The following is a 71279-nucleotide window of genomic DNA, read 5'->3' on the forward strand; positions in this document are numbered from 1 at the left end:
AAATGTATCTTCTGGATCACATCAAGGTCTCTTGACAGGAAACACCAGGTGATTCTACAATGCGTGTTTGTATCCTCTCTCCCTCTCTGAGCATCCAGTTTAAACCCCAGAGCAGTGGTGATGGAAGGTGGTAGAGGCCCCAGCCCCTACGACCCATCAGTCCTGTTTAGAGCTCCCCATATCCATGCAAAAGCCGGAAAACTGTGCTACTGTTGAGATGACAGAATTCTTCATACTCATCTCTTCCTTCTGGCACTATTACTAGAGGGCCAGCACAGACCTGAGACTGGAATGCTTTGCATCTGAATCCACTTTGCATAGCAGTCAGAGATCCCAGTGCCCACTGAAGACCTTTGTGTCTCAGTTTACCACCCATAACAACAGCACTGACCTTCCTGCAGAGATACTGCAAGGCTGAAGTCCTAACATTTGACAAGGGCTAGGAAATCAGGTCTAGTGTGTTAAAGAAATACATAGGATTTTTATAACTGGTCACATTCCATTCCCAGGGAGGTTGATAATAAATAATCTTTATAGAACATCCTCTATTGTGAATAGGCCAAGAAAAAAGTGACTCTGCAAACAGGGTTTTTGGGGCGAAATTCAGCTTAGCCCTTCTTTTTGAGAAGCTTTTTAGGCCTTGTGGAAGGAAGAATCTGGATTTTCAGGCTGACTATTTGAACATCAAGCCTTGTGCACCTGCAGGAGTTCTGCATCCATCACTGCAGACGGGCCATAAAGCCTCATCCTGGTGCTTTATAAATGGTGCCGCCTGCTCTCAAGTGCAAAGCCGGTGTGAGCTCTGTTTTCACAGTTCAGCTCACGGGAGGGGGGCGCAAGCTGAACAACAAATGTTTATAATTGCCCAGTCATTCTGCTTCAAGGGTCCGGAAGACTTAAATGTCATAGTATACAAATGGGAATTGTTGGGAGAAATAGAGCAAAGTGACTTCAAAGGCATCCGAGCCCAGTGCTTTCGCTAGTTCATAGCACAGGTTTGAGGCTGGAGCAGATTGCCTAAATTCCCTCAGAAAGAGGTAGCAAAGGGCTGGAGGATGAGGCAAAGGGTCCTGTGGTGAAAATATCTGGTTTATTAGACAGGTGGCAGGGCAGTTTGGTGGTTATGATCTTCCTGAAGGACATGTGCATTCAGATCCCTGCAGGCTGAAATGGGCCAAGCCCTCTGGTTTCACTGACCTTCCCTTAATCATGAGTTTATTCTGCTGGTGCAAAATCTGATTGCAAGCTCTGAATCCTTATATAGCTGAAGCATCTGACTTTTCCTTAAGAACTCATGTGAGGGGTATGTTCATACCTTCCCTGTGGGCTTTCTTAGGACCAGGGGCTGCCATGAGTCCCCAGCTTCAACTGTAGCCCTCTGCTATGGGGAATTCAAGGCAGAGCCAACCAAAGGCCCCTCAGAAGAGCTGATGGCACTGTGCATGTCCAGTCTGAGAAGAAGGGGCCAGGGCTGGGTTGCTCCTGCCGCAGAATAGGGGAAGGAAGAACAGCACTGCGACGGAAAACCAGGCTTGTTACTGCTGCCCCTACTGCAGAGATAGGAAGGGTGAAGACAGAAATGCTGTTGCAGGATGAGGCTCTCCCTTTACCCTCAACAGCAACTGCTGCCCTGGCTCTCTGCACTCCTCTGCCCCCCACTGCAACTGTGAGCCTGGTTTCCTGGGGCTGTGTCTTGTGTTGCTGTGACAGCCTGATATCCTGTGCCCATGCTGCCTGTGCCCAGCAGTCGCCCCGTGTGGGGTGTATGCAGCAGTGTACATTCCCCTGGGGAGCTGGGGGTCTGCACCTGCAGCATGTCTGTACTTGTTGGCAAAACACTGTCCAGCCCTGCAGAAGGCTTTGCTAATATCTAATATCTGATTGGACTAGATGATCACTGTAGGTCCCTTCCAACAGAACCATCCTATTCTATTCTATTTTAATTTCAGAGCCATCTTACTCTTCCCAGTGATGGGATCCCATACAGCAGGCATTTTGCAAGATGTCTGGAGTCAAGGCCTCTCTTCCAGAGACAAAAACCATCATGGGGTGGCTGGGGCTGGCAGCAAGCATGATGATGAACCATGTTCATCCCCAGAACAACAAAAACACCAGGAAAAGAAGAAAGGAAGAGAAGACAGTAGAGCTGGAATTTATTTACATGGGTTTCCAACGACTTTAGTTGGGGAATGGAACACAGCAGTGGTACCCTGGCTCACTTGTTATGCAAGGGGGATGTTGCTTGTGAATTAAATACGATGTGCTTCTGTTCTCAATTTTCTAGCTATTTTCCCCTGTATAAGGTGTTGATCTGAGTTTTTTTTCTTTTACCCTTTTTTTTTTCCTGAAGAGTAAAATAAAATAGAAATTAAGGATCCTAGACATCTCTGAAAGTTTAAGGAGCCCAAATTTTGGAAACTAGTTCTTTTTTCATTCAGATACTTTCTAATAAAAAGGTGGTTTGTAAGTGCTGATGATCTCTGATGATCTGTCACAGCTCTACCACAACCACTTTGGGAAGCAGTAGATGGGGAAATGGCTATTATAGAAAAGCCAGAGCTTGAAATAATTTTACCAACATTAGGCATCCTATTTTGGGAAGAAACTGAAGAGAGGACTTGCCAGAAAATACTGACATTTCCAAAAGCAAGATATTCATAGGTGATGAGCCTGATTTACAGCAATATGTGCACACAAACATTCACTAGCTCCTAGATTGTGAGCAGGAATGTCAGAGACTCATTTCTAAATTGAGCACTTGCACCTGCATGTGTAATATTCCAAACATAGTAGGTGCTTCTTACTGTTTCCCTACGTCTGATTTTGAAAAATCTGTTCCTTGCTAGAGTGAACTCATTACTTCCCAAATATCTTCTTAAATATGAGTTTGCATGTGACATTCATCCCGGAGTTCCCTGCAGGTTCAGTTCCAATGCTATATTTTCAGAGAGTTTTCATTCTTCCGTAATATTTTTCTGTCCTCCCTTTCATTTCTAGCATCCAGTAAATCTTTATAATTCTGATATGCTGTTTTCATAGTTTCTCCAATAATCTCTTTGAAGAGACTGGACAAGCAAGACCATCTCAAATGATACAAAGCATTTCCCTAATGTGGACATTATGTGTGCCAAGAAATTCCTGAATTAGTTTGAGCACTTTCACACTGCATTCCTGTATGCCAGCAGCAGTCACAGGAGCTGTCTGTCCTTGCTAGGGACTACTTATTTCCAGGGATGATACTTTGCACCTCTAGGTCACACAACTACCACTCCCAGTTCCAACAAAAGTTTTCCCATCGCTCACCAGGAAATATGCAATCACCTACCCAAACCCCATCAGGACAGATTCTATTCAGTATCTAAGAAACAATTCAGATAGCAAATGTTTGTTTGTTTTTGTGGCTAAATACTGTCCCAATGCATCTTTTTAAAGAATGACCTTTTTTTTCTTCTTGTCTAGACCAAGTTCTGATCACCTAGGAAAGGCCAAAGACAAGACACTTTAAGCAGAGAGACACAAACCCAGGATCCTCTTCCATGGTAATTTTGGATTTCCAGCAGAGCTGCTCTTCATCTGTTATAACAGCCTTTACACAATTGCTGCTCCTTTGCTCCTCCCATAAAGGAGATTTCAGCACCCTGCCTCCCTCAGCACCCAGGCTGTGCACAGCACAACTGGCTGGTGCCACATGCAGCCAAAGTGCCGAGGCATTCCCGAGGCTTTGGAGCTCAGCTGCTGCTGGCTGGGAGGTCAGGGCCTGCCAACTGCACCTCTTTGCAGTTCTGCTGGCCCCTGTGCAGAGGAACAGGGGTCCTGTTGTTCCTCACTGCTGCAGGCCTCCTAAAGGGAATGAGGGCTTGTTCTTCTATCTCTATTTGTGAGAACGTTCAAATACCAAAGTTAAATCCAGGCTTATCCTCTCTTTTCTTTACATAAAAGCTTCCACTCAAAGTAGATGTTCTCAAATCTATTATCCTCTATATTGTTCATAGTGGTTCTAATTTTTCTCACATTGCTCAAAGCTCTATTCTCAGGTGACTGTTCTCTGAGCTTTTCCAGCTCAGCTTTACCTTTCAATAAGATTTACCCATTAAAAAACAATTCTGCTGCTTTTTGCAGCTATCATTTTGTCACATATGGATTTATTCAATAAATGCTTTTAATAGTAACATTTCTAGGCTTTGTTTGTCAAGAGCTGCCAGGCTTTTACAAGCCAGGGTTGGCACAGACATTGAATTGCCTCTCTGTACCCAGGGGAGAGTTTCCTGCTGGTGATGACAGAGGTCCTGCATACACAATGTAAATGAAAGGAAATTAAAAATATGGGTAGATATATAATTCACAGCCAGTAAATGGTGAAGAATATCAGGCTTCCAGCAACTTCTGGACCTCAACAAAGCTTCTAATAAAAGCAGGGATGTGTGATTTTAATTTGCAGTTCCAAGATCTACTCAAAGACCTAAAAGCCCAGCTTCAACACAAGCACCAGGGCAGGGAACTATATAAAGGCCATGAGCAAGAGCAAATTCAGCCAGCCCAAGGGCACTAGGAAATAACAGCTGACAGGACAGAAGAGAGAGGTCAAGATAGGTATGCCAAAAATCTTTCATCCACAGGTCAGCCTGAAGTTAAGCAGCACTGCTGTTGCCTGCCTGCTGCCTGCTGTGGGGCAATGGGTATTAGTGTTTGTGTCTTGGTGTACGTGGCATCCACCCATGCAGGACTTCACAGGTGTTCCTGAAGAACTGTAGAAAATGGTGGTTGTGGAAAAAAAGAGGGAGTCTTTTCTTCTGTTCTGTTTCCCCAGTCCATTGCTTTTTCTGAGGTCTTCAGATGTCTATTGCTAAATCCTTAGCCCAAATTCTCCTCCTTCAAAGTGGCACAGTACTAAGTTTGCCTAAAGCAAAATTGACAGAGAAAAGAAAATACATTGCCTAATACTATTTTTTAGGTTTTTCAATAATTCTAAACTTGTTTTGGTGCCTCTTTTGCTTTCTTTCAATGAAATATTTAATACATTCTTACATTAATAGGATTTCTTTTGCTCACTTTCCTCCATTCTTTCCATAGTTACCCATCTAGTCCCACAAGGACTTATTAATTAAATTCTCTCAGTACAGAGTTATCTCTCTCTATCTCTATTTTCTGTACTGCAGCTTGTGTACATTGTCGAGAGGAATCAGAGAGAGCAAAGAACCAAATAAAAAGATCCCTCCAGGAATATAGCATTCGATTATACAAAGAAAACCAGCAGTTCCGATTGCTCATCCTTATTTCCCAGAGGAGGCCTCAAATGTCTTTGTTCTTTGGCTTTTTAGAAAGAATTTCCTTTTCTGGTAAAATCATTTTACCTGTGAACTGCAGGCCAGGCTTTTCGTCACATTTACCTGCTTTTCCATTATCAACTGCTACACATTTTTCTTCCCCATGTTCTGCCTCCAACAAACAGCTTTGGGGTGTTTTGCACCTCCTCATGGCTTTGCACCTGGGCTTTAGGACCTTCCACCAGCTCTGGGTTTCCTGTGGGGAACCTGGCTTCACGTGAACCACAGAGTGGGTTCTTCTCACAAATGACAGAGTGTCATAAATGCATTACTGCTGACTTCAGGGATGATGAGATCCCTGGAGAGGCCTGGAAAGGAATGAATATGGGGCCCCAAGCCCCCTCTCATCTCCTGAAGGGCTGTACCTGTTTTATGGACAATGAACAACTCCTGCTCCCAGAGCTGTCAGTCAAAGTCAGTTTCCTCAGTGCTGAAGTTACGATAATAACTGAATAACTCTCACAAACATAAATGGGAATTACAGTAGTATATATAATTAACTGAGAGTTTCAAGCTGTGAACTCCCTGCCTCCTTGAAGTCCACAAATTTGTATGACTCACAGCCATCACACCTATGCTATATGTGCACGCATATATATGTTTTGATATGTTCAGTATTTTGCTCTTGTCTAAAAATAAAGCTGCAAAATGAAAGGGGAATATCCATTTGCTCCCTTACACTTTATGCTGGGAAGCTGATATTACCTCCAGTTTGCCGTCTTCCCAGCTGGCTATATATTGTATCGTCTATGTTGGACCTCCTCCAACATTCATGGCATCATCTGTACAGTTTTAACAGTCTAATCTTGCTAAATCTCTTTGTTTTGCAATTTGATTGTGCCTGATCTTCATTACTTTAATTGTTTAATGTATTATAATTAATTAGATCTAACAGATTCCCATTCAGCTCAATATATTCACATCTGTCTGCGAACTATGGGAAGCACAAGACAGGCTGATTCCATGCTGATCTTTCAGTCCAGAGACCAGGTACTATTTTTGCCACTGACTTATGTTTGTCTGCAGACAAGTCATCTATCTTTCTGTTTCTCCAAGGGATTCCAGCTCACTGTGTTTATAGCCTAACTGGATCTCAGCACAAGTGTTACAGAAGTAACAAAAACGACCCACAGCCCATCCCATATGCAGCTGCCTCCTAACTGGGACTGACTCCTGTTTAAACTGAGCACAGGAATAAAGAACGTGAACATACAGGTTTGTGAATATGTATGTTGTTTCAGTGTAAAACATGGAAACTTCCCTTTCCTCCCCACCCACCTCATGTCAAGTGCTGGCAAGATTTTGGTGCTTCAAGAAGACAGACTCTCTGCCTACATGGAGTGATACCTTCTACTTGCTGTGCATGTCACAACCCCATCAGAGTCATGCCAGTTGTCTCCTGAAAATGCTGCTGCTGCTGCTGCATGCACAGGCCTGGCATCCAGATCCCCTGCACCATCTCTCCAATAACGCATCTTCATTCTGCCCACATCCAGGTTGCAGGGAAGAGTATCTTTTTGCCAGGGATTAAGAGCCAGTTGCTTCTTCTGAAGGTAGAGCTGGGAGAAGAGCAAGTTTTCCTTTCCAACGGTGAGTGAAGTTGCCTACCTTCTCTTCCCCATCACCTTAACACTGCACTTCAGTGGCAAGAGCACTTAGCCAGGACATGGGGGACCAAGTTCAATTCACTCCTCCAGCTGAAAGAAGACAAACTCATTTCTTTAGAGCACACTCTTGCTATCAGGCTCCACAAGGGGACCTTTAGCTCCTGCTAAAGGTTTATCATATTTCTTCAAAAATTAGTAACAGAACATTGATCCTGAGAACAATTGCAACCTGGTAGTCTACTCGCCAGAGCCCACAGATGAGGGTGAAGAGACCTGGTTCTGCTCCATGCCCTAAGGACTACTTTTGGATCTTACCTGATGATTATTACTTTGTAAAATAAACTCAGGATATCTTTCCGAAGAGTATCAGGGTTCCCTAGCACCCTCTTTGCATCAGTAAGCAGTATGGCAAAAGATCAAAACCAACCTATATATAACAAATCAGTCTTGACTGAATTCATCATAAAAAAGAAGATGGGAAGAAACAAACATATGCAGAAACTTGCCATTTTCATCTCAACAAGAAAACCATTTAATTCCCTCCAATTGATAAAAGACATTCCCTTCAGCGTTGCGGGCAGCCAACTGCATGGGGTTCCTCACTGGACAGTAAGGAACAGATGCTCCAAGGAAGACACAACAGGTGTGACATGAAAACAGCCAAGTGCACTTGGTCCAGCAAAGATCCACCCACGAGGTTACAGGACAAGCCCTCACTGGTACCGTGCCTCTCAGAAGCACTGCCTCTGCAGCATCTATGGTTTTGTGGGCTCAGCAGCCAGCCTTCTCTAAAAGCATTTGATTAAGATAAATAAGACCCTCCACAAAAAAAAATACAGGAAAAACATTATCTTATTTGGGAACCTTGGTACAAAAGAGCAGAGGAAAGGATCTCTAGCAAACATGGAGATAGAATTTAGATTTTAAAGCTCTAGAAGCAAAAAAAAATGTGCCTCCTTTTTTTTTAAATCCCCTTGGTCATTTTCAGATCTGTAAAAATATTCAGTTATAACAACTTTAATCAAATTAATATACTGTGTGGTTTTGTAATCTAATTTGGGGATTCTTTTCCACTCCCAAAAACATAGCACAGGCTTGGTTTTAGGTAGAGAAGTATTTTTATTTTTGCAATTTATTATTCCCTGGAAAAAATGCATTTTCAAATTATGTGCAGGATGGATTCATAAATTTGAAGCAGTTTGCAGGCTGTTAGAGGTGAAAAAGAGTTTGCAGTGTTTGGGCCAGGTATGCTCACATCCAGCCCTCTGCACGGAGCCAGCCGAGTGGTCGGCACAGCTCAGCTGGCTCTTCCTGACGCTGTCAGCGGAGCATTTCTGACTCAGGTAGGCAGAACACTTCACACCCCAGCAGCCATAACCACAGACTGGGAGGAACCCAGCAGGAGCTACTGTTGCCAAGGGAGAATTTGTCAGAGCAAGAAGCTTGCTGGAGAAGGAAGGAGCAGGCCAAAATCACCAGCAAGGCTGGTCTGTGGGAGGAAGATCATGGCAGGGGGGAGAGCAGGAATTTTTGGTTGGTGGCAAAGCACCAAGGCATAAGAAAAGAGCACTTTAGTGCTGCATATATCCAAATGAATGTATTGAAGAGTCCGCTGACCCTCTGACCACTCTTTGAGCTGCTACGCCATATTTACTTGGGGAGGTGATATGCTAGGGATATAAATTGTTCTGTGAATGTCAGAATTGTGCCAGGGACAGCATGAGCCAGGAGCAGGACATGCCAAGCAAAATCCCAAATCTTCCTAGGAGTGACAAACTGCAGGAGTGCCAGGAAAGGCTTCATTTACAGCTGAATTGCAGGTATGTCAGCCTAGACTGTTACCCAAGAACCTGCAGGAAAAATCTGCCCTGATTTTATGTCCAGATGCTGAGGGTTAGGTTTGGTATTGCAGATCAAGTGCCTGTGCACCAAGAGCTTAAAAGCTTCATCAGAAAGAACTCCTAACCGTGCTTGCCTCGTCACCAGCTATCAGTGGGAGATAGAGAAAACAAAAAAATTCAGACAGTTTCTTCATCAGGGCTGAGCAGCTGTAGAATACACTGCACTGATTGATGGACTTAAGCCTGGAGTTCACGATATTTCAAGAACTTCCTGCCTGAACATCAACCATAGCTCTAGCTGGACACTTTCAAATTACAAGACAATCTCCATTTTGTCTTATAAACTGCTTATTAAACACCCCCCACCCCATGTGCTTTCTGATAGTTGCAGGATGCAGTACAGATCTTTCCACGTCCTTTAAGACCATCTATGGATCTCATTTGTAGTAGGGATTTTTACTGCTTCTTTTTCTTCAGCCAAATTCTGAAACTAGAGAGGGTTCATTCTTCTTTTATTACCCTCCTTTCTTTTTGTTTTCACAATAGGTGGAACATTTTCTTCAGCAGGTTTTTTTCCCCCAAATCTTGTCCCTCCACCTATTCTCCTTAGAAGGGAACCCAATCTTTGCTTTTGAGTTCTGAGCTTTCCTTGTGCAAACCATCATCTCTGAAAATTGGCACTGGTACACATCTTAATCCATAGCTTAGCAAGTCTTCCTGTGCACTGTTGTCTCCATACAACTTCTTGCATTTGCAGGCATGAGCTGTAGCCAGCTCTGGTGACAGTTTTTCTCTAAAAGAAGAAGAAGAAAAATGACATTGTAAAATCTGGAGCTGATCAACAAATCTGTTGGTGAAGCTCAGAGCAACTCAGAGCATTCCAAAGTTAGTCTACTGCTATTATTGCTGCTCACATGCTGCTTATCGTATCATAGAGATCATCTGGTTACAGCCTAGTTGCACTCTTAATTAGCCCAGCCAGAAGCCTGCCAAGTTTGACCAAAAAAAAAAAAAGTAGTTAACTGAGAAGTGAGACATTAACTATTTGAGAGATAATATCACCTATAAACCTAGTAGTCTTTTTCAGCAGTTTAACCTTTTTCTCATTGAAACCTCATTTTCAAGTTAAATAATAATAAAAAAAAAATAATCCAAAAGTTGATGGGAGGAAAGTGTGCCTGCCCTGTGAGATCTTAGGCCTGGAGTTTGGGCTTCAAAAATCTTTCTTCGGGGCTTAGGTTTCAAAGTCTACCCTAGATAAATTACAAGAAATTGTAATGGCTTGGTAACTCTGGCTTGCAAGTGGGATCTCAGCCCCTTCTTCAGCCTCAGGTTTTTCCATATTGCTACAGGCAAATCATACGGACATTTGCCTGAGAGCTCTGTCCTACAGAGCCTTTTCCTGCAGGACTGGGTGTAGATGTCAATTTGCTGCTGACCTTTAAACGACTGTAAAACTGTAACTTGGCCATGCTGCAAGTACTCCCACTAATTTTATACTTCCTGGGGCTTATCTATTATGCAAAACTAGACAGGTTTCACAAGCTGGAAGTTGTGTAGAAGAGCAGCTTTTATCACAGTCCAGTACTATGCATGTGTGTAGTCTTTGTTTTGACATCATCTCAACTGTGTCCTGTTTAGATAAATGACCGGAGAAGAACTACAAAAATTTCCAGGCTAGATAAGGTATCCATCTTGAGAAAGATCCTGACAGAAAAGACAAAAAGGAGACAAGGTATTTTGCTTTGTTTCTCCAGCTAAGTTAATTTGTGAAATATACAACTCTCACATGGTTTTTAGAGTAATGCAGACCCTGTGGGACAGTTGTAAGACTCCATATGGGAATATTCTAAAAACACTGCAGTGTTGGGTTGGATGTGCTATTTGAAATGTGTGTATAGATTAAAAAAATAAAAATTTGCTTCACTCTAGTTAGCCTCTCTTAAACTAGATTCACTAGTTCCCACACACAACAGCTGTCTTTAAAATGTCAGGTAGCTGGCAGGGGGCACGATAAGAATCCACAAGTGTTTGATGAGTATAAATATCAAAGCAGGAGATTCTCCAGTCAGGATGGAAATGGGTAAGTACCAATTAGTTTTGTTACAGCTATCGACAGGAGCACATCCTAACAGCCTGGTTGAACTTCTTGGATGAAGAAACAGCCAGCCATTAACTGGCTCCCATCAGGGTATATCTGAGACCTCATTTCTAAATCAGACAGAATCCTTAGGCCGGTTAAGTTACAGGAATTGATGCTGAGCCAGGAGAGCAAAGGGAATACAAAGATAGTAACAGACTCCAGAGATCCTGGGAAGAAAAAAGGTGTTCAGGGCAGAAAGGAGGAAGAAGAGGCAGGGCAAGAGGATCAAGTTGCTGAGTTGCTCTGCAAAAACTAAAACAAATAAGGTGGAGTTTGACTGATTGTTTTCATAGACTTAGGCTCTTTGTCTCCTAAAATCTCTGCCACAACAACCTCAGGTTCTCTTCCGAAACCGCTCTCTATATAGGGCACATGCTATGCTCAATCGAAAATCTTTGAGCACACCCTGGCAGGCTGGCGGCTCTCAAGCACTATATAAGGGCTGGCTTCCACCTGCCTTTTCCTCAGCCCAGGCATTTCATTATGCACTTTGTCCTCTGTACAGCTGCAGTTTTCACAGACCTTATGTATCTTGAGATTTCAGCTCATCTTTCAAATTTGGTTGAAATTGGGTACCAAAGTTTTTAAGGGGAATTGCTGAATGTACAGAGAGATAAACAACACAGTCTCATAAACCTCATTTCAAAGGCAACCAGGCCAAAAATGCCAGTTTTTAGTTTCTGATCCTGTTCATGCCAAATGTTGTCTAACATTTCAGAAGCAAGCTGTGGCCCTAAGAGCTTCTTTCAATATCCTATCAAGAATATAAAATAAATTCTGATAAATGTAGTCAGTATAAAATAAAATTAGTTGAAATTGGTTGCTGGGATGCAAAACTGAAGCTGACAGGCAGTTGTGAGGAAACTTGCTTATTTTATGTATTTCTTTGGGGCTTAGCAGCCTAGAGCTGTCAAGATGGTTTTGCACATGCTCGGCAGCAAAAACAAGGGAAATTAGTGATTTTACCAGTAGAAAATGTAAGTTCCTACTGCATTAAGCAAACCTTCAAGATTAGAAATATTATTAATGCCTATAACTTGAATAAAGTTACTTTACTATGTATTTAGGGGCCTAAGTTTCCCTTGTAAAACTACATTTTGAATTTCTTTAGTAGTCTGTTGTGATAATTTTGCCAAGGGCTGGTGAAAATCTAAGTAAAATATATTAGTAAGTTCACTTTCATCCACAACTCTATTGAACCATTCAGACACCAGTAAGTGATTAATGAGATTTTTCTACTCTAGAAATTGTCGTTTGTAGGACCATCTCATAAAATGATCCTTGAGGTGCTGTATCATTTTATTTTTAATTTCAAGTGATCATCTCATAAACAATTCACTGTATTAATAATTCCTTGGATTACCCTACAGAAATACAGGTTCAATATGTTACCCATTGATTATCTTAATGGCAAATGTTTACAGTGAGAGCTTAGAAGTCAGCATGTATCCTATAGCAGCTGTTTCATTTCTGAAGTCCTGCAGAAATCCTCAGAACATACCCTATGAGACTGGTAACTTGCACCTTTGCATTTTTTTCTGATCCCTTCACTCTAACAACTATGGTCTATTTCTAAAGAATTTAAAGAAAATAAATAATTTATCTCTAAAAAATAAGAGACAAACTCAGAATAAACACATGCAAAACAAGAAGCTCTGAAATTAAATGGCAGAACTGACTTGAAACAAGACATTATGGAGCCTTTCTCCTGACAATCAACATTAAAATAACATTAATGAATAAGCGCAAATAAATAAAAAATAAGTCCAAAAATAAACCAAAGTAGGTATAATAGAATTATGTTAGTCTGAAGTTTGCTTCAAGACATCCTGTCACTTCTGGTAACACTTTTTTAAGAATTATCTTGCTCACTCGAGAGCAGTTACACATAACAGAAATGAATACAAGCTAAAAGAGTTCTGAGTTCCCAAGTCCCAATGGCTACTGTTTGCAAAGAGTAGACAATTGTATTAATCTATAAATGAACATAATTAATCTATAAATGAACAGTAATTTAGTCCTTTGTGAAGGATCGGGGTAAGACTGATGCACAGTTAACTTATTAACACTATGCTGAGTTCACTCGAACTCAGCCTGGAAGACTCATGTTTGGCCAATGCTCCCAGCGGAGCAGGTGCCCAGCCACTGTCACTCATTCCAGGGCAAAGCATGGCCATTTTGGCGCCATCCATCTTGCTTCCTGTAGGGTGAAAGGGTGAAGAAAATAGATGTGATTTGCTCTTTCAGTGCATCTTCAGAAGAAATGCAAATACCTCAGCACTGGGCAATCAGTTCGGAATGAAAATATAATAAAATCTTAATACATATATTCCACTTGCAGGCCTCTGTCTAGCCAAGCGTTTTCAAACACTCATGGTTAATCTCTTTTTTGTTTCTGATGTTAGGGATATTTCATTTGATTTCTTCAAAGTTCTGATGACTGCAGCAGTATCCCTAAAATGCTTGCTCCTTAGCTATCCTTCAAAACAGTCTGATTAATCAACCTTATTTGTGAGTGATGAACTTTGTTCCTCCATGCAGCTTTTGAGTCTGTATCTAATATTGTAAAACCAATGCAGGTGCAGAAACAAAACATGTTTTCCCTAGGAAAGCAGATACACCCAAAGCGATGGCAAGATGCCTTTTTTCGGAATGAGCTCTCAGCAATTAAAGAATTTGCACACTTTTATAATGCCACTAACATACTTAAACACTACAATGAAAGGAAACAAATGGGATTCAGGACCTATACATACATATGACAGACTCACCACTCAGACCTCTCAAACCCTCCTTCCAGCTAATGGGTTCTTGGAAGTTATTGCAGCCATTTGAGTGCGGCCAAATTCTGATGTTTTCCCCCATCTCACACCCTGAGGGTCAGAAATAAAGTTCTTTAAATTAAATTCAGTTCTTAGTGACCCCTGTGCAAATTTACAGTCTTTCATACCATTCAGGAGCTTTTTCTAAACAAGGAAGACCAGCATCTATCTTCCTTTCTCAAAAAGGTCAGTAGGAAACAAAGAGCAGTGCTGATTTATCTTCATCACTTGGTGACAAGTTCTGTAAAGGCAGTTGCCATTTTACATTACTTTTTTTCAGAATCAGGGAACGTAGTAACTTTCAATTCATCATTTCTATGCCATTTATTTGGTGGGTATCCTGACATCCTTCTTGGATACTTGTCACTTTGTTGACAAGATGTTCACAAACATTTCTTAATTATTTTGGTGAAAATGACCTTTGCATTGTAGTGACAGATGAATTGAGGAATCATCCCTGGGGACACTTCCGATCATGCACTAACTCTCTAATATATATATAGTTAAATCCATCCATATACAAAATCATTTGAGGATTTTAATCCAAGGTACAGGATTACTTATGCGAGACTCACTGGTACATTGATTCTTTGGCTAAATGTGTAATTTTCATAAAACTAGACTATGAACAGACAGGTGAGGAGGTTAGAGAAGGTTTGACGAGGCAGAGAAAAAGGCCATGTGAGATCCAGCAGCTCTAACTACTTTCCACTTTGTGATGGAAATTAGTAGCCTTGTCCACAATTTATGTTTTACCACTGGCACCAGACAGAGTCAGAATCTGACTCATTTTACACCACTGGGCGTGGGGGGAGGGAACAAAAAAGAAAAGAAAACTCTAAATGCATGCATCCTTCATTAAAGTCGTTCAGTTGGGTCAACCTACAAGAGTATCCTGATGACGAAGGGTGTCCGTTGATCCAAAAGCACAATCAGACAACAAAGGAGATGAATGAAAGGTCTCATTCCCATGTGCAAAGCTTGAAGTTTGGCTTGCAAATCACAGGCTGTGGCCAAGGAAAGAAACAAAGACAGCTAGGGTATATTCCTAAAAATGTTAATAAATGTTTTATTCCAGAAAGGTGGTAATACTCCAGAGATCTTGCTTTTACTAAGTGAGGGGACAGAAGCTCAAAGCCCTACAGAAGCACAGAAAGGCTGTATAAAATTACTCACATATACATATAATCATATAGCCTGAGAATCAGCCCAGGAAGGCATGTACCAAAGTCACAACAGTCAGGATTTTGAGCAAGCAGATTTTGGAAAAGTAGCTCTTAACAGTAGGAGAGCACACAACAGAGCTGCCAACTCTTCTTTTTTTCCCTCTGCAGGCCGTAAATTTGCAGAATCATCTCCTGGTCTCTGGAGAAATGCCCTTTGCTAGGCTGCCTTTCCTAATTTTCCTGTTCCCAGGAAAAAAACAAAAACCAACCAACAGTAACTCAGAACATCTCCATTTTCTAGCAACAGCCTGGTTAGCACCAAGAGTCACCATCACTGCACTTTACAGTCCTGACAGCATTTGCCAACTTCTAAGAGCTATTCCTATGGACTTCCTGGATTGTTGTTCCTGGTCTGTGTGAGGGTAACCCCCACAAAAATCCTACCATTCTCTTCTAGTAGGTAGGGATAACCCTACTTTGTAGTCATCCACTTTAATTAAATATGTTTAAACACATAAAAGAATAACTAAGCACTTGTGGGAGAAAGGATGGAAGAGAAGAACTAAAGGCTGTGTTGGAGGGAGAATAAAAGAGATCTGGGGTCATTTTCTCCCATCCCTTCATTTCTTCCTCTCATGTAAGAGAGTAAAGTAAGAATGATTGTAAATAAACATGCATATATGTACTTTCATATGCAAATGTTTCTAACTCTACAAATGAGTTTTTGCTGCTGGCTGCCGACTAGTATGCCTGACAGTCTGAGATAGTGAAAGTGCAAGTCATCGAACAAAAAGCTGTGTGGAGAGCAGCAGAGAAAATGCATCTGAAGAACAGGAAAGCTGCTTAAAGCCTAATTTTTTAAGAGACCAAGTTTCCTGGTCAAAACTGCAATAAGCAAGACAAAATAAAACATTCCACGCTGGGGGAAAAGTGCAGGAAAATACAAGAATAGAAGACAGCAGGAGAGTATCTGTTCAAGAGACAGCATATGCAAAGGTGAGTAATGTCTAATTCCTTGGATCTGTTTCAAATGGCAGCGTTCATGAAATCCAGAGGAGTGGAAATGGTGTTTGGCAAAAATAGCCCACTTAAAGGGGAAGGAGTGCAGCGTCTATTGGCACATGGAGCTGTTAGCAAACAAAAACTATGGTTAGTGGCAATTAGGGTTGTTGCAGGAGATGTTCCATTTGCTCCAAACCCAAAAATAATGGAAAGGACTGAGTGGAAAGGCTGATGTTTTTCTCCCACAAAACTATTAACACTGCCTACAGTATTGCAGCCTACTTCACAAGGGGTTCCCCTATATTTCCTGGATATATCAGAAAGCAATACACACTTCTGCTTCATCTAACACATGCTTCAGTCTGGGTTCTTATGCACTTTTAACGATTATAATTTTTCCTGTATCAGTTAATTTTTCATCATGTTACCACAAAATATTCAAGTACCTCTGAAGACGTATCGTCTATATTTGGGTGGCTGCCATTTCAATGAGACTTCTCTACAAAATAAAGGTTTAAAGCTTATGTTAAAAATGAACTCTGTAACATAACTTGAAACAAGTTGCAGCAAATGCTGTGCCATCATACCATCTGTGTTCAATTACAGCTCTAAAGCTCTACTCCTATTGCTTCCTAAAGTGGAAAATAATGATAAAAAATAAAAACAGATAAGATGAAGAAGCATTGTGTATTGGAATACATTATGAACCTGAGTCTTACGATGCTTGCTTCAAAAAATGAACTCATCTGTACCTGTAAACTGCAACAAAGCATCTTGGGGGAACCAAAGAGGAAGGTTATGTATTTCTTCACATTTAAATTAAGCAACGGTGATGTTCTCACCTGACACAGCTAGTAAATTTTTGTGAGCTTCACTCTACACAATATTGCCCATTTTGTTTTTTTTAGTTCTCTTCACAAGCTTTCCAACAATATTCTGTAAGAACGTGAATGAAATTCATTAAACCTTGGAGTTAATGGAAGGAACTAGAACTGATGAGAAATAATTTTAAAAATACCCCACTGTTAAATCAATGTCTAAGATAACAGAGGTTGATGGACAAAACTTACACGGAGAAAAGCGTACATTATGAGAAACCCCAACACACATCTTAAACCACAAGAAAAGGTAGTAAGAGATCCAAAACCAAACCCTGCAGGTAAAATGCCATCACAGAAGTACTAACTGCTCTTCATGTGATATAATTAAAAAAGCGCTGTTCTTAAAAATTCGACTTTGTCATGCAGAGCTTAAAATAGCACGTTCCTGATACTCTGTCAAACTGCAGGATCACTGTTTTGGAGATGTAGAAATATATACCCCCCTGCTCTTGTTATTTTATTGCACTCTCAGGTCTACAGTCACTTTGTCACTGCAGGGTGGAAGGAAGACGAGGAATATGCCGGGAAGCTGCCCCGGAACTGCCTGGAAAACACAGAGAGAGCAGAGAGGCAAGACCAGGAGCCATGAGGCAGAAGGCAGTGCATCTGCGGGAGAACCTGTTGATGCTGTTTTCTCTGGTACTGCACTAACCTGCTCCCGGCCAGTCACTTGTCTAGAACACAAATAACTTCCTCTTGCTTTCCCAGAAGCAAGCACCTCTCTCTTCCTGTGTTATTCCCACACGCTGCCCCATCAACAGATTTTGATGTCAACATCAATCCAGGCCCGTCCTGCGCTGGGGCTCTTCCTGCGTGAGTTGTTTCGGACAGTCAAGCAAATACTTGTGATCCGAGCAAGAGTCGCTCGGGAAGCTGCTGCCGCTTGATTTCCAGTGGCGGCTCCACAGCCGGGATACAGTAACCGGGCACGTGACTTTAGCCCGAGGTTTTATATGAGACCTTGCACCGAACAGGAACAGGGCGGAGAAACCACTGGGGTCTCCCGGAGCCACGACAGCCTGGAGCAAGCCCCCGGGAGGGAATCCCCCTCCCACTCTGGAGGTGCTCCTGTCCCATGGAACTACCTGATACACGAGTCTAGAAGGAAACCTTTAGCCTACCTGACCCTTTTCAAAAGCATGTCGAGGTGCTTTCTCCATCTTATTATTCTCCATTTTATTTCTAATCCCGTGAGACAGTGCTGATCCCAGAGCCCAGGAGAAAGCAGGAGAGGTCAGGACACTGCATACTTGAGACAGGGATTCAAGCTGGGGCATGCTGTTCAGACAGGGGACAAGCGAATGCCAGCTTCCAACACCTTTGGGGAACGCTCTTTTCTTTCACAAAGAGCATTTCCAACATCAGCAATGTTTATTAATACTCTTCCTACTCCTGTCAGCACATTCTCATCAACGTTTGCGTGGTGCTGTCCGAAATGCCCGTTGGCATTTCCAAGGGAGAAGCTTCCCAAAGGGACCGTCCCGCGGCTGCCAACCCGCCAGCCCCAAGAGGGTCTCCCATGGCCCCGCCGCCATGCCCGGGCGCCCATCCTCTTCTGGAGCTTTCCTTTCCAACCCATAGGGTAGGATGAGGCTCCCGGGGCGCGGTTCGATGCGGGGCCGTCCTGCGTGTGCCGGGACAGTCCCGCTCCTTGCGCACCCCGAGACTCACGCACCCACCCACCCACCCGCCCGCCCGCGAGGCTCGGCGGGGGTTACTGGAGACTCTGGGCGGCACAAAGCCGGGAGAGCCCGCCCGGGGCGACACCCGCGCGCACACCGCGGCCGCACGAGGCGGTGCTGCCGGATCCGCTCTGCGCCGCAGGCGCGGGCCCCGCGGGCCGGTGCTGAGGGGGGCGGGGGCGGGACACGGCCCCGGAGGGGCGGCAGCGCCGAGACCCCCCCGCGACCCCCGGCTCTGCTCGTGAGGGGAGCGGGCGGGGCCGCCGGTGGCTCTGGGCGTGTCCGCGCGGGGGGGGGGGGGGGGGGGGGGGGGGGGGCGGGGGGGGCGGCCCCGGGGGGGGGGGGGGGGGAGACGAGGAGGGGGGAGGTTCGCGCGCGCCCTCGCGCGCCGTTGCCATGGCGCCGCTTGACGTCACGGGCGGCGCGCGGCCCGCGCGGTGCGGCGCGGTGATTGGCGGAGACGCCCCGTGCGCGGCGCCGGCGGAGGGAGGGAGGGAGCGAGGCTGCAGCGCCGCGAGCGCCAGAGCCGCACAGTCCGCGCCGGCCGCCCGCCCGCTCCGACGCACCCGCGCCCGCCGCGCTCCCGCCCGCCCGCCCGCCGTGCACAGGTAACGGGGCCGCTGCCCGGGGACGGCCCCTCCCGCACATGGCGGGATGGGGGCGCCGAGCGGGGCGGCCGGCGGGCAGCGCCCAGCCCGCCCTGCTACTCCCCCCCCGGGGCGGCTTCGCGGGGAGGGAGCGGGGCGTGGGGGCCGCTGCGCGGGGCCTGTCCGCACCGGGGATGGGGGGGGAGGAAGAGGGAGGAAGAAAGGGCGGAGGGGGCGGCAGGTGAGGCCCCCGCTCGTGGCGGCCCCGCGGGGAGGGCAAGGGGGCGCCGCCCCCCCCGGGCGGGGGCCGGTGCGGGCGGCGGACGCTGCCGGGTGTGGTCTCCCGCCGGGAGCGCTGCCCGGGCGCGGAAGAACCGCAGCCGCGGCCGCCCCCCGGCAGCGCTCGCTTCCCTGCCTCCGCCCAGCCGCCCCCGCCCATCTTCCCCCACCCCAGCCGAGGGGTCCGGGCGGGAGCGGCGGCTCCCCCGGGACTGGAGGGGGCTCCTCCTCCCCCACCCCCCCTGAGTCCCCCGGGGCTGGACCCGTGGGCTTCCCTTCGCCCGGGGCGGGGACGCGGCATCCTCCCCCTGGGGGCGCGGGGCGGAGGGGAGCGGGATTGGGGCGGGCCGGGCTCCGGCGCCCACCCGCCGTGACAAAGGCGGCGGGCGCGGCGCGGGGAAGGAGGGAGGGAGGGAGGGAGGGGCGGCCGCAGCGCCCCAGGGCCGCCCGCCCGCCCCGCCCTCCGCTCCGCCCGCCCCCGGGCCGCTCCATTTTCTGCTGTCACTGCGCTCGCTGTGCCGGGGCCGCGGCAGCGCCCAGCCCGCGGGGGCGGCCCCGGACGCAGCCGCCCGGGGATGCTGCCCGGCAGCCCGCAGTGCCCCGGGGGCTGATAGCGGGGCCGGCATTCTGACCGCGCTCGCCCCGGTCACGCCGAGTGGTAAATAACTGTCGCCAAAACCCTGCTTTAAAATGGCTCCTTAACCCCGCCGTGCGCGGTGCCGGCAAGTTCTCGACGCGCGCTTGCAATCGAATCCCGAGTTTGTGCCCCCGTGTCGGGAGCAGGATCTACTAAAATTTGAAGTTACCTGGAATGCTAAACTGTGCTTCATTTATTCCAAAGGACGGATAGACCTGCTATTGTTTCTGGTAGCGTCACGTGAAATGGCAAAAATGTTAATGGTTAAAGATGAAGGTGCAGGGTTGGGGTGTGTGGAACATATAAGTTAAGCATTCGTGACCGAAATTGATTAATGTTTTAATAATCATGTCAAACTTTAAAGGATGTTGTATGCTAAAGCATATTGCCAGTTCCTCAAAATGATTTAAGTCAGGATACACAGAAGGATGGGGGGTGAGGGAGGAGTATATTTTTCTTGCTGCACCAAGAGAAATTTCCCAAGACCTCTGTTCAGCAGACTTTGATTTTTGGGTTTTTAAGTGGTGGTAAGATGCGGGTTATGAAGCATCTCAGCCAGGTCGTGCTGTCTGAAATACTGATGTTGAAGTAATATTTTTAAATAGTAAAATTCTTTTTGTTTTTAAAAGGTCAGTCTCTCAGTCAGAGCAGCAGTACCTGGCACAGAACATCCCATAATGGGGATTCCCATTTTGGGAAAGGGAGTTAACATCATGGAAGGGTGTACACCTTGAAATTTAGGTACTTGGTGCATTCTGACTTTTGAACATCCAGTGTGGGATTTGGTTTGCGGATGTTTGTACCACGTCTTTCTGCCTGTAACTCTATGAATCTGTTAAGGCTTAGAATGTTGCCTGGTACTGTTTATCCAGCCTTTATTTGGTGTTCTCCTGTGAAAAGCTTACTCTTGGATATTTTCTGCGTCAACTTTGTTTTATTGATAATTTAAAGCAGTTGATACTGCAGGTGGAATGTAGCCTTATAAGAGAGTGATATAATTAGGATTAGCAAATAATTAGGATTATTTTGTGTGCGTAAGATAGGAATGATTTGCTTTCAGATCACCTTTGGATGTTTTTGCTTGTGTTTATTAAAATAACATACTTTTAGAAGTTAATGGTTTTCAGGACAAAGCAGTGACTTTTAACTCTTCAATCCATATATTCACGTGTTTGAGCATTGAGTGCTGCTTGTATGCCTTGTGTTCTGGATTTCAGTTGTACCTCTTACAGTTCCAAACTACTCTGCATATGAAGTTAAAACACCTTTGTGCTTGATCAATGTCTGAATAATGCCTCACTATTTTTCCTCTTCAGAAATATCACCATGGATAAAAATGAGCTGGTGCAGAAAGCCAAACTGGCTGAGCAGGCTGAAAGATATGATGACATGGCAAGTTGCATGAAGTCTGTGACTGAGCAAGGAGCTGAGTTGTCCAACGAAGAGAGGAATCTTCTCTCTGTTGCCTATAAAAATGTTGTAGGAGCCCGTAGGTCATCTTGGAGAGTCGTCTCAAGTATTGAACAAAAGACGGAAGGCGCTGAGAAAAAACAGCAGATGGCTCGAGAATACAGAGAGAAAATTGAGACTGAGCTAAGAGACATCTGCAATGATGTGCTGGTGAGAAATAATGAAACTGTTGATCCATTTTTACTTACAGTTACAGAGTACATGGTGCTGGGCCCTCTGGGACTATTTCTGCTCTGTCAGTAAAGCTGTGGTCTCCTATGCTATTTCTGAAGGACAGGGTTTAAAAAAAGTCCGACTTGTCTTTCCCTCTAAATGTACTGATTATTTATATACAAATTATAGTTATGAATGCTAATGAATTTGGAGACATATTGAAACATTATTGTATGGAAAGTAATAGTTATGAAAAGTCAATATATTTCTCTGAGATTGAACTGGATATAGATTTATTTTGGGGCTTTCTCTTCCACCCTTCCCCCTCAATGCAGTATTTGTATCCTAGGTCACTTTGATTTCTGCTACTTTAATATGCTGCTCTACTTGTAAGAGGTAGTTTTTACTCTACGGAAATTGTGCCCCTCCCTGGGTAAGATGATGTAATGTTAGTTATGACTCAGCCATGCAGAAAATTGTCTGCAGGAAGAGGCAGTAGAAATGCTGTGATACCCTCTTAAACTTAATTTTTAGTAGCAAACTAAAAGGGTGTTCAGGTTAGACATTTTCTGTGGCTTGTAGTTATGTTAAAATGTGCATGTACCTAGAAACCAACCCTGTATTTTCATTGGGAGACTGGTTTATGAAATCCAAACCTCTTCCAAATGCTTATTCCAGATTGTCGAGTTTTTCCAACTGCATATGCCTGTGATGCTTCAGTGAGCACTCAGTGAGCAGATGTTCAGTCCTGCGACCACTCATGAGGTAGAGGTTACTGTCAGCAATAGAGTTGTCCACTGGACTGTGGACCCTGCTGGTGTGTCACCCCATATGTGACGAGGGATCATGTACCCGGAGGTGACAGAATGACATGTGATACGAGGGAAGTGTTTAATAGCCAAGTAGTGTGCTTGAAGATCTGATGTCAAATGAAAATTAAGATCAATGAGTAGCATAAATTTTGCTTGATGTGTGAGATAACTAAATGGCATGGGCAGCGATAGCTTCTAGGACATTGGTTCTCCCAGGGTGTGGAAGAATCAGCATGGATAACTCTTGAGGCTTGGCTTCCACTTTAGGCTGGTTGCTATGGTTATTGTAACACCCCGGATTTTGTATGTTTTGTTATCTTGTCTAAGGATAATTCTTAAACTTCCACTATGAAAATAGAAATGCCAAACTTACTCATGGGAAAGAACTGGTTTACTGGTTCTTGTGTTTAAAGTGGCAGCTCATCTGTTCAAGGCAAGGAAATAAGGATCCAAATTTGGCATTCTAATTGTTTGTTATTTCTTGAATTATTTTATTAATGGGAAAGTCCTGGGGGGTGGATGCTTTCAGTTCAGAGTTACCTGAAGTTCTTTTGTAAGCTACGTTTGGATTTGAGAAATCATTTTAATTAAGTCTGTGGTCTTAAAAAACTTTATAAGAACTTAGTGTTTACAATTAACTCTGTCTGATAATGGAAACCAGATTGAGGTGAAACTAGCTTTATTGTGCTTGCTTAATTCAAAAACTAAACCAAAAACCCAGCTTTTGAGTTTGCCACAGCAACTAGAGTGTCTGGGAGAAAAGGCATATGGGTGGGGAATCTTGTTAAATCTTCTGAATCTCAAAATGGACTTGAATTTCTCTTTCTGTTATTGAGAGATACATACATTATTCAAAGAAGTTATTGGTTTTGGACATGTTGCTATTTTTAGGAAGCTAATGACTGACTAATCTTTAATACTGCCAGTCTAATTTTTCTTAATAGGTTAAGAAAAAGTTACTGTCCAGAAGAAACAATGCCTTAGGCAGTGATTAGCAGTAATAAAACTACTTTTTTAGACTTAAGTTTAAAAAGAAAAAAATTAAAACTTATGTATTCAAAGGGGAGGATTTAAAAATGCTTTCAAATAGCATGTGCTACCTGTGATGTTGCCAACTACATAGAAAAATCAGGTTTATATTTAAAAACATGTTCTCATTTTCTTTCTTTTAGTATCTTGTTTACATACATTCTTACTCACCTAGAACCATGACTGACCATATTGCTTTATTTTACATCCACTTTACTTTAACAGAGAAAAAAGAACTCTGGTAACATTTCGTTGTTTATTATGAACACAATGCTACATGCGAATGTCCAACTAGGGTTTGGTTTTTGTTTTTTTTAATTTGTTTTAGAAGATTTCTGTAAGTCTTGTGCAGTGTAATCTAGTCTATAACTGTTTACAGAAGTGAAAAACAAGGCTTACCAAATCTTGATTGGTGTGAAGTATGCCATTAATTAATAAGACCTGAAGTGTTAAACTTTCAGAGCTTTTAGCCTTATCAATTAGAGTACAAAAGCATCTTGTCAACTTTTGTATCTTTTATTGAGGCTGTGAATCTGTTGGAGCTGTTGTTGTGTCTTCAGTTGTCTGCTAGGCTCTTAAGTAATATTTAACGCCCTGGGGTGTTACCTCATAGCTGAGTGTGACTTGAGTTCTAACTTCAGTGTTGAAGGGAGGAAACCAATTAAGAGAATGTGTTTGTGACTAGAAGAGTGTGGCCAAAGCTGTCTCCTCTGCAGCTTCTCATTCTTTTCCTTCTGTGATTTGTTGGAATCAAATCACTAGTGTTTTGGAAGAAATAGCTCCTCTAATCCCATAGATGCTGAGTAAACTCAGCTCTGCCTGGGTTCTGTTTCCAGCTCTTCTACTAATTTCCAGAGTGAATACGAGCAGTTAATGATGGACTTACTGTTCTTGCTTCATCACTATTGGGCCCAATGATAAAAGTTTTAGTGGTTATGAGGGTCAGGGCTTACCATTTATTTTCCTCCTTTACACTGACTTTGCAACAGGAAAAGCCAGCATCTGCAACCTTGCCACTTCCTAAATCTTCCATCTCTTGAACCTGCTGTGGAACACCTCTACAGCTCTACGAAGTGCTGAACTCGTCCTCTTGTTTGCTGCAGCCTCAGAGTGCTGCTGTACAAAGAAGAGACACCTAAAATCTCGTGTTCCAGTACCAATTCTGTCAGATATATGTAGAAGTATATTAAGATATAACAGCTCTAGTCTGGAGTTGGTCTGGTGGTGCTGGCAAACTGCAAATAATTGCGATGTTGTACATAATACAAGGTCCTTGCACTGTAGCAATAAAGACTGAATTTTCAAATTCTTCAAGAGTAATATAGTCTGTGTAAGGAACTACATTGCCATACTTGAGCATCTTAAAAGTACTTGAGTATTGTAAAAATTTTCCAGCCTCAGAAGTTTCGAATTGATAGAGGAAATAAAGCTTTTAGTTAAGTACTTTTTCTCATGTTAGCTAAGTGTGTGCTTTACATCCTGTTTTAGTTTCTATATTAGAAGGGAGGGTCTGTCTAAAGTACCAGTATAATACTCTATAATCATATTTTATTTGTCATTTCCGTAATAAAAATCATCATTAGTATAACAGGTGTGGATTTTCTTCAAAATGCTTTTTGCTGTTAGTAGAAAACTGAGCTGGAACTGAAGTGATTCAAATTAAATCTGTAGTAAGATGAATTTTTCAGCTAATGAGAGTTCTGAAATACAGAGAAGAATGTATGGAAAGGTCTTTGAATAGCTAACACCCGATACTGCTTGCATGTTAAAGTTCTCAGGAGGTCGAGTAGCATTCAGGTAGTCTCTGACATGAGTTAAACATAAACTAATAATGGAAAACATGAGTGGTTATCTTCACTTTAGTAGGAATGTAATTCTGCACAGTTGCACTCTCTTCCCTAGGCTGGCACATACCGCAGCAGTCCCTGCATGTCCAAGTGCATGGTATGTGGCAGTTCCCGTGTTCTTACCCCACGCCCAGTCTTTGGCTGAGGTCACTTCCTCCCCTAGGTTCCACCACAGTCTAACTCTGAGTAAATTTCTTCACCAGCAGTGCCCGAGCACTCTCTTTCACTGTTTCTTTACCTTTTTAGTTATTTAGGTTCCTGAAACCTTGGCTGCCCTTCAGTTATGGAGTTACTGTTGCATGTAGGTGCTACTCAGCACCTCTTCCCCACTCTCTCCCTGCCAGAAAAGCTGCAGATTACTGGTGTTGTTCAGGACCCTCCAATAAGATGAAATTATTACTTTCTTCACTGTGTTATTTCTTCTGAATTTCATGCTCAGAAGCATAAAATGGTATTCCTTGAGTGCTGATACTCTTGAGATTTCTTTGTGCTTGTTATGGATGCTTCACGTGTTAGAAGTGGTAATTGTAAGAAGTTGCAGTTATATCTAAGATTAGTGATTTGAGGTTTGCATTTCTTTCTTATGCCTGTTTTTGAGAGGGGGAGTAGTAGAAGGTTTAGTAACCTGCCGTGGGGCTGCAATTCACTGGGGGGAAGGGAGTGTAATTCCATTCAGAATGCATCTAAATGGCTTTTTAAAGAACATACCACAGAATTAATGCCTATTGCCATCATTCTCGAATTACTGTGGGACTACTTTCGAGTTGCTGCAAACACTTAATAGGTTACTATGTTAACATCTATAAAACCTGTCTAATAATTCTTAATGACAGGGTTAGAAAATCTAGTTTTCTCCTATAGGAAGTCATAAGCGTTTAGACATGCACATGTGTGAATTGTTTTTTAAGATTCTACCATTGTGCCCTCCTCATGGTTAAAGAGCTAACCTGTAGAATGGTGCTAATGGATAGGTGAATAGATTGTTTATGAGCTTGAGTGACTGACCATACCATACAACCTTCTTGCTATGACATTGTCTGATACTAACAGAAAATTCAGTGTTCTGACTGAAAATTGCTACCTTCAGTTCTGTGACTCCTTCAAGCTTGATTAATGTTTTATTTTTGACTGCACTTTGTTTCTCTCTTTGAGATCTGTGTCCTTTTTTCGGAAAAGAAGAGGAGGCATTTGTATAAATTTCTATTCGCAAAATGTCAATCACAGAAGGAGGGTGTTTTTTTTGCTGAAATCTAAGAGTTAGGTGCCCAAAATAATTTAGGTTGAAAGGGAGGTCATTAAGTTTGACTCTGCTCGGAACAGCTCCAGTTTGATCACTTTCCTCAAGGCCTTGTCAGTCAAATTTTTAATACCTTCAAGTATGGATATTCCACAGCCTCTCTGGGCAGCCTGTCATAATATTTGGTCATATTTATTGTTAAAAGAAAAAAATTAATCCTTGTGTGTGAATCAGAACTTCTTATGTTCCAGTTTGTCTGCTGCCTCTCATCATTCCACTGTAGAACTCAAGAGTCTGGCTCCATCTTCTCTAGGCAGCTGTACACGGCAGTAAGATCTACTGGTCTTCTCTGGGCTGAAGAAACCCCTCTCTCTCTCAGCCTTGCCTTGTACATCGGGTGCTCCAGCCCCATAATCATGCTGGTGGCCTCTACTGGACTCGCTTCAGTATATCTGTGTCTTTCTTGTGCTGTAGAGCTCAAAGCTGGACGTAGAACTCAAGATGTCTCTCAAGTTGGTAACATTTGCTTTAAAAGTTGGTAATTGGTAATGTATTAGTGGCACATGTGAAAATATGAGTGTACCTCTGGTTCACAAATGCTTCTCTGAATGAACTTCTATATACTGCAGAGCAAAACGTAGCCAGGGTTTGGTAACTTCCAAGGGTGGGTATAATTTAAGCTTTTGATTAACTCTCCCAAGTCTGGCTTTTTCAGTTAGGGTTTGGTTGGTATAATTGCTCACATATATTGAAGGTAGGAGGCTGAGGCAATTTGCATCAACCTCATGATTTCACTTTGTTAATCCTTTAATCACTTCCCTAGTTGTAGCTACACCCTTCAGGGGTTTTTTTTGACTGTTGGGTTTTTAGTTTGGTTTGGGTTGTTGGTTTTGGGTTTTTTTCTTTCCTGCAGTGAAAGCACTGCCTAAGCTAGAGCAATTTCCTTTACTTTTTTTAGGCAGTTAGACTGTTGAAAAACCGTTGAATCTTTGATAATTAAAATATCGTTCATGATCAGTTGAAATATGAGATGACTTGTATTGTTTTTTATTTAATCTTAGCAAGAAGGTCATCCATAGTGTTGCTTCCTGTGTTTACTGCACCTGTTTATCATAAAACCAGCTGAGGTGCTCTGCATAAATGCAGTTACCTCTGGTATGTACATTAGCTGGGCTCACACATGTGTATACGCATATATACATATATCTACATCCTCTTGCATTTATTGGAAATAGAAAAAAAATCTTTTATAACCACTAACCTGCTGTATTAATTTTATTTGGCATTAATGTTTAATAATTGGCTTTGATTTACAATAAAGAAATACATAGTGCTTATACTGTTCAAAAGCACTGAAGTGACAACTTGCTTTATTTGACAGCAGCCTTCATTGTTCAAGTACTTTATGTACCTACTGCTGATAGGCACTTCTAAACAGCAAAATAAAATCAGTTGTTTAGTTTAGTCACCGATGACAGATACTATTCTCCTTCTGTACTGTTGAAGGAAGAACTTCATTGTAATTTTGTGAACTGATAAGTGTATTTGTTTCACTGGTTGGTTAGACGGTTAAGAGCAGAAACACTGCATTGTTAAGATATCAGCTTCTACTGGTGCCTATGAAAGCCACGAGTGGTAGAAGTATAAAATTTAGGATATGAGCAGAGTTAGTGCATTATCTCTGTACATCTGCACAAACAGATGTACACTGTGCCGCACTATCTCTGGTTTTATCTGGAAACTTCTATCTTGTTACCAAGCACGTGACAGAAGTTCATGTTTCTGAAACAGGTTCTCAAACACTTTACTTGTTCTTTGCTGGGGGCAGACGCAGCCGCTCTTGGCTCTGAAGCTGGTTGTCCGTTTAGGGAGTAGTTGACTGCCATTTTGAAATAGTTTGAGAAAGCTTGTGCTATTAAAATTGATTGAAGAGAATTAAGATTGTGATTATTTCTTAAATTTGGGGTTGGTTTTTTTTTTTAATGAATGTCAGTTTTTATGTAGTTACTATTTTTTCTTGAAATCAGCCAGAAGATTGGCAATGCCTCTTCAAATGAGAAGTAATAATAAGTCATGTTGCTACTGAGATGAAGAGTAAATTCTCAAATTTTTTTGTCAGATATAGTAGGTTGGGCTCTATGGTTTGTAGGTTGGACTCGATGATCTCAGAGGTCTTTTCCAAGCTCATTGATTCTGTGATTCTGTAATGCAGCTCATGAGGTAGAGAACAGTTGCGGGTTGCTTTTTGTTGTGGTTGGGTTTTTTCCTGCATGTTACCCTTTGTGATTTATGCAGGTTACAAAAGATTTAACAAAAGTAATCTGATCTCTTATCTGGTTGGTTTCTCCTAGTGCAGAATAGGTTTACATTGCTAAAATGGCATTTTTCCTAATAAAATTAGGAAATAAATTTATTAACATTGTGTGCTATAGTGAATCCGTAACAGATACATGTTCTGCTTCAGGAGGTTTCAAATCTGCTCATAGAGCAAGGTGCTAAAGATAAATGGTTCCTACTTCTATTTCTTAGCAGAAATAAAAGTGTTACACCATATTTATGGATAATTTTATTAGTATTTCTTCAGAGACCGAAATTATAGAGTCTTCAGACAGCTAGAATGTGTTCTGGTTCAGAGTACAGCCACAGTAGCTGTTGCTACCTCCCAAGCAGAAATTCTCATCCAACTCATTTGGTTTCCATTTTGTATTATCTCAAGTTTCTCGGAGGATGTTCTGAAAAGAATAATGATCAATGCATCTGGCACCATTCTATTTTCTTGTAAGTCCACAGTATTCAAGAAACAGTTAAATGAGGTGATGGGAAAAAAAAAAGGCATAGGTAAAAATTGCATATTGACTTGGATCCTCAGCAGACATTGTTTATAGCAATGCCTCAACAAATTAAAGACTTTAATCCTAATATTTTTCTATTAAGTGTCCTTCTGGCTGCTGCCTTTCGTATGGGATTCCTCAGAGCTGATTACTAAACTGGAGAGGTATTTTTGCCTGTGCTTCAGAATTTGGTTCCTTCACTGTCATGTTTGTTAAGCATACTTCAGTAAAAACCTGTAATGATTGGTATGAAACACTTGAGAAGTCTTTTGAATAATCTCAAAGAGCATATCCTGATATTAAGCACATTTACCTCCCTTGCCATAAATACCAGTTGGAAAGCAAAGTGGTAGAAGGAACAAGCTAATAAAGGACATGGTAGTTGGGGAAGGCAGATCTGCAAGGAGTGCTATATGTATGGCTGTAAAAGTGTGAACTGAGATACTGCTCCTCATTGCCTCAATTGCTGTCCTCTACTTTTTTTGCACACCAGTGGTGTGTCCGTGCCATATCTTCCCTCCATTTGTCCTATAGGCATTTTTGTGCATACACTGACTTCTTACTGACTTATATCTATCCCCCAGCATATGTGTAAGCATGAAGATAGATTTTTCAGTGTGTCCTACTTCCATATGTTCTTCCACCTGCCCATATGTTACACTGCTTTTGTTCTCTTTTCTAAAGAAACACATTTAGATTGTTTTAGTGGTATTTTTATATATAAGCTAAAATTTCTTGGCATTCTTTCTGTTATGCAGGATTCCCTTTTGTCCATTAGTCCTTTTAGTCCTTTTTTCAGTTTTCCTCTTAGTAGTTAGACCTAATTTCCTCTATTTTTTTTCCTTTCTAGATCTTCACCAGATTGACTACAGAAAAGCTGCTAATCAAGTGTATCTCTTTTCTGCTCTTACCAATCCCATGTCCCCATGGATGTCACATCTCCCACTGTTGCAAAAATGCCACAGTCAAATTCCTCCCTGCCCCCTGAAGGTTCTTTGTCCCAAATTCTGAATGCCTCCCCTGCTGAGGCTCATCCTTCTTGCTTCATTTCTTCCAGCCAGCCTTGTCACCTTTCTCAAACTTCTGCTGCTGTTTCTGTGGGCAACTAATTCGTTTGGAAGAATGAACTGGTACTGAAAACAGGCAACAGCCTTGTTTCCTTCTTCAGCAGATGTTTTACCAAAGAGATCTCCACTGCCTCAGCAGCCACTAATATTGACAGATTTTCTTGTATTCCTGTTCTAGTAAGCAAATGATAGAGACTTCTGTAGCTAACTTCTAACAGGAGGCTTTGCGTTTGGCTTGAGTAGAAGGCTGACAACAGTCCTTTTGGTTTTCCCCCAAGGGGGTTGGAGGTCACCCACAAGGTAGCAGTTGCAGAGCCCTTATCCCAAGCTCTGAGTGGAACTATAATCAGAAGCAGCATAGTAAGTTTGTCTCAAAACAGGGTTTGGAAAGGATTGTCTAAAAATATTCCTCTTAAAAATACGAATTTTTGTCACTTCCCTCCAACAATTCAGATGGAGTGTGTAAATAAAATTACTGGCCACAAATGGTTTGGTTAAACCCTTAGTAGTGAGTGTGCCACTGTGCAGTGCAGCTAATTGCATGTGTTTTATAGCCTGAGTAACTTTCCTAACTGTTGTGCCAAGGCAGAAAACACATGCATGGAAAATCACTCACTAGCTTTTTATGGGAATAATAGGTGTCTTGAACTTGTCTGACACAGATGGCCTGCCTGAATAACTTTGTCATCAAAACAGAAGTCTATAAAAGTATAGCTTAATGAAGCGTGCTGCAGTTACTGTGCCGGTTGGTTCCTGGGTTCCATTGTAACCAGGTACATGTAGCTCTTCTCACAAAGTATGTACTTGAAAATACTGATCCAAGTCAGTAATTTGAATGTCTACCTCAGTACACCTGATACTTTATACCTGTAATTCTTTCAAATACACATGCACAGCTTCCCAGGTAGTCATAAAAAAGCAAGTCAACTTTGTAATGGTAGTCTGTTAGTTTTGTGTTTCATCTCAAAAAGGAAGAGTCATTGCCCTTACCCACAAGAGGAGGTGGGTACTCTGGGTTGCAGATGGTAAGTGTATCTTTATGCATCTGGAAAGCTAAATCTTAAGATTCAATAGAATGTAATTTTATTGCTTATTCTAACACAGTTCTTCAGCTCAATGTCCCTTTTCTTCGTGTCCATCACATCTTACTTATTTTTCTTTTCCTAATCCCCTGCTCACCTTCTTTCGTTGTAGAGAACAAAGTAAATAGCTACCTGGATACTGTGAAAGTGAAACAGAGGCTTTTGATTCCTGTTTGGAAATGGTACTGAAAGTCTTTAGATAATGTGAAGTTATCTGATAGTCTTCTAAAAGAAATGCAGACTTGAGTACCAGTGCTTTTATAAGCTAAACTTTTTTTTTTTTTAATGACGCTGAGAAGTAGATTTAAGGCAAAAGAAAGACTCTCGTGGCAGTTAGTCAGATATCTGCAGCTTCTTCTCCAGTGTATTTTGGGCATTAAGGTTATGTTGATGTAATGGGAGGTTGAACAATGTGTGGAATGTGGACAAGAAGGCTGTTAAAGGTTACTACATTCAGAGAAATCACATCTGGCTCAGGAAGTCCTGGGCATTAATTGAGGCCAAGGGAAGCATGATACTTTCTTGCTTTGTTAATGTATTTTTGTAGTGGCATCCTCTTTTGGACATGTTGCAGGTAGGTTAGCAGACAGAAGAATCCTCTCAGCCAGTATGATTCTTCTTGTGTTCTTAAAATATTTTGGAGAAAGATAGTGGCATGCTGCTCCCATCATGAAAATATTAGGCTGTTTTCATTAAGTGTGAAATTGATTTCAGAGTGAGCTTTAAAAAAAGATACACTGGTTTTTTGATGTCTTTCATGAATTTAAAAACCAAGAGTTCTTCCATGTCGTTTTCATCCCTATGTTGTATACCATGGATGGATGACAAGTAAGTTGAAGTGCAGCTAATACTCCTGTGTAATTTATTCTCAAAACTAGAAATAATGTCATTACTATGTCAGATGTCTTTCGATACTGCATGAAAACAAAAGGCCTGCCTTGTCATCTCTGAGAAATTCCTACTGTTTAAATTACCTAATGCTTATCAGTGTATTCTTTTGGATTTTTGCCATTCTGAAGCTTGGCTCTTTTGAGCAAGAGCAATATCTTTTTGTTTCTCCAATAGTTCAAGAGTTTTTACTCAATTAGGTATCTTAATAATTAATTTTTTTGTATTTAAAAACAAAGTTTCTTGTTCTCAGTACTTTAATTGTGTATTACCTGCTCATTTACTGCTACTTTTCCTAGAGTCTGGTGACTATTCTTTTGCTCATGTTTGTCAGAAGGGAAATATAGAAACTTGAGCTGTTGATGCAATCCTCAAGTGCATTAGTAATTAACTAAAGTTTCTAGTCAATAACACGTACTGAAACCAAACCTTTAATAAAGGGAAATAAGCACAGAACTAGAAGCAATAAGGCAAAACGGAGGCATTTATTTTAATGCTCTTATGATGAATTTGGGAATAGATTTCTGCCCCACACAAGTCATTTGCCAAACATGCAAATGCTTTTGAAAGAGGGTAGTTAAGGCTTCAGGTGTCAGGAAAGGACTGTTCAAGTCTTTGTGTTGGCTTTCTGTCTTCAGCTGAAGTCCTCACCAAAATTTGACAAGCTGAAGCATGTCCACTTGCGGTGAGAAGCAGACAGACTTCTAGGAGAGGGTTGGGTGTTGGGTATTTCTGTTACTACTTGATAGGCTTCCTTCACACTCCTAACTAAGTCTGATAACTCTTACCTTTCAGACTTTATCTTGCAAAACCATAGGTACAAGTACATAGAGACTTTCGTCAAAACAGGCTCAAAACGTGTTGTGCTTCACGTTGATTGTCCTATTCTGTCATAGAATGTGTGTAAGAATGAAGAAAGTGAATCTCCACTTCAGTGTTTAAAATAGCCAGGATTGAAGTTCTCCAGTAGAATAATACAAGTTGTGCGCAGGCAGCTTCTGTTGTGCCTTTGGAGACACAGACTTCTATCTAGTACATACTTGCTGGGGGTGAGGGAACATACCACGTGGGTGAGATTTCTTGTCAATGGTATGTGTGAGCATAGCTGACATCTCCTGGCTTCAGATGTGTTTGTTTGCCAGTCCAGAGTACCAGAAAGTTGTTAAATTAGTCCTGACCACAATTGCAGATGTGAAGTGTTGAAGCCTGATCTTTGAACAGCCAGAATATTTGTAAGGGTTGATATTCAGGTTTAGTACATCCTTTTTTTTTTTTTTAATTTTAAACAGAGTAGTAATTTTCCAGTAAGTCTTTCTGAAAAGACTTACAAGAGGTGCTAGAAGCGCTTGTACAAGCTGTTACAGATTTTGGCTGAAAAATGCACTAAGATGTTGCTGTATCTGCCTAGTTGACTACAATAGTATGGTTTGTTTCACAGCAGTTAGATTCTTGCTGTCAAATTTAAAGCTCTGACAACTGCTTTTGTGTAGCTGGGGGGGCTCAGGGGCTGGGAGTGGTGGTTTAGTTTTGTTTAAAAAACTGTTTCTACCAGATACTGATCAAGGCACTGTAACTAACTACCTGCGGAGTTGTACTTAGTGCATATTAGTATATATAAAAAGTTGGATGGGAGTTTTGCATGACAGCAAGAATGTCATGAATGAGCATTAGGGCTTAACTACATACCATGTAGCTATAACATACATGTGCTGCATGGACTGCAGTTGTCAGGGTGTTGCGTGCACTGCAGTGGTGGAGATCACCTTAGTAATTACAGATCATTTATTGGTCAGGTCTTGGACTAGATGTGTCCTGTGGACTTCAGTGTCCTGTGGGGTGATCACCCTGTACTGCTGAACACTATCATATCAATTGGTCAGGGAGGGAGAAGGAAGGTTTGGACAAACAGCCTATCAATAGAACTTGAATACCAAGATATTCCTCCTTGTGAAAACAATTGTATCCTCCAGAGAAGCTTTGCAGCTGAAGCTATGAAAACCCCACATGATAAACAGTATTGCCCATAAGCTGATGTGTTGGCAGATAAAAAAATGTTAGATTGGTTATGCCTTTGATTATGCTATCTTCTGTAATTGAACTCTAAAAGGTTAGTAGTTTCATTGGTCTTATCTGTCTGGTTTCTGTAGCCACACCACCTCCATGCAGATTGCACTTTCACAGCCACTCTAGGATAAATCACTGTACCCTGAATCTTCAGGCTAACTTTAAACAAGTGGTCTGTGTTTACTTATGCCAGTAAAAGAAAATATATCCTGAAATAAATGGACTAATTCAAATAGGAGAAACTGAATATATAATACTAAATAAATGATAGGTAGAGCTCTCATTGCAGTAGTTTCACGTGCTAGCTTTTAAATGTTCATCTGCTTTCAGGTTTTATTGTTGCTGTTTATGAAGTGTTTGGCATAAATAAAATTCTTCCAAAGATATGTGGCCTACCAATCCTACGTGTTGCTTGTATAGAATAGACTCTTTCATCCAGATATGAGCAAGCTACCAGCGCAGTTTGAGTTGGAGCTCAAATAGTCGGCTGTATTTGATGAATAGCTGTTCAAAGGGATTTTCTCGGTTCATCAGTCTTTGAAATTCAACATGGCTTTAGAACCTTTTTCAGTACAAGATTTACAGTGTTCAAGCTGCTGTTGCCCTGTTGGTATCTGTCTGATTAGGAAGACAATTTGGTCTTTCCTCTTCTCTGTCTACTGGTGCAACTTCACCTTATTTGTGACCTAAGTGAAATTTAAGTCTGGAATTTGGTTGCTGATGTGGGAGCGAGTAGAGCTGTACTTTTTAATCAAATGACCTTCTATACAGGTGATGATTAACTTCTGTTTCTAGAATCACTGAAAATATTTTGGTCTGACCAATTAATGGAGGGTACAAAAGGAGGGCAACTCCCTATGGTGCAAGAAGGGTAGGTACAGACTGACACACCTGGCTTAATTGCAGTCTTATAGAGAAAAACTAATAAGGAGCCTTCTTCTCAGTACCTGGTAACCTTCAGTTGTCACTGAAGTTGGAGTTCCTTGGCACTCATGAAAATATCATAGCTGCAAACCTTGAAGTTCTCTAATGGTGAGGACAGAGTGTGTAAGTAGTTTTGGAGAGCTGAGGCGCGTGACCCATATTCCTTCTGTCCTTCTGCTGTGTCCCAGCCTTGCGGGGGCAGAGGTGGCTCTGAACCCTTCTCCTGGCACAGTGGTACAACCTCCAGAAGGGTGCCTTTGGCATGAGGTAGCACGGCAACCCGTTTGAGTGGCTCCATAAAAATACTTCTGATGACTTGCTTGTGTTGTGCTCCTTCTGTTGCCAAAGGATTGTCTCTGCTGTCATTTGGGTGAGAAGCAAGGACATGCAGTATTTTTCAATGTCTCCCTGCACGGTTATAAAATGAAGTTATATACCAACACCCACAGTACTGCAAATGTCTAATATTAAAGATGATTGAATAAATCCACTATGTTGAAGCCAATAAAGAATGTGGACTTATAGGTTTTTATTTTATTGTAGCATTACTTATATAAATGAATTAGTGCTTTTATTGAGGAAAAAAAAGCAACAAAAGCAAAGACCAAACTTAATCTTCTTGCTTTTTCTGGGAGTTACAGTTTTCTGTAGCTTTCTGTAGCTTAATAGTTGGCCTGTTAAGCAGAGCAGGTACCACATGTGCCTGTGTCACAGTGGAATGGTGGTATCCTACCATATCCAGGGTGTGCCTATCCCAGGAGTATGTCCTGTAAGATGTTAATTTAACTTGCTGGGTGCTATTGAGAGGAAAGTGCTGTAAAGCAGCCATCATTCCAGTGGAAACTGAATTAGTTTGTTCCTTTTCAGTGGCATCATAGGAAATATGAGCTAAAAAAAGTGAAGCGACTGATGTTTCAATCAGTCATCTAATTTATAGGAAAAAGAAGATGCCTAAAAAGTCCTACTAAAACCTCTTTTAAAAAATTACTTTCTACATAGCCTTAGCAAAGTAAATGTGACAGCTTCTGATTTAATTCTGACTATTCAGGAGTGCTTCTGTATTTATTTTTGATTTTCAAATAATTACTTTTCTGTCTGACTTCAAGCACTCAATATCACAAAGTATGACCAGTTTGTATCTTAATTTGACTAAATGTGTTGGAGCTAGTGATATCCTTGCTTTTTTTTTTTCTTTTCATCATAATAGAACTCCTGCTAAATCACATGACTACCTCATCTAGGAACTTGCTGTGTTAATAAGCAGTTAGAATAATCTAGAAAAACCTGGTCTTAACTGTCAGCCCACAGGGAGGATTTGGTGGAGTGACTCCAGAGAGCTACCTTTGCTTTGGAAGATGAAGGAGATACCTGTTAGGACAGCACATAAAGTCAAGTAGAGGTGCTACAGAGCTGAATGTCAGATTGTCAGCTGTGTGGAAATTCAAGAATAACGGGTTCACCTTGCCGTTTTTTGCTGGTGATGCCGGTACAGCATTCCAGTTAATGGGAACTGGGCTGAGGAGGCTTATTTATTGTCTGTGTGTGTAAGATACTCAGGTCTCTGATTTGGCAGCTGATACTTCAGATCCTTGTATTGTCTTTTGTGGATGCAGACTTTCTTCCATGGTATGCTCTCTACCCAGAGTCTTTTGACTACCTTATTTTTGTCAGGGTTCTGTATAATGGCTTATAAAAACCCTTCCTTTGGTCATACAAGACTGCTCTGCTAAATTGACACAGCCGCCTTCTCCCCATCAAGTCACAGCCTGCAGCATTCATTTTTATATCTAGAATTGGGATCCAGAACACATTCTCTAGCTGAATATGTTATGTAGGGTGTGAAGAAAATAAGCAAAAAGTAAAGCTGTCTTGACTTCGAAATAGATTGTAATATAATTGAATTGTTTGTTCAGCATGCTGTAAAAGTATGTATGTTCAAAACACTGTGTTCTTTGTTTCTCTTTTAGTCTCTGTTGGAAAAGTTCTTGATCCCTAATGCTTCACAAGCAGAAAGTAAAGTTTTCTATTTGAAAATGAAAGGAGACTACTACCGTTACTTGGCTGAGGTTGCTGCTGGAGATGACAAGAAAGGTATTGTATGTTATCTTGTGGATAAATATTGTCTAATTAGATTGCATATGGCAGGGCAGTGACACATCTCTGAAATCAGAATAATTCTGATTTGGATGTAAATCTCTTTAGTAATAGGCTTCATGTTTTCTGAAGAAAAATCATAAGTTGCTAGCTTTCAAATGAAAGATTAAAAAGATTTTCATCTACCTGCTGTTCAAAGCAGGGAACAGGTGTTTAGTCACAAAATCTTGGAGTTGACTCCAACTTAACGCATGTGGGCATCTTCTTTGTCGCTAAAGTACAGGTTTATACTGCTTCTCTCTGGCTGAGTATTGTGGGTTTTTACCTCTTTGTAGTCTTGTAGCTTTTTGAAGACTTATCTGTGCCATTTCTCCAGCATTTCTACAGAATTAAAAGAGTCTGCATAGGTTCAGTGATCAAAGAGACTAGAAACAACCTGTAGGAGAAAATTATTAATAAAACTAATCTTACTGTTAGGAAAATTTCTTATGTAACCATGGTAGTTTGATATCCAAAAGTCTTCCATTTCCTCAAGTTTCTTGTATTTTCATGTAAGCAGCATGCCATAATGGCAGGTAAGTTGCCTTCACCTAAGTTTAGTTAGCAAAGTTAATATAAGGTACTTAACATTTTGGGTGGCTTAACTGCTGTAGTTGGAGACACCCTAACAGCATGCTGACTCCATGCAGTCACCTTCAGTTCAGAACAATACATAGATACAGCCTGCTGCCAACAGTGACAGGCTGTTTCCTGGAGCCAGTTTGGGACCGGTGGCAGTGTGCCCTGAAGAGCAGCACACTCCAGCACAGAGCCCAGCCTGGTATCTCACAGACTCTGTTGGGTCTGCCCTCAGTCTGCAGAAATCCAGGATGCTTGGGAGAGTGTGGACAGTCTGAATTTGCAGACTTGGGACCCTCAGGGTTTTTGGAGAGCCGTCGAGCTGTGCAGCTGTTGCTGTTCCATTCTGCCCGTGTGCCCGATCTGCTCAGCTCCTCGTGGAGCTGTTGGACATGTGGTGCCCCTGTGGCCTTGTGCTGCTCCCAAGCTCATAAACTCTCCCAGTATGACACAGAAAGATGTCTGCACAACTTCAGAGACTGGATTGAGCTGGGCGTGGAGGAGAAACAGACGTGGAATAATTTCAAGGGGATAGATGTGTGTGCTTTAGTGGCACATGTGTTATATCCGTATGTGAAGCCCAGTTTCCCCAGAATGCTGAATAATAGTGTTGCATAAAGATCCTGATACGTAGTATATAGGGTTCGATTTGACGACTTGTGCTACTGACCCAGTCCTGGTGACTACAGAATTTCATGCGTTACCACTACTTCAGATCTGCTACAGAGTTACTATGTTTTCCTTTTAGTAATTTCAGTGCACTCTATTCACATGCATAGCAGGTATAATTTTTTGAGTCCCAAAGTTTCTGTTTCTGTTGAAGATCAAGTTACAGGCTCTAAAATTAGGCTGTGAAAATCCTTGTTTAAAGTGGTTTTGAATTTTGTTTTTATTTAACCTAATCTCCTGGCTGAGCAGCTTTTAGTGGGTTTCCATTTTTTTTATTTATCCCTCTCAGCCTCAGTGTTCCATCTTACAGGCTTTTCCTGTATGCTGTCTGTGACCTTGAAGAAGAGCAGTTGATAAGTATTGTTTATGAAATAGTGGCTGTTGAATTGAACAGTATTCTTTCAGCTTTTGCAGTAAATACAGCAACAATATAAAGCTCCCAACTCTAGGTGTTGGAATTTTATCCTCATAAACCACATCATTTATTTTATCTACTGGGGTTTTCTTCTGGCAGTCTAGCAGATGGGGATGTCAAGCAGGTACCTCACTCTGTTTTAGCCTTGAACTTTGGAGCTGCACTTCCTAAAGAATTCAAGGTTAAAAACTTCTTTATACTGTGTGACTGATTTAAAAATGAACAGAATACATCAAATTTTGCACTAAGTTACCCGAATCATTGCTCAAAAGGTAGCTATTTTCTCAAATAAGGAGAAAAAATGCCCATTTTGTTTTGAAGATATGCCAAAAATTACTGAAAAATAAAACTCGGTTTCATTGCATGAAGTTACTTGTTTTTCATCCTACCTTGTTTACCTTTCTTAAACAGCACCATTTTCCAAGGCTTTACCCTTATGAGAAGAGTTAAACTTTTCTCACTGTTTATGAATTTAACTTGCAGTAGACCTGTTTGTTCTCAACTGTAACATACTAACTTCTGGTCACTTTCAAGGTACTACAGCAGCTGGTCTGCAGCACCACATTATTAGTGATGAGTGTAGAGAGGACAAAGTGTTGAGTAATTGTCCAGTGAGTGTCCTCACTCTTCATATGGAAGAGAACAGTATGATGCTGTAATTTTTGTGAATATGTAAAGGCGAACAAATAAAGATTGTGTAGACATCCTCATCCTGAGTATTGGTATTCAGTTGTTCTCAAGAGTTTGAGTACTGCTGACTTTAATACTGATGTATATTTGAGTCCTTAGCCTAAAGTTTGTTTATTTTTGCATACATGTGACTGGCACTCTTGCAGAGATCATGCTGGTTTGATCCAGAAATGTTAGGATTGGAGTCCTTTTGCATCTGAATTGAATGACTTCCTGCCCACCTTTTTCTCACATGCTGTTAACAATGGTGAGAGCACAGGAACAACTGTCCCTTTGTGCTCAGCATCCAGCCCTTCCCTTGCCCCTGCAGCTGTCAAGGGCACACTCCAGCTTGTGGGTTGTGTTGGGCCCCGATCTCTGACTTGTGCAGGCAGAGCTTGCTCCTAAGTTCAAATGCCTTCAGTGAGAATGGAAACTGTTGAGTTCTTCAATCTTGGGGTACACATTGTAGTTGCTGTTTTTTGCCAAGTGTTTATAACTTGTACAACTGAACCAATTAAGAGTAACAAAAGATTAAGCTCTAAAAAAAAGGGAGCCAAATTGTTAATTTTTCTCCCTTCAAAGTTCTATTCCTTTCAAAGTACTAGAACTTTTAAGTTAGGTGAAAATGCTTTCCGTATCTGCACTGGAAATAGAACTATGTTGGAAACTTTTAAAAATATATATTTAATTTGGGTTGATGTATGCTACACTATCTTTGCCAAACAGTTTGAATGGAATCTCATAGATGACTTACTGAAAGGGTTCAACATGATAAGCAAAGGTCACCAATGTTTCCCATGACTAAAATTTGGATCTAATGCATGGCAGTGTTTAAATACATTGAAATTGTAGTACTGTGTCAAACCTATGAGTAGTTAAAACTTTGGGTTTGTACATTTTCATGTAGGTGGTGGGTTTTATCTTGCTTAAGTGCTACAAAACTGCTGCAAACATTCATAAATATAAGTAGTCCCAGGGTGGCAGGGAGAGACTCAAACCTGTGAATTGGTCAATGACAACTTCCCTTTTTTTAATAATTTGAAAATGTAATTTAGTAGAATCTTCATAAAATAGCAACTTGTTAGGTAAAGTGCTCATTAACAGGCGTTCACTCTTAATACACTTTGTTCATGCAAGCATGAACACAGTCCTGATTGTATGTCTGGATACAGTATGTGAATTACTTACTTGTTGTGGTTTTTGTGTGTTTGTTTTTTTCCCAAAGGGATAGTGGAGCAATCACAACAGGCATATCAAGAAGCTTTTGAAATCAGTAAAAAGGAGATGCAACCAACACATCCTATCAGATTAGGTCTGGCTCTGAACTTCTCTGTGTTTTATTATGAGATTCTCAATTTCCCGGAGAAAGCCTGTTCCCTTGCAAAAACGGTAGGTCTAAGGGGGGGAAATTCCATATAAAGTATTTGCATAACCTTTTGTCGCATGGCTAATGGAGTTGTTTGTTTTTATAACACTAGGCTTTTGATGAAGCAATTGCTGAACTTGATACATTAAGTGAAGAGTCATACAAAGACAGCACGCTAATAATGCAGTTACTGAGAGACAACTTGACAGTGAGTATCATCAAAGTTTGCATATTGATGGCAGGATTGGTCTTAGTGGCACTCAGAGTTGTCCTTTTTGCTCGTGGCTCTGGAGCTGTGTCTTACCACACACAAATGAGTTTACAGTACATCATGATTCTGAGCTAAGTCTCTCTCCTGATTAGCTTTTTGGGATTTTTGGTCTACCTGCTAAAATGGTTTTCTGACAGATAGCAAATTGACTACATTTTTCAGGTTATTTTATTCAAGGAATCTAGCATGTTTAAGTGATGCAATCTGGACTGTGACTAGCAAGCCTACTACCTAATGTTAAACAGCATTTGAGAATACAGTTGCATTTGCCTCTTCAAAACTTATGTCAAATTTCATACAGCTTTTTCTATGTGATTGCATGTGCAAGGAGTAGATCCTACCTGAAAACTGCCAACAAAGCTAACAAGTTCATTTAAGAACCTGTTGTTTGAGCTTTTTTGTTTGGTTTTAATTTTGGTAAAGATGAAATGGAAAGTGATGCTAGCAGGCTTTTTCCATGGCAGTTGTAAAACAACTGTCTTAAGTCCTTTTTTCCCCTTGGACTCACAGCTGTCTGTAGTTGTCAGAGTAATCAAAATCTTCATCCTGTGTGCAGGATTTTTTAACCTACTTTGAACTTTAGGACTGGCAAAGATAAACATCTAAAGCAAATGAAACTAAGTGTAAGCAAACATGCAATCGTGAAATTATTGGCATTGTTCACTCCACAGTCTGTGGGGGGAAGAGCTGCAAGAAAGAAGTGAAAAAATAAGCACCTCTTGTGGCCACATGTAGCCCCTTGTTAACACTGTGCAGCTGATGTCAGAGATATCTTTACATCAGAGATAACTTTACAAAATAGTGACACTGCTTTTTAACATAACTAGAAATTGTACTGTTGCTTAAAATTGAAGTTGCCGTATTTTCTACTTTTGTGTCTAACATTTAATTTCCCTGTTTCTTGGATCCTTTTCCACTGGAGTGCCAACCTAACACTGCTGCAAAAACTACTTGTTATTGTTCCACTTGTTGCTTACAAAACAAATGAAAGTGATTTCTCAACCTCTATATTGGAGACAGATATAGGGTTGGCATCACTCTCAATGTCTATGTGTACTGTCCCCTTGAGTGGGATTGCTCAAGAGCTGTCCTCTGAATGAATAGTATTGAAACAGAGAATAGAGGCTGACTTTAATTGCTGGCTTCCCAGTAAAAATAATGTAAAGCTTGTCATAGCAGTTGGAAAGCAAATTGTTTCACACAAGAGCAAAAGTTGGACTGAGCTCCCATAGCATGTGAGTTACGGTAGTAGGTCTGATAGTTTATGTGAGCTTTCCATTATAAGGGAGAAAGCTGTAAAGAGATGCAAGATTCTATATTCTTGAATGAATAATGTGTCTTGCCTTAAATGCTTAGTGTGATCTGTATGAGTGTACTGGTTCCATGTGTTTCCACAACTTTTGAGGTAGAAAATAACTTTTGATTATGTGTGTGACTGACAAAGATTGCAGTGAATTTCATAAATGTAAAAAAGGTCTGTTTTTGTAGTTACACAAGTCTTGCAGTCTGTGAGGTAGGTGGGCTTTTGACAGTGATTCAGCATGTTGATCAGTTCAGTGCAGGAGCACTTTCTTCAATTGTTGATTCTGTTTTTCCTTGAGTCTTGTATGGCTGAAGAAGAGTCTGTGTTCATTCTCAGTGGGGACTGAAGGCAGAGAAGTGTTCAAAGGGCTGTTTAACGTATCATGTGAAAATCTGTTTTACTGGAATTACTAGATAATTTCTTTGCTCTGCTAGAAAATTGTTTGGGGCATTTTTTTAATTAAATAAAAGGTGTCTCTTCCTCCAAAGAGTTTTTTTTTTTCCCAGCAGATTTGTTAAACTCTGCCTTCAATTGGTAAAATTGGTAATCCCTCTTTCATAGCAGTCAGGCCCTTTTTTTTAATGAATAAAGGTATGTGTATGTTTAGATTGGACATGAGGAAAATTTTCTTCACCGAAAGGGGTGTCAGGCATTGGAACAGGCTGCTCAGGGCCATGGTGGCATTACCATCCCTGGAGGTATTTGAATGTCATGTAGATGTGGCACCTGAGGACGTGGTTTAATGGTGGACTTGGCAGTGTTAACGGTTGGACTCAATGATCTTGGAGGTCTTTTCCATCCTAAATGACTCTGTGATTCTGTTTTCTAGAGGTGAGGATTTAGGATAGAAGCCTCTGATAAAATGCTGATAAAACTGTTCTTACTAACTGTTCCTTACAAGAATAGCACTGAAATTGGGATGAATGTAGTGCAGGTCTAGAACCAGACTACTGGTGTGCTGTTGTCTCCAGTAGAAGAACTTGTTGCTTAAGGCTTCAGCAAGGAAGATTGAGTGCATGTTCAGAGCAAGAACAAGACTACTGATCTTCTGCGGGTTTCTCTATTGCCTTCTACTCCTGGAAAGGATAAAATGCTTCTTCTGATGGTGGATTTTTTTAAAAGAAAGCGTCTTGTGAGACCTTAGTGGCATAGCACTGTAGGTGGAGAGAGAATTAGTTGGTTTTATGTCTTACCATCTTATGCTGTAGAGCATGAATGATTCAGTTAATGATGCTATAACTCCATAAAGTGAGAGATTACAAATCATACTGGACTGGTAATAGTTTGGAAGCAGCCAGCATGGCTAGATACTTGCTTCACAAAATAATTTCTTTACCCTGGGTGTTGCTCTGGAACTGATGCTTGGTTTCCTTACTTGGTACTTAATCTTGATATATGGCTCCTTAATGTGATTTTATGGAGCTGAAAATAACATTTTTTGCATACTGCATGCTTAGCCTGATTTTTTTTTTTTTCCCTCCTTGCCCTGCCCACCAAGTTTGGAAGCTCAGTGTTCTGAAAGTTGCTAAAGGGGAGCACAACTAACTGAACAGAGCCAAGGGATAGAGATTTTGGTGAAGTGGTTTTTGTTTAAAAAGCATAAAAAACCTTCAGATGCCTGTTCTGAAGAAAAGGTAACAATCACTGTAGCACTGGGTGTGGAGAGACACCTTTACCAAAGCTCTTCCTTCAGAAAGATGTGTAAAACCAGTGGGGGGAAACCAGTTACATTAGTTCCAGATTCGCATTTATCTGTTCTGTAGGTCTGATTCTTGCCTGCTTGTAGTTGTATTTTAGTGAGCCTTACGGGTGTGAGACTTTGATTTTGACTGTTCATGAACTTGCTCATTAAGTGCAGCATAGGGTTGTGTCACCTAGGATTGGATTTCCATTTTGTAATTGCCAAGAAACACATTAATGTTACTGTGTGCTTTTTCTTTTTCCACAGTGCTTAATAGGACCTCTGAGAACTTATTTAAGACGTAGGCCTTCATTCTAACAATTCCTTATTAATTTTTAGTCATAAGTGTTAATATCTTACATATCTTACTCTGTTTTTTTCCCCCAAACAGTTGTGGACATCGGATACCCAAGGAGATGAAGCCGAAGCAGGAGAAGGAGGGGAGAATTAACCAGCCTTCCAACTTCCGTCTGCCTCATTCTGAAATTTAAACAGTAGACCATTTGTCATCCATGCTGTCCCACAAATAGTTTTTGTTTACGATTTGACAGGTTTATGTTACTTCTATTTGGATTTCTATATTTCCCATGTGGTTTTGTTTAATATTAGGGGAATAGAGCCAGTTAACATTTGGGGAATGTTTTCATCTGAGGTGGCCAATATAGGGTTGTGAAATTTTTATACAAGTTTTACATGTTTGGCATAGTACTTTTGGTACATTGTGGCTTCCCACAAGGCCAGTGTTAAAACAGCTTTCTATGTCAGGCAAAGATGACTGCTTGCATATTGGTCTGTCATGATGGAAAAAAGGGATAATCAATGTTGCAGCCACAGGTGTAGTTAGCATGAATATTCAAGCTGGAGCACACAATGGCTGTGAATAAACTGATGTCCCATAGATATTGCATGTTAAGTGAACATGTGACATCTGTGGAATATTCCAATCAAGTGTACATCTTTGATTGCAGCTGAAGTGTTCCTTAAGACAGTTTGATAACCCAGTCGGCTTTCTCTAGAGAAGGACAGAGAAACGGTTCACATTCCATTATTTGTAAAGTTACCTGCTGTTGCTTTCATTATTTTTGCTACACATTTTATTTGTATTTAAATGGTTTAAGCAACCTAAGAACAAATGTACAAGTAAAGATGCAGTAAAAATGAATTGCTTGATATTCATAATGACACTGTATATCGAGCACAGCAGTAAAAAACAAAAACCCATGTATTTAACTTTTTTAGGTTTTTTGCTTTTGTGATTTTTTTTTTGATACTTGCCTAACATGCATGTGCTGTAAAAATAGTTAACAGGGAAATAACTTGAGATGATGGCTAGCTTTGTTTAATGTCTTATAAAATTTTCATGAACAATCCAAGCATAACTGTTCAGAACATGTGTATTAAGTTGATGTAAGTGGAATAAAAGTTTTATGAATGGACTTTTCAACTACCTTTGGTGTAGATTTCATGTCATCTGTCTTCCCACACCGTTTAGAGTAATGGCAATATTAGACACAAATTCAATACGGAAATATTTTTACTATGGAAAATCTGAATACATATTTAGGCATTTAGTTAATTTCAGGGAAGTTGAGATTGAATGCTTCATACCTGATTTTAAGGTTACTCTAAGTAGTTTACAACTTTTAGATGCCTACGACCTTCTGACTGAACAGCTGAAACTCTGGAGCTACCTTAACAGACGTGGATGGTCCCCAGACTTACAGCAAAAGGCACACAAAGTTCTTTATGGGCTGACCTTTTGGAATAGGTCCATTTATACGGAAACCCATGTTGTGCTGCTGTTGGCTCTTTAAAGGAGAACTGAGCAGAAGCCTCTCTGTTGTCCAGAAGATTCAGACACTACAGTTTGTGGGAAGGCTCCCTAGAGTACTGAAATAACGATGCTTTTCCTTTCCTCATCCCCAGGGAGGTCTGCACTGATGGTATTCACAGAATAACTACAGCATTTGTAGATACTTGGTTTGAAAATGAAATAATTACAGAGAAATTTAGACTAATTTTCAAACAATGTCACATCTCTGTCAAGTAGTGAGTGTCTTAGAAAATAATTGAACTGTATTAAAATATTAATGTTATGTAGTCAACATGAGGGAAGGTTGAGTGGCCTTTTTCTTGATTGAGCTAGACCCGTAAACACAGTGTAAGTATCTTCTAGTTTTAGATAATGTTTATTTGGGTGAAAAGTTACCTTGGTGTTACTGGGTTAATCTGATACCTGGAAGAATAAGATGAACCAACTCACTGAATGTAAACTCCATGGCCTTACCCCTTTGCAAATGCAGTTGACTTAAGCAAGTTACAAGTCTTACTTTTTACAGGTTAAGTATAACCTTTTTGTTGTATTTAACAAAAAAGTTAAAATACATCATTGCTTTTGGATTGTGATGTTCCGTTTCAGAAGCATCTGAGCCCTTTTTCCTGGTATTTAAGCATCAAGATTGGTAGAAAAGGTGGTTAGTATAATCTTAAACCTTTAAAGCTAGTTAGGGACGCTAGTCGCCATTCCTAGAATTGAGAGTTTTACAATAGGTAATAAAAATTAGAATCTGATTAAGAACAGAAAGAAGGGAAGAGTATGGAGGGCAGAGGTTAACGAGGCTTTCTAAGGGCAATCTTGGTACATCCCTCAGTCACCACTGAAAAAAGTAATAGTGACTTCTTTTATGCATAAAAGCACTTGTCAAAAGCAAAAAGCAGTATTCAAATACATTTACAAAACAAAGGGCTGCATTCCAGTCTGGAAGAGAGGCAAGTTGGCAGACCGTGACTAAAAAAATTCCTTTGGGGATATTTGATCCACTTTTAGAAAAAGAAAGACCACAGCTCACTCTATAGCAAATGTTGAGTTCTGCCTCTTAGAGAGGCTTTAATGAAGACATTGCCTGCTTCCCTTACTGAAAGGGTTTGACTTTCAACTTGCATGGTAAACGTTTAAATTTTAGCTGTATGAAGCAATGTGACCTGAAAAATGCCTTTTTTTTTTTTTGTAACCTTTATCCAACTGTTCCAGAAAGTTTTGAGTAATCAGGTTTTGTGAAGTTATTCCATGTACCTGAAGAAATCAAGGTATTCCTGAAATATATAATCAAATGAGTGGAATGCAGCAGAAAAAAATATATTACCCTTGTGTCTTTAAACACAAATTCTGAAGGTATCTTTACATAGGAGGTCACTGGATGGTGTGGTGAGTTTTGTTTAAGAAAGCCTTCTCTGATCTCAAGAGCTAGGCTGATCTTTTAAATACCACAGAAGGTTCACCTGGAGTCTTCATTTCCCCCATTCTTCCACTTGAGTGCTCTACAGTATTTGATGATGGGAAAAGTGTTCTGTGTTGAGCAATCAGCCTGCTCTTATTACAAGCATATTTTCATGTATGTTGAGTCCTTGTTCTAAAGTGCAGTGGTGTTGCTCCGTGCACAGCACTTAGCCCAGCCTGCAGCGGAGCCTCCTGCTTTGCTGAGCAGAAAATGCTTTCAAGGGCCTCAAATGCTTTGAGCTTTGAGTGCAGAACTGGCACTGCACATGCTGCAGTGCAGAATGCCATTCCTACAGGATCTGCGTGGAGCTTCAAACGATGGATGGGCAGCACAGCTTGAACAAGGAGGGGTTGGGAGTGTTCTTCTCCCGCAGCTTCATGCCTCTACTGGAGGGGAAACCTTTCAGGATGACAGTGTGGCCATACAGAAGGTTAAAAGATGCAAGTTCAAGGTGCTGTGGAAGCAGCCTCTGACAGCCCGGGTGGCATCTGCTTTTTACTTTGCTTTGGAAGGGCAGGTAGCTCAGTTACCTTCTGCTGGTGAGGTGTCTGTGCAGTGGGCAGTGTGTAACAGGGTGTGCTTCCTCATTTCCAGCAACTTAGAGCTCAGCAAGACCCTGACAGGCTTTCCAGATTCTGGACAGAGGAGGGAAGGAAGGAAGGAAGGACAGCCCTGTGGATAAGAAAATGTGTTGGAAGTCAAGATGCAGCCTCTTTTTCCAATTCTCTTGGGATTTTGTTTTTATGGTAAGTAGCTCTATTTTCTTCCAAAGTGCAGTTGAAATTTGTTGGAAGATGGGAAACCCCAGCCTTTCTGAAAATGGTTACTCAAAGTACCCTTCCAAACAGGAGAAAGTGTTCGCTACTGGTGTGGTTTTAAGGTGCCTCAAAGCTCATGTGAGGAACCTGTTGAGGGAACTGTTCTAAACAATTGGTATCAGATTTGAGTTGTATTCAGAGACCTTACATTAATCTTGTGGATATAACTGAAAATAATTTTTTGCCTACCCCCCCCCCGTGGGAAAATTGACATTACCTGTAGTTGTGGGAGCTGCTAGTTGTGATAAGTAAGACCCTGGCATGCTTTTTGAGTACCTTAGGTTGCAAACTATACAGTAAAGGTTGCTTTATTCTTCTGTAACAAAACTATTTGCCCAAAGGTTTTTTTTTCTATCCTCTTGTAGCTGGGTCTGAAATAACAACAAAATTTCTAAAACCTACCAAGTGCTAATTGTCATAACAACTACTTGCTTTTTAAAAAAATCAGAAGTATTCATGATAAGAGATGACTTTAATATGAATCCAGATAATTAAGCTCAATTCAATGTTCTTTACATTGTGCCCTGCTGTCCCCAAGCTCTGCTTTTGACAGATGAGTGACAGAAAAGTGCTCTGAAGACTTTCTGTCCTGTGTTATTCAGTTTCCAGCTGAAAGCAGAAAAGCTGAGGCAGCTCTCCTGGTTTGGTCTCAGGGTTGATGTGATTTTGCTGGAGTCAGCACTTTGCATTATCACTCGTTCTTTGAGTGGAGGGTCAAATTATCTGCTCAGCAAGGCTGAATTGTAGCTTCAGTAGATGCAAAGCACATCCATCTTTAACTGGGTGTTTGAAACAGAATGAACTATTTTGGAGGTGTAGATTTGCTTTGCAGATGAGCAGGGACATGAGGGGCATTAGTCATCCTATTAGCACTGGCTGATGTGGGAGGACTCCTGGATCCTGGGGTGAGGCCATAACTAGGCATCCCTTATCTCCACTGTTCAGATGAGGGATGCACCTGCTGGTTTTCCAGTGGGCTAACAGTTATTAGCAGTGAAATACATACAGGGTAGAGCCAAGTCAATCATGCTACTTGCCAAATTGCTTTTTTAGAACTAGAGAGAAAACGACAACTTCAGATTATGTTCCCAGGCAAAATACAGCAACAATTATGGCTTGGAAGTAGGAGTTCCTAGGGGTTTTGGAGGTTCACTGTGCAAGCCATGCAGTTTTTCTTGGCCTCCCAGGAACATGTATTTTTGGAACATCCAAGGTTCCTGTAGTGAGCAGGGCAGTTTTAGATACATTTGGAGAACTTTCTGGTCGAGCTGTTCTGCAGAAAATTATTTTTTTACTTTCTAAAGCAGCTGCTCAGATGGTTGCTTTGCCCTCCTGGCAAAGCCTCCAGACATTACCAGACTGTAGTAGCTGAAACATATAGGGCCTCCTTAACTCAGCTACTTGATGGAAGATCTGGAATGCTGTAATTCATTGCAGACCCATTCCTTCTGACTGGGAGGAAGAAGGCAAAAAGAAAAGGTTTCAAAGACAGAACTTCAAATATGTCATGCCCTGGATTACATGTCTGGGGCTTGTATTTAAAAGGGATTTGAAGAAAATAAGCATTTTTAACCATAGACTACCTTCCCTTTGTTTTGTTCTTTCTTAGGGTGAGTGTGTTTTATAGTTTTTTTCTTACTGGAGATGTGCTTCTCTGAAGCAACTTAGCAATTTATTTTTGTTGACCAGACATTTCTTGCCTGACAAGAAACATTGGTTTGGGTGGGAGGGATTACTCCCTTACTGTTTGTTAGGTCTGTTCTTTCTTCTTGCTTTTAATCCTGATCCCTCGTATAAACTGTGCTGTAGTGCTTTAAAGCTGGAGCATTTCATCAGGAATCTACATTTCTGGTGAGTAAAGTGGTATCTGCATATTGGAAGCATTCATTAACAGTGCCATTTTTCTGTAGATTAGAGTGCCAGCTACATAAAATCTAAATATCATACACCTGAGCTGCTGTCCCAGCAGGATGACACACATGCGTGGACCCCAGGTGACGTGATGGGCAGACAACAGCTTCTCAACATATGTGAATTTGCAAAGCCAAGTCCCAAGCTGCTGAATTTTTTAGGTCCCTTAAAGAGGAAAGAGTTGTTTAAATATAAATCCTTATCGCAGTAAAATATCCTTATTCTTAGATTATTGTAAAATTTAATCCCATCAGATTATTTCTTTGCATCTAAATTTGATGGTTTTATTTCTTTTTCTTTCAAAAGTAATACTTGGAAATGGTTTCCTCTGGATTGACACTTTCTGCTGCTATATAGCCACACAGTGAGGAGAGGAAGACCAATCCCCCCAACCTTGTGCTGTGGAGCCTGGTGCTTGTTGCATTACACTGTTTTCTAAGAGGCTCATTGCAGTTTAACCTTCTGGGACGGGGTATTTAAGCTGTTCTGCTGTTAATGCTAAGCCATTTAGCATCAGCATGTCTAATTCCAACTCCTACTGCCAAAAGGAACTGGAGAACCCTTCTAGGTCAGTGAAGTTGTCTCTGGATTGCCATCAAGTGGCATTTCATGAGCGAGCATTTTTCTCAGTGGATGCACCGTTGCTTAATGTGTCCTGGGGTTACCAGAGGAGGCAGCAGGAAGCTTTGGAGAGAAAACACTGAACTTCAGCAAAACATCTGTGAGCGTGTTTTGAGACCTGGCAGCATTTCTGTACATGGCATCACAGTTCTATTCAAGGTAGAGGCAGGTTAGCTCCTCACTCTTGTAGCTGAGGTCTCACCCAAGTTAGATGATGTCAGGTGTTGCAGTGTGAATCCAGACCATTCACATCCACGTTCTCATCCTGCCATATGTCGACGAGCAGTGACCATGAAGGGGTGACAGGCTCTTACGCTAGAGCGAAAAAGTACTGAAGCAAAGTGCCTCCCCTGTCATAGCAGAAAACAGAAGTGTAGGTCTATTACCTAGAGCAGCAAACATCAGCAATTAGCAATTTCCTCCTCCAAGATGAAGCAGGTTGACAGTCATTCTGCAATTTTAGCGTAGCTTTATCTGCCATGGCATAAGGATGGGTTTTACTTCCTGCTGCCCATCAGTAGTATTAAAGAAGTCTAACTTTTGCATAGCAAATTTTGTGGACTGTCCATCTTTTCCTGGTCTGTTTTGTCAGGCTTGAAATTCATTGTGTGCTAAACCCCCAACAACACAGCAGGTTGCACAGCTGTGTTATAGAAACAGCTTATGTTTAAATGTTTGGGAAAATAAGTCTGTGGTGTTATGACTTTGGGAAGATAAATAGTTTTTTTACAAAGAATGCAAACAGACATTTTGGTGAGGTGAGCAGAGAAAATGCTGACAGCAAGACTTAAACAAAAGGAAGTAAGATGTGCTGAGAGAGATAGGGAAGTGAGGCAGCAAGAGTCCAACCTCAAAGCACGTAGATTACACCCAACTTCTGAGCTGGCCCTCTGAGCTGGGGTAGTTCAAGTAGCATGTGCTGTGGGACCCTGCCATGTTGTAGGACTGGGAGATGTTCCACGAACTGTTCACATGTGGACTTGACACATGAGAATTTTTAGATGGAACATGACCTAGAAAAATGCTTGGGACTTACTGCAAAATGGGATCAGTTCATTAAATGTGACCTTCAGAGAGAAGCAGAGTTAATTTGTATCTTTTTTTACTTTTTTCCCTGTCTTTGTCTAACTTGAGAATTTATATGTTAAATGTGTATCAGGCTTATGTTACTGACAAAACTGTGACGAGATGTTGATCAAAATCTGGTTTTTGTTGTACTGCTATCCCCAGTAGAAATTGAGGACATAATTAAGGTCCTAGGGGAGCCTGTAAAATGACGTCATCATCAGAATGAAGATACCAAATGCTGCGCAGATAAGAGTTTTAAAGGGAGTGCCTTCCTGATTTTGAGTTTTCTTTACTAAAAAAACCTGTCAGTGCCTGATGAGTGCTGGACATATCATCACAGACTCAACAGTCTTTCCTTTTCCATTACTGCAAGGGCTCAAAATTGTTATCCATGTTGGTCAGCAAAGGGAGTTTTTGCTTCAGTGACTGGTGCAGTGATATAATATCTACCAGAAATAATTATTCCATGCTCTGGAGAGGAAGGCCCAAGGTTTTGAATAGGCTTGCAAAATAAAATGAAAATCAGTCTTGAAATTCCCAATTGCAGCATGTACAAGCCAAGAACAATCTCCAGCCATCATGTGGGAGCTACCTGCCTGCTGCCCACCTGGCTGCATCCCAGCTGCTTTCCCTAGCTCCTGCTGTCAGGAGCAACTGCCACAATAGACAAACTGCCTAAGGAAGCCCTGGGGCTTCCCAGGAGTGTCAGCAGATTGGGAGAGAAGTGTGGAATTAGGAAAGCAGAAACTGATGGATTTTCAAGAAGGGGAAGGAAATACCTCTGGTGGTTGGGGTACAGTGGAGAGTTTTCCTATGGTGGGATAAGCTTAATAATAGTGAGGGAAAAATCTCCAAACAAGTCCCTGCTTAAATATTTTTGTAGTATCTCATGTTCCAAACCCATGGAAATGTAAAAGATGGATCCAAGATGCTTTCTAGTCAAACTGGTCTTAATTAGGGAAATCCCTGAAAGTCTGGTAAAAGGCTAAAATTGATGCCTAGATGGCCATTTGGTGGTGTCAGAAAATATATGTGTGGAAGGGGAGGGTGGCTTCTCATGATCACAGTGGTGAAGTTTTCAATGAGTTTGCAGCCTCCCCAGTGTGTGCCTCATACCTCTAAAGAGCCACAGTGATTCACGAGGCATCTTCTCCTTTATCCTACTAATACCTTGTGATTGATAACAATGGGAAGAGAAAAATAAGTTGCTATGCCGTGCTAAGAAGTTGTCTTAAGAAGAAACTTTACTCAGACTAAAAAAAATCTGGATTTTCTATCTCTGAGTTTCAATGTTTTTCTTCCCTTTCCTTTATCAAATCGATGAAACAAGGCAGCCAGTTACTGAATTGCCTGCTCACTTTCTTCTGGTAATACTGTATACATGGTATTTTGTTGCAAAACGATAAGGAATCTTCTTCCCTGGAGAATTTCAAGAGCTCATTCTCTTGGTTCTGTACCTGACCTAAGCTTTGCTGCTTTCCTGTCTTCATGAGCACCTCGACTGGCCATGGGCATGTTCAGCACCTGCTGCTGCCCACAGAAGTACTCCCAGGGCTCCATCCCTGTCTGTCACTCGCTTCTCTGAAACACAGAGCAAATTTCAGCAAAGCCATAAAGTTCCCCTCCCAGCAGGCTGGCACAGTGGAACACCCAGGTCATTTTTGCAGATTAGTCAGTTAAGGCATTATGGTCATTAAAGCTTTGGAACATGAACATCCCAGCTGATGATGTGAATGACAAAGCAACCAGGGAAATGGAGAGCCAGTTCTGAGCTGTCGGGAGAGTGTGTAAGTTTATGGCCATCATTGTCATTAGTGATGCAATATTCCAAAATGGTTCCCCAGGAATTCAGTTTGTTTGAACCTGGGATGATGATGTGACCAACCTCCTTCTCCTGCCTGTGAGCTTTTCCTCCACTTGGGAGGACATTGCGAGGGATAAACCTGCAAGGAGCTGAAGATTCCCTGCAGGTGTCCAGTGCAGACTGGTGATGGCACAGGTCACCCATTAAAGGCCAGCCAAGGGGCCCTCTCTCTCTCTGTGCTGCAGTCACACTGTCACTGGTGCTCTCCAGGTTTTGTGGGGTGATAGTAGGAAATTACATTTTCTTGGAAGGATAATAAAGAAGCCCAAACTTTCTCTGTCCCTGAAAGCTGTCCCTAAAGGTCATGCCTGAGACCTTTGACAGAGAAATTCAAGGTGGCTGACTGCCTTGCTCCTGCTCCTGTTCCCTGGCTAAAGAATGGAATTCAGTCTGCAGGGCCACCAGATTTGACTTAAATTCATATAAGAGATCTTTTAATTGAAATGTCTTATTAAAATACTTATTATTCAAACAAGAAACTTCAAGATGTGATTAAAACCTTAAACAAAATCATAGATATTTTGGAGGAAGGGTAAGCTGAATTTGGAGCAGACTTCATGCCACATACTGAGCAAAAGCTACATCACACTCCCTAACAAGGTTCCTGGAACAAATTAAAGAACCAGTTAAGTATCCTTCACAAGAACATGAGATGTCCAAGAGGGATGAGCCAGATGACCTTTTCTTGATTCAAGAAATGTCTGTTATGCTCTGATGATACATTTTTCTTTTACTTGCAAGCCCTACAGAATAGACTCTGATAGAATTTTTTGTGACAAGATCCTCTTTAATTACGTCTTTCCTAACATGTGGCATGTGCTAAGGTTTCCAGTTGTGTCACAGGCTGAAACTCCTTATGCTAAGACCATATGCATCTGATGATAAAACACAAAAAAAAACTAAACAGATCAAGAAGTTATCAGATACTCTAATGCAATTTCAGTGGTGTATTACAGCAAGGAGTAATATCTAGCTTTCAAAAAATGAAAATGTTGCTTATGTTGCTGGTGAAAACCTGAGTATTTTTGTAGTTACTTAAGAGCTACTGCTGAAAGTATCTGACACCCACCTTCAGCTGCATCTCTGCGGAGAGCCTGAGGATGCTGGGCAGAATTCTGACTGTTCTGTAGCTGCAGAAGGAGCACTGAGAGAAGGATGTGTTGCTTCTCAGAACTGCCAGAAGATGCAGAATTATCTGAGAGAAAAGGAGAAATCTCTCAGATGTTTGTGCTGTTGATAATGGCTGCAAATGCTGTGCTGGGCTCTATGTGGGGGCATAGCAAACACATGCCCTGGGGGTTTATGCTCTCAGCTGTTGTTCAGTGCATCTGTAGAATCTGTAGTAAATAATGAACTCCAGCTCTTTTAGAAGAGCAGCAACATGTTTTGTGTCCAGAATACCTGTTATCTTTGGTTTTGCTGTGCTTATTAGGACAGCATCATCATCTGTCTCACGACAGCAAGTGTCTGGTGTAGCAGGTCACATACTAGAAAGATGTCATGCTCCCCAATTTCAACATCATGTCCAGCCTAATGGAGCATTTTTGAGCCCAAAGACCCTTGGACAGTATCCTCAGTGTCAAAGCATAAAAGAGGCCCTGGTGACAAATTGTAAAGCATCTAACCTTTGGACTTGGTACTGTAGATGGAGAAAGCAGAGTGTCCTCTTCACCTGCCTCCAGGAGCAGGCTTTAATGTGCAGGGTGGTGAAAGTCCTTGTGGCCCCTTCTAAAGTCATCACAAAAGAATGGGATCCTTTACCTGGGTGACTAACCCTGTTTGGAACAGGCACAGGGATTTCCTGGAGATGCCCTTCTCTGCTTTGGTGGGCAAGTGAACCCATGTTTTTGATGAAGTCAGAGGAGCTGCCCCTCTGTGTCTTACACATGCCTGCTCTGTTTCCTGTGTGCAGCCTTGTTCACTGCCCTTTGTCCCCATGCCAATGCCAGGCTCCATGTGTTTAAAGGTCCCTGTCCCTGGGAGCAGGCAGCTCTGTCAGCACTCCCGAGCTGGTGTGCACTAGGAGCTCCCAGAAAGGGCACCCTCTGCATGGCTAGAAATGACAGTCTGAGGAGCAGGGAGATTCCTAACCCTGTTGATTTTATAACAAGTACTCTTGCTGCCAAGCAGCAGTGAAAGCAGCTCCTGCAAAACCCTCCAGTTTTCTCTCAGTTCTGTGCTTATGTGGCTGGGGTAGGAGGGCAGCAGAGCAGGGCAGCCCCTGTGCCTGCAGACACCCCAGGGCCTCAAAAAGCTGTTTCTCGCCAAAATCATTCTCTCTGAATAAACAGAGAAGCTGTGCAGATAATAAATCTTTGATATTTCAACCTGTCACACGTGCAAAGCCAAATGCTGCAGAGAGTAAGTATTCAAGCAGAAAAAGCATTTGGAAAATCTGCAAATGTGACCTGGGCTTGTTTTTCTTGTTAATTCAAAGCTGTCTGCAGCACGTTGATGCTACCTGCATGGAGTAGTGTGTATCAGGACAGTGACCTCCTCTCCTCTGTGAAGCCAAAGGAGCCGCAGTCCCCCTGTGCAGCTGCCCATCTGAGCAGGGATAGGCCAGGCACAGAGACTGGTCCTTGCTACTGTGATGTGCCCCATCCCCAGTGGGGAATTGGCTGTTTCTGAAATCAGTAGGGGCCTTGCTGGTGTCTTTCAGAGAAACTGGATTGGAAGCTTGACAAGGCAGAAAGCTCATGCAGCTGTACTTGGAGAGCAAAAGCATCGTGGCAAAAGTTGTAGTTTACACTGGAGAGAAAGATTTACAGTTCTGCTGTGTTTCCTTCCCAGGAGGACTGGGTTATCCTATGCACTTCTTTGTGTGGTTTCACAATCAGAAAGCTGATGCAGCTGAAAACCAAGCTGTATTTTCTGCTGGATGGAGCCCCGATCACCAACGCACAAAGACACCAGTGTTAGCACCAGGAGAGTGCGGGACCACCCTTTCTGATCACAGCCCATTAGGAAACCACAACCTTCATGCAGAGCTTGAGCCTGCAGACTTGCAACAGCCACATGCTTCTCCGTCGCGTGGAGCAAAGGTGTATTTTGTGTGAGTATTTATGACCTAAACTGGGCTGATTCATCCATGAGCCACTCCTGTGTGAAGCAGAGGTCATACCGTGCTGGATCCTGCACAGTCTCTACTCCTGTATAAGATATAAATAGTTATTAAGCCTAAAAATGTTTACAGTTTTTTCTATGCCTGAAAAGAAACTAGGTTAGGGAGTAAAAAAACACTTTTCCAAATCTAGCTTTCCCCTAAGGAGAGAGGAAGGTGAACTTTCTGTTCATAGACAATACATGTAAAGGGTTTTCATCAGTGAATATATCTCATCCTCGTTACTTGCATTGTTACTTGATGAAAACGATGTGCTGGTGAGATCTCTTAACGTTTGCCACAGGATTATGGTTTTAGGGGCATGCTGAGATAACTAGGATGAGCTGGAGACAGAAGCCTTGCAAGGTTTGCACAGAGGCAACCAATATGTTGTATCAGACCAAGTTTAGATTGCAAATGTTGTGCACAGCGTTTCTTGTTGCATTTTCACTTGAGAATCTTTCCACAGTACATGGCTAGGATCCAGGATGAATAAACTGAATTTTACAGTTTCTAGCATTTGCTGTCTCCTACCAGCTCAGTTGGAGGAGAGGGGATGGGAAAGGGAGAGTGGGGAATTAATTCAGTTTCTGTTGCCCTGTGATGTTTTTCTCTTAAAACACTTCACCCGCCACAACCCTACTGCAGTGCTCAGACTCCAGCACCTCTTCCAGAAACAACACAGGGCTGTTGCTGCTTGCCACAGTCGCTCCCCAAAACTGTGGCATTGCCAGCAGGTGCCTGCAAGTGGGGGTGTTGCTGCTTGTCAAGATGAACCATAGTAACCAGAGAGAAGAAAGTAGTCTCTGGGGGTTCTTAATATTCCTAAATTCCTGAAGTACATGTGCAGTAAGATAAAAAAAGCCTAAATCATTTTGCATTTTAATAAGTCCTTTGGTGAAGAACTATGATTTCCTGAATCAAGAAGACTGGCAACAGCTGCTGAACCAATGTCAGTATGGCAAAATTTAGTAGCACCCCTCACCTGAGATCAAAAGACAGTCTGCGAAATTGCCTTTGAAAACGCTTCTGGAAGGAAAAGTACAATCCAGACTTTGTTTTTCATTGTTTATAAACATGACCATACAGCAGCTTCAACAGCTGATGTTAGGATTGCAGCTGCTTGGCCTATGCCATGCTAAGCTGCTGTGACTTTGGGCAAGAGCCACTCTAAGTAGCACTGTCATGACTGGTACCTGCAGGAGGCACGAGGAAGGGCCACCTCTCCTGTCCAGCTGTTTCTCTGGCAGAGGTGAGTGTCCCAGCTCCCGCAGCCCCTCCTCTCCTTTCACCAGCTGTCGTCCACCAGACCCCCTCCAAGACACCAGTGGGGAGGATGCTCCTGTGCTGAGGCTGCGGCAGAGGCCAAGGGAAGCTGCCATAGGGTGCTCCTTCACTGGTGAGGGCAGTGGTTGTCTTCCCGCACCAAGGATTACTGAAATGGACGTGCTCATGGTGGAATTAAATTTGAGTATTAGCAAAAACTTACACTGCTGAAAAATGAGAACATCTGAAGTTGTCTTTTGTGCAAGCTTAAAACTGCACTGTCTGGGATGTGATGAATACTGCTCACAAAGACTCAGTGACCACCCAGGAGTTAATATGATTAAGATCATTTATTCCTTTTGTAATTCTAAGAAAGCTTTCAGGTTCATCAAGTGAGCAGCTTCTGTTCCTTTTATCCTGAGATAGGTACACCTACTAGAGCTCACTGCATGTCAGTTTGAAAAAACACATTTTCTGAGCCTTATTTACATGAAAAAAATCCAGATTGTTATAACCATTTCTATTCACATCAAAAGCATTTTTAATTTGCAAGCATTTCTTTGTTATTTCCTGCTTAGACTTCACTACTGAATCACAGCTGCTGAGAGGGATGCTGGCACATTGCTCAGCCTTCCCGCCCACCCCTGCTGAACCAATGGAGTTTCCATTCCTGCACAGGGATGTCAGGTCTGCCACCAGCAGTCCAGAGACACACACATGCTCAAAATAGCTCCTGGACCATCCAAGCTGAAAGCTTCAACCCCTGGAGAGTCAGGGAACACTGTGAGATCCGGTGTCCCACCATTGCTCTGCCAAGGTTTCCCCATACATGTGTGGGGTGACCATCCCTCCTGCCCCACCATGAGCACCAATGACTGGAGGTAAGAGACAGACACCAAAGTCTCAGCAGGGAGCCAGGAGGAGCAAGAGCTGACAGCACCCAGCTGCTGCTGAAATGCAGCTTGCCTGGCAGCACGCAGCCTCCTGCATCTGCTGGGCATCGATGCACCCGAGCAGAGGTGGCAGGAGAGGTGCTGCTGGCATGTGATGCCAGCCTGAACGGGCCCTGGGTGAGACAACTCGGTGCTGAGTGCTGAGCTGCTGGGATGGGGCCTGGCCTGAGACCTGTACAAACAGGGGACAAGAAGCACCTTTTCAAGGCAGGAACTTGCTCTGGCTGGCCCAGGGAAGGACACGGTAACATGGTTGCTGGGCCTCACCTGCAGAGCTGAGCTGCAGTGAAACAGGATGCAGCCACGGTGCACAGGTACAGGTGCCACTGCAAGACACTGGAGTGGCATCTGGCCTGGCAATGTCATTCCCACGGTTCACTGTGGGGGAGGTTCTGGGCCACTTTTTCTTACTCTGCCTGTAGCGTACTTGTTCGCAGTTGCATCTCTGTGAAGACCCTGCAGTCAGTCACACGAGATGTTACATAAATCAGTTACTAATTTCTTCAGTGACTGAAATACCAGCCAGCCCCCAGAATGGCTCAGCTAAAGAAGCAAACGTGGCGGGGGTGAGAGAAGGGGACAAGAAACCCCCACGCAAGCCCAGCGGAGCGTGGGGTGCAGGCAGCAGTGGAGGCTGAGCTGAGAACAGGGTTTCCACCTGCCATGGGCTTGTCAGCAGAAGGAAAAATTAACCCATTCAGCATGTTTTAAGCCCAGCTATGAGCCCGCAGGGCACCGGGCAGCCACTTGATGCCAAGCCACTCCCTGCACCAATGGACAGCTCTCCTCCCTCATGCCCAGTGAAGCCCCTCTGGCTCTCGCTGCAGTGACCACATAAACTTTTTGGTCCTTCAGATCCAAGCGAGGCAGGCAAGGCTGCAACCTGCCTGGGCAGAGGCGATGCCCTCTCCTGCCCCCGGGAAGGAACAACCCCAGGGACGAACACAGACTAGGGCCAGATGGCTGAGAAGCACAGGGCTGCTCACAGCAGCCTTCTGCACCCTTTCTTTCTTAAACAATTTGTTTTATAAACACATTAGTTTCTCGGCTGATGCCCTCAACCATTTGGATGTTGCTGTACACTGCAGTGCTCCGCAATGCCCTATGCCAGGAGGCTGCTCCCAGTGAGTGTGGGGTGTCAGCGTGGCTGGAGCTTGGAGCTGGCAGACCCAGCCTCTGCCTGCGCAGTGAAAGAAGCTGGATTCAGTGCACTGAGGATGCGGGATGATGAAGCTTCAGCAGCCCACAGAAGCTGAGCCAGAGTCTCTTGGATGGCTGTACCTCACTGCCAGAGGTCATCCACTTGTGCTTGGAGCCTCGTGCTGTCCTCATCCCTGCTTGGTCTGTGCCTGGCCTTAGCAGGAGGATGGGGAAATTTTGCCAAGGGTCCCGTCCAACCCACGTAGACCTGTGACAGCCTGCCAAGGGTTCTCCCAGGTGTCTGCAGCATCAGAGACTGGCTAATCACTGAGTAATCACACAGGCTAATTACAGGGTTACTTTTGCCCTCCACAATAAAGTGCTACCTCATAATTAAAAATAAAGAGAATGGCAATCCTAATGATCAAGCTTTCATTAGGCTGAGGCACACACAGCACTGCAAGGACTGTTCTTGTGACTAGTTCTCAGTCCTCACCCACTCCTGCCCATTACACTCCTGGGGAAGCCCAGGGCAATCTATCCCGCTGAAAACAGAGGGTGAGATGACCATCTCCACATAGACCTCACCAAATGCCATGCAGATCGAAGGATCAAGAGGAACCTGCCCTTGAGCATCCCTCAAACTTCAGTGCCTGCTGCAATCCAACCTGCAGGCTGCTGCTGACACTCAATCCTCAGCCACCTTAGCAGCTCATGCATTGCAGCGTTAACATAACCATAAATTACACTATGTTCCATGTGTTCACATCCACATGGAAGATAATCATAGCCTGGTATGTCTTTGTGCTTAAAATACAGCAGCAAATACACCGTGTTATTCTTCCCAGGTTTCCCGAGCAGTCTTAGCCCAGCACACTGGGGAAGGAAGGGCTGCACAGGGCTGTCTAGGGCTGCCTCTGCAGAGGTGCTGGGTATGGGCAACTTCTGCTGGAGGTAGGAGAGATTACAAGTGTCTCAGAGTTCACTGACAGCTGTAAGTTTTGCTCGCATTAATAATGACATGACAAAATATTGTGTTAAAATTAGTAAGCACTTCTGTGCTGTTTATAAGGCAGTGTAGAAGAGATACCAGGTTATTCCTTTCAGCAAATGCTGAACTCACCTTAAGATTCCCCCATTACAGGAAAGACACTTTCACTAGGTCTGTCTCTGCCATTCCCTTGCAAAATAAGACTTTAGCCAAGGACCTGAGGGCCACAGCTGCACTCAAGGCTCAGGGTGTGAAGGATAAAAATTTGGCTCTCAGAGGTGTCTCAGTCTGGGCAGGCAGTGGATTTGCCCATATTCCTTCATGAGTCTCCTCAGGAGTGCAGTCAGGTCCCATTCACCCACGCAGCCATCACCTTCCTCCAGCAATGCCATCAATTTCAACTGGACGAAACACAGCAGAGTTCCCTGCCGAAGAGAAGTGCATCCCAGCTGTTAGTCTACAAGGAAGCGGATCTGATACATCCCAACAAATGGGACCAGACCTGCAGAGGCAACTCGGATTTCTGGGAGCTGGGCTGAGGACCTGAGGTTGGAGGAGCCCCTGTGGTTTTGCACTGCAGACAGGCACCTCTGGGGTCTGTTTGCAATGCAGCATTGAAAACAACCAAGCAAACCTGGGGCTGCAGCACTGCCTTTGCCACTCTGCAGGTCAGAATGCTGAAAACCAGGAATCAAAATGATAAAGTATAAATGTCTGAGAACCCAGGAGAACTTAGGTATGTCCCAAAGGCAGCCCTGCAAGCTGCCTGCAAGCTGCAAGCCCATGGGGTGACTGTGCTTCACTGACCCTGGCCCTCTGCCCCTGCTCCCCATCCCTTCCTCCCCCAGGGCAACCCTGCCCAGCCCTGATGCTTTCATGCTTACTCTCTACTTAAAAGCAGCCAGGAACAGCTCACCCCATGTGTCTAAGGCTATCACTGAGAAGCACCCTGACCTGAACCACCCTCTGCTCTGCTACTCAGTTAATCAGTGCTAATTGATTAATTGGGGCTCACTCCCCTCCCCTTTGGAAGAAGAGAGGCAGCATCACTCTTGATGGAGCACATGTATTTGCTTTCAGAAAGCTGCCAGCATCCTTTGGATAACAGCCAGGTACATTCCCCAGCACAACAAGAAATCATCACGTGAGAGATGGGCAGCCATGTGCCTGCCCTTTACTCCAACACCTCTGCCTGGAGCGGGACCAACAGTGACGTGCCCAAGTGCTGCTCAGCTGTGATGACCATGTGCTGTCAAGGGCCTTGAAACCCTCCTCCCCAGCCTCGTGCCACAGGTGCACACAGGGACCTCTCAGTGTATTTAGCAGGTATTATCCAGGCCATGTTTTTCCATCCAGGTCCTTCACCTGGGGGTGCAAGGGATTGTGAGCACAAAATTGGAATAGAGACTTGGTATATTTACCAGGGGCTGGAGGTAGCACTGGGGAGATCAGCCGGCTGCCCAGGGAGCGGGACAGGGTGGGGCCGGAGGGGAGAGGGGAAGGAAGCAGTGGTTTTCAGCAGCCGTGCCGGAACCTCCCAAGGGCCACGTCATCTTGCTGAAAAAGAGCTCATGTGCTGTGAAAGGTAAAAATTGCCTCTGGGGTTATTTAGTCATTGTCCACAAGCTGGTAGTGGGATTAGGAGCGTGAACATGGTGATCACCCAGCACCCACAGCACAGTGCTTGGGGGACAGGCTGCTTTTGCTCCCACACATCTCATTCCATCTCACCCCCAGCAGTGTGGTACAGGGGATATGCAGCTGGTGGCCCTCGAAAGGCAGCTCCAGCCAGCCAGGAACCCTGCCGCTGAGCTTCCCTCGCCTGCCACAGCAGCGGCAATGCCAGCCTGTCCTCTGCCTGCACCCAGCCCAGGTACAGCCCAGAGGCACAGCTGCCCTGTACAGCACTGTCAGCCTGCAGAGAGAGGGGCTGTGCCCTGGGGACATGCCTGGGGGGATGGAATCTGGGCTGGTAGGAGCAGGCTGAGGCTTTTTGATTCAGTTATTCCTATTCAACTGGGAGTTATCTTGAACATTGCTCCAGAGCACCATGTGGTTTAAAGGTGACGCTGTCCTTGAGAACCATCGTTTTGCACATTTTAACACAGAAAGAAAAGGAAGTCCCCACCTTGTGCCACAAGAAAGCGGGTGGTAGGAGATCCAAGGGACCTAAGCTTCCCCTGGGCAGAGGGGCAGCACTGCTGGGAAAATAAAGTAAGTTAAAAGGCATAGTGGCATGCTTCCTTTCGCCACTGAAGGTTGCAGGACATGGCAATTTGGAGATCAGCAAAACGAGATCAGCAGTTTGGGACAGCCTTCCCTGTTCTGCTGTTACTTTCTTTCTAAAATCTCTGAAGGGTGTGAAGCATCAGGGAGGAAGCCGGGGAGCCATGACCTGGCATCTGTGTTGCATGGATTCGTTGCTCAAAAAACAGGGATGGCAACTAACTGTTTAAAAAGTGGAGGCTGAAGGAGAGCTCACGTAAGGAGCAATCAGCTTTTTCACAGAAAAATAAGCTGCTCTGATTACTGTGGTCACCTACATGTGTGACATCACAGGACAAGTTAGGAGAGACAGCTTTCTTAAACTCTCTTTTAAGTAACACACCCCAAATGTGGCTTTCCACTCTACGTTGTTGTTTCGGGGGAATAAGGTGCCAGGTCTTCAGGGAGGATTCTGCAGCTGCTGGGAGGAAGGACCTCTTAAGGATAATAAACATCAGTTAGATCTTGCTCTGACTTTGATGTGCAGTCATTCACTTATCTGAGGGATTTCAAATAGGCCTGCTGATGGGCATACATGCACCTGCAGAGCAGATCTCTATCCTGCTATGGGCAATGGCAAAGAGCCACTCAGAGAGGCCTCTCAAAGTACACTTATAAAAGTTAATTAATATAAGGGATATGAAAGCTATTATCTGAAAAAAACACCAAGTTGCTTTCTGATTCATTCATTATTAATTATTATTAATAATTAAATATCTTTGGTTTACATATTCAGGACATCTCCAGACAGGCTCCTGCCCCTGAAGTAATAGTTGTACAGGTGAAATAAGAGAGATGTCCAGACCTACACAGCTTGAACTTTGGGGGAAACTGAGCCCATTTTCCCCACATTCAGTCCTGAGATACAGTGAAGTGAAAACTAGCAGCAAATTTTGGACATGAATCAGATGTTTCCAGAAACATATGCAATTTCTGAGATCCCAGCTTCTGGATCCCAGCTTCTGGATCAGTCCCACCTGTAATTTATAATTCTGTTTTTCAAAAAAGAAGGCAGGAAATGTTAATTAGCCATAAAGCTCTTGCACCAGTCTTCTGTAAATGGTGTCATAGGACTATCATTTTCCATTCAGCTCTCCAGGCAAGCTCCCGCAGGTAGGATCTCATTCTCTCCTGAATTGTTACTGGATTTCAGAGAAATGTTTTGATCCTTGTTGCTGTCAGATAAACTGACAGTGAACTAGACAGGTCCACCTGGAAGGCTCTGTCACACCACACACCAAGCACTCCAGCCTTGGTCCAGCAAAGTGACAATAAAGCACATAAAGATTCCCACAGAAGTCAGTGTAAGCAGCCAGAACCCTCTGGATCAGGCCACCAGCAACTCATAAAGGAGGAGCCATCAAGTGACAAATACTGCCATCTCTGGAAATGGTTCTTCAGAGGGATGAAGTGGTGAGTCACAGTCCATAAACCTCTGGTTTGTGACACTCGTTTTCACTGCAGACATTTTAAGTTGCTCCAGTATGTGCCTCACCCTTCTTATTTATAGAAATTAGTGAGGCATTTAATAAAAAAAAAAAAGGCTTCCTATGAAAGGAAACCATGACAAAGCAAGAGATATCAGTGGTAAAAAAAAAAATACAGCTAGCCTAGCAGAACAGCTATCCTATTATCTCATCCACATGGCACAGGCAGGAGAAATTATAAATAGCAGCAGCAGTAGTGCCTGGGAGTTGCATCTTGGCACCAGTGCCTCTGGCCAGCTCTTCCTGGCTCCTGTTCAGAGTGACGTAGGAGGGCAGGGCGCGGCAGAAAATCCCCAGCAGCCCTCTGACCCCCTGCTCAGGCAGGGCAGGCCCCAAGCACAGCGCTCCCAGGGGACACAGCAGGCAGGCCACCACTGACACTCGATCCTGGTCAAAACAGCATCGGAGAACAAGGCTCTTCTTTTAGGAAACACAGTTTCTCCTGGTGCAACTACCTGAAAGGCACAGGGGAAGAGCCCGGAGATAGAGAAGGTCATTGTTTTTAACTGGTTTTCCTGACACTTGAGATGATGATGTATAATGTAGCTTGGCTACGATAATCCCTGTTCACAGCAGGGAGAAAGTCTTTGTGCCACTACTACAATATTGGACTAAAGAATGGCAGGAGGAGAGCCAGAGGAGCCTCCATGGGCTGGCTCTCACACCAAAGCTGGTAACAGAGGGTACCATATATTCATTCCTCTTGGGACTGCTTCATTAAGGGTGTAACTGTGTTCACGGAATATAGTGAAGGAAACAGCCTGAGCAGCATTCTATTGCTTGCATATTTTCTCAAAAGGTGTTGGGAGACACAGATGTATAAGAGCACTTCATTGCAAGATCCTCATGATATGGGACAGACACAGACAGAGACACAGACTCAGCCCGGTATTCCAGAGTGGTTGCAATGGGTTCCCACCTTCTTTTGGGTTTCAGACTAACACACATTGCTGGTGGCACAAGCAACACATCAGTTACAACTGATGGACAGCAATTTGGGAGCTTTGGTAATCTGAAATGCGTTACCTAGTTTAGGGTCAGGCCAAGCTCAGCAGATGGGATGGAATTTGAAATAGAATGGATTTTTGTACTATGAGGGCGGTGAAACACTGTAACAGGTTGCCCAGAGAGGTAGCGGATGCCCCATCCCTGGAAACATTCAAGGTCAGTTTGGATAGGGCTCTGAGAAACCTGATACAGTTGAAGATGTCCCTGACCATGGCAATGGGATTGGACAGCATGGCCAGAAGAGGTTCCTTCAAATCCAAACTGTTCTTTGATTCTATTCTGTTATTCTAACTTGCTGCCTTGACTGCTTCAAATCCTGTGTCCCTACCCTAAGAACTGTATTTAGCCAAGATACTCACTCCTGGCTCAACTACCAAGCCAAACTTCATCCCACCACTGATGTGAAGGTCATCTGCACAGGCATAAGGACCTGATCTCGTTGATTGAGTACAGAGTGCTGAGCACACCTCCTGCAGCCCACCACAGCTGCAGACATACAGATCAATTGCACTTCTCAGCAGGACCCCAACAGCATAACCCCACTCGCAGCAGAGTGTGGCCATCACTGGCTGGTTACCTGCCACTCTGGAAAAGAAAGTGTGCCAAAAATACAGGACACAGCTTCATTTCAAGCGATGCCCTCACGGACATGTTAGTTGTGATAGCTACTGGTGTTCAGTATGGAAATCATCCCTGGGTGCAGATTCATGGCACAATCCAGTTCATGACCAGCACACAGAGGCAGCATGTGCTCCAGCCCCTTGATGGGACATGGCATATTCTGCACTAAATAAGACCAAGCTTGTACCTCTCTGCTCCCAGTTTGTCTTTAAAGCTGATTTCCTCAGTGACTAAGAAAAAGTAAGGCAGAATCTCCACAATAACAACAGGAAACACTTTTTAAAAAGTAGGCTGTGGCTCAAAACAACCTGCCTGGTAGCTGCTTGCAGGAGGAGGGCTGGGACATGGGAAACTGTGTCGGGCTCTTGAGAGCTGGTAATTCATGTTCTGCAACCACAACCTGGCCACAAACCTCTGTGCCAGCAGAGAGTGGGGCAGCAACTGAGGGGCTTCAAACTGTTCAGGCAAACAGCTAGGGATCTGGCAGGAGGCTGAGTGAAAGACAACACAATAAATTTAAAAAAAAAGTAACTCAGAGAAGAGGAAATTGTTGGGTGGGGCTTTTCTTCTGACCGTCTTGCAAAGGGGAAAAGGGGGATGAAGAGAAGCAATTTGCAGATTCATGTGGTGTGAACAGTGCAAGGGTGGAAAGGGAGGCTGCAGAGTGCCCCACCACCAGGAGCAGCATTGGCAGTGAGGGAAGCAAGGGGTTTCACCCACATGGGCAGCTGGGTTCAGCTCTCCCCAGGACCCTTTGGCTGGCATTGAGTACTCTGTGCAGGTTGCTCAGAAGTGCTCGGAGATGGTGCAAATCTGTGCCCTGCCTGCACTATGTGCTGGCAGTCTGTTGTCTTAGCCAGGACTCAGCATATCCAGAAAATCTTCTTCCACCATGTTTTCTTCCCCCATGGCACAGCCGGGGGACAGTGTGGAAGGAGCACAGGGTGCTGGCTGCTCAGACTTGCTCTGTTTAGGGTAACAGCAAACTCCTTCCTTCAGGGAAGGGAGTTGCACAACTGCCTGCTGCAGTTTCTCACCATACAACCTCACGTTCTCATAAACCAAGCAATACACGTCAGGGCTCTTGTTCACTCCCTGGCAGCGGGAATTTGTGGTATATCTGGGCTATAAAAAATGCTGGCTTTCATGTGGACCCAGTGATAAGAACGAAGATGGAAAGGGGATAGGCCGGAAAACTGAAGAGCTGAGGTGGGTGCCAGGTACAGGTGGAGCGTAGAGGCAAATCCCTTTCCAAGGTAACAAAATGCAGAAGAGAAAGACTTCTATTTCAATGCTCCAGCCCCCAAACCACACCATTTGGATACAGTGGCAGAAGGCTTCATCTATCACAAAGAAGTAAAGGTAGGGCAAACACATAAAGTCATACCGGAAATCAGAAAAGCCAAAGCTGATTAGCAGCAGAGCTTCCTGTAGAGTTGTCTATGTTGGAATGATCATGCCTTCCTGGTATTGATCCTTCTGGAGCAGAATACAGGATTGTTTCCATTCTCAAAATAGACAGGATTATTCAGAAAGTGGGAATGAAGAGCCATGGGAAGCCAGTCCTGTTTTTCAGCTCCACATTCCCATAGCCCGGGGGTAGCTGCAGATACTTCACAGAATCACAGAATGGATAAGATTGTAAAGGACCACTGGAGAGCACCTAGTTCCAGCTCAGATGTCCCCCAGAGCACATTACTCAGGATTGTGTCCAGGTGGCTTCTGAATCTCTCCAAAGAAGGATAGTCCACAACATCTCTGGGCAGCCTGTTCCAGTGCTCTGTCACCCTCACAGTAAAGAAGTTCTTCCTCACGTTCAAGTGGAACTTCCTCTGCATCAGTTTCTGCCTCTCATCCTATTGTTCAGCACCAAGAAGAGCCTGGCTCAATCATCCTGACACCCTCCCTTCAGACACTTACAAACATTGATGAGGTCCCCTCTCAGTCTTCCCAAGCTTCCCCGGGCTAAACAGTCCCAGCTCCTTCAGCCTTTACTCATAAGTGAGGTGCTCCAAACTCCTAATCGATTGGACTAGATGATCTCCAGAGGCTGTTTCCAACCTTAACCAAACCTGTGATTCTGTGAATCACGTCCATGGCCCTCCACTGGACTCTCTCCAGTAATTCCTTCTCTTTCTTGAACTGGAAAGCATTACTGGCCACAGCACTCCGGGTGAGGCCTCACCAGGGCTGAGCAGAGGGACAGGATCACTTCTCTTGACCTGCTGGCAATGCTTTTCCTAATGCACCCCAGGGTACCCTTGGCCTTCTTGGCCACAAGGACACTGTACTGGCTCAGGGACAGCTTGTTGCCCACCAGGACCCCCAGGTCCTTCTGCTTTCTAGCTGGTTGGCCTCCAGCCTGTGCTGGGGGCCTGTACTTCTCCTAAGGAGCTATTTTCCTTAGTTTGTGTGGCAATTTTTGCAATTACTTCCACCTGGATTTGGGGAGGTTTTGGATTACAATCTGGCAATATCCTGGCTGTGCCCCTGTGGAGAAAGTAAGCCTTAAGTCTGAGCTGCCCAGCCAGCTCTTGTGAAGATGAAGAGGGGGACTGCTTTTATGCACAACAGCTGAAAGAGTGACAACTTGTTTTTGAAGACCAGTATCATGACTGCAGTGGCACTGCTGCAGGAGGCAGAGGCTGTTGTTAACCTCCTTTTCACTCCAGGGAAGCTGTGTTGCTGCCATGCAAAGCTGGCTCCAACACAAAGGAGCACAGGGACTGCTGAACAAAACCAGGCATGAGCCCCACAGAGCAGTGCTGTCAGAAAAGACACAGAGGAGTTAGAACTCACCCATCCCTCCCTGCTCAGCTATGCTAGCTAGCATCAGTGCCCTTGGGCTTTCTTCTTTGCTAACATGATATGGAAGATGATTTGGGATCTCTGTGCTCACTGTTTACTGCAGACCCCTTGGGAGCTTGCCAGTGCTCTGTGCTGATACCTGCTTGGTCATGCCCATGCAGCATGTACCACAGGCAGAGAGCATGAAAACATCAGCAGCAGAGCCAAGAGGTGCAGCTGAATGAAAGAGGCTTGTTCTTATGGAGAAAAATACCTGGGGGAAAAAACCCAAACCAACAACTAGAAGAAACCAGTCTATATCCATGTTTAAGTCAGATCCTTGTGACTATCAAAGTCCCATTGTTTGCCTTTGCATTTCTGTCTATCCAAATCCAAGTGCATGTTCCTGAAGACTTTCTCACTCAAGACCACTGAAGTACCTGAGCATCCTGCTCTCAACCCTGGGGCATTTGACCTGTGGAACACCTTTACACCTTGCAATAGGCACAACCCAGGCTGCGAGCAGGGGAAGACGGCAGCAGCAGATTCCCCACCCAGTGAAGATCTGCACTGAGATGGCTGTCCTTGTGCTGACTGACTCCCCTCCAGTGCTGCACGCCCAATTCAGTGTCATGTTTGGCAAAAGTGTTGAGTGCCTCTGTGCCACAAAGTGCATCACCCAGCTCAGTCTCTGACACCCTGCAACAGCCAGAGCCATTTACCACTTTTCTGAGTGCTTTTTAGTCTGCATTTCATAAAGGCAAGAGGCTTGTATAATCCTGAGGCCTGACTGCCTGTTTTTGTCCCCAGTATCCCTAGGGTAACCTTGATGAAATTTGGCCAAGATGCCCCAGAAACACTGGAGTTCTGATAAACTTACTGAAAATTGGTGGCTGGGCAGAGAAGAAAGAGAGACCCACATCAGCAGCCCTGTCCACAGAAGGGAGGCCGAGCTCACCTGGTAGGAGCTGGGTTTGGTGGCAAATGACGTGCCACTCAGCACATGCATGGGCCACCCCTCAGCACGTAGGCACAGCTGGGGTGGCCATGCCACCACCTCTGGCACAGCAGCAGTATTGCTGGCAGTGAGATTTAATGGGCCAGGCAGTTCAGCAGAGGTTGGAAGCCTATTTTTATCCATCCCACCACTCAACAGCTTGTTGCCTGATGCTTTTAAAAACTGGCAGTTTGCAGTGCATGAAAAGACAGTTCCTTTTTCTTTGTATATTTCTTTGAATTGCTTTTGCAATGACATTTTTAGTAGCTGTTTCCATTTAATTTTCCTCTCTCTTTGGGTTTAACTGTGCTCATGCTACCACAGTTAAGAATCACTGGCCATTTAACGGTTCACCTTTCACTTTAAGCAGACACGTTTTACATATTGCTTGTCCATAGGCCACATCCTCAGCAGCTGACAGCTAACATTCTGTGCTTGTTCAGGGGGGTCTGTCACTTGTACAGACAGAGCAAGCGCAGATCTGGGGGAAGGCTGCATGTGAGTGTAATGGGAACCAGGATGGGTTTGCCTCAGGATGCCTCCCAGACTATAAAGGCCAAGCAAAGAGAGTGTCAGAGATGTTTTTAAAGCTCTTATTTTGAGTTTAGTCTGGAGTGCTGGGCTAGATGTAATCACT

General features: G+C 43.2%; 1 protein-coding gene and 1 long non-coding RNA gene across 4 annotated transcripts in view; one reads left to right on the forward strand and one right to left on the reverse strand.

Moving 5' to 3' along the window:
* Window positions 1-18956: 18956 nt before the first annotated feature.
* On the forward strand, window positions 18957-45911 carry YWHAZ (tyrosine 3-monooxygenase/tryptophan 5-monooxygenase activation protein zeta). 2 transcript variants are annotated; one of them, XM_027692294.1, is made up of 6 exons: window positions 18957-19076; window positions 21288-21591; window positions 37343-37466; window positions 41069-41232; window positions 41322-41417; window positions 44856-45911. In XM_027692294.1, the coding sequence occupies exons 2-6, from the start codon at window positions 21298-21300 to the stop codon at window positions 44913-44915; spliced, it is 738 nt and encodes a 245-aa protein (XP_027548095.1). In that variant the 5' UTR covers window positions 18957-19076; window positions 21288-21297; the 3' UTR covers window positions 44916-45911. The 2 variants fall into 2 exon arrangements, with proteins under 2 accessions (XP_027548095.1, XP_027548094.1); XM_027692293.1 differs by lacking the exon at window positions 18957-19076 and adding an exon at window positions 20099-20201.
* Window positions 45912-58337: 12426 nt separating this feature from the next.
* The window catches only part of LOC113971863, a 13884-nt gene continuing 942 nt past the window's right edge, over window positions 58338-71279 (reverse strand). For both annotated transcript variants that reach the window (XR_003535679.1, XR_003535678.1), the window contains exons 2-4: window positions 69758-69919; window positions 66597-66822; window positions 58338-61902 (exon numbers count right to left, since the gene is read on the reverse strand). This is a non-coding gene — a long non-coding RNA (uncharacterized LOC113971863). The remainder of the gene's footprint in view (window positions 61903-66596; window positions 66823-69757; window positions 69920-71279) is intronic.

This window comes from Neopelma chrysocephalum, unplaced genomic scaffold, assembly GCF_003984885.1.
Source record: "Neopelma chrysocephalum unplaced genomic scaffold, ASM398488v2 Primary Assembly neopelma1_86, whole genome shotgun sequence".
In the NCBI taxonomy this organism is placed as follows: domain Eukaryota; kingdom Metazoa; phylum Chordata; class Aves; order Passeriformes; family Pipridae; genus Neopelma; species Neopelma chrysocephalum.

What these genes read in the sequence shown, in the direction of transcription:
- YWHAZ (XM_027692294.1), top strand. Translation starts at nt 21,298, where the DNA reads ATGGATAAAAATGAGCTGGTGCAGAAAGCCAAACTGGCTGAGCAGGCT. An exon ending in TGCTGGAGATGACAAGAAAG is followed by an intron (nt 37,467 to 41,068) that starts GTATTGTATGTT and finishes TTTTTCCCAAAG; the next exon opens with GGATAGTGGAGCAATCACAA. An exon ending in CCTGTTCCCTTGCAAAAACG is followed by an intron (nt 41,233 to 41,321) that starts GTAGGTCTAAGG and finishes TTATAACACTAG; the next exon opens with GCTTTTGATGAAGCAATTGC.